Consider the following 71,350-nt stretch of genomic DNA (forward strand, 5'->3'; position numbering starts at 1 on the left):
GAAAGGGAGCTGTATACTTTTCAATAATCAAAACATCTTTAGAATATGATCACAATTGGAATGATTTCTTTATTTTTTACAACACATTAAATAGATAAAGGTGTGCTCTCTATCTCTCGCTCGCTCACAGAGGCTGTGTGCTCCTCCGTGGCGATGACGGCTTGCGTTAAAAAAACAAAACATATTTGTAAAGTGGGGGCTATTGAGGGCTTGCGAGATACTGGTAGCTCGTGATCGATGTGTCCCCCTGAGACCCCTGCTCTAATGGGTCCGACTAGAATGACAAATATCGTTACTTCCGCCTATTCCGTCAGCCAAGAAATTGTTTAATTATAAACTTTTTTTTTTTCTTTTTTTTCTTTTTTAGGGGGGCCACAGGGGGGGGTCCAAAGTCAGTGCTGGGCACTTTCAGTTGCGCGCGCTACTAAAGAGACGCGCTACCATGGAAACCAAACTATGGTGTAGCTGTATTATAGTCCGAGTGGAAACAGTCGTGAGTAAATCTGACTTTGTCAGAAATGCGGGAGAAATATGACCCCGGGAGGAAACCGGGAGAGGGCAATGAAATCGGGAGTCTCCCGCGAAAATCGGGAGGGTTGGCAACGGCGGGTAATAACCAGAAAAGCATGGGACCTTTGTATTTAAACATGTTTAATTCCTTCATTCACAGGAGTGAAGCCTGAGTCCCAGGTGAGTTTGACAAAGTGACACCACACCTACAGTACAGGTGCTCCATGGCCCATTGTCCCCAGCGTCACTCAGTGGAATATCAGATAACAGCCGTGTCTCATTCACAGGGTTAACAATAGTGTCCGTTTACACCGTGACATACTGTGAAAGCCCCTTTTAGCTTTTATACAATAATGTATGTTCGTTGAAGCAGCTGGTTATAACAGAGGATCCGTCAAGTTCTCCCTTTAAACTCTATATTTTTTTAATTCCATTGTGTAATGAATATCTCCATAACTGTGGAACACCTCAGATTAATTTAGATTAGCTTTTTATTAGCAACCCCCCACTTTAATTGTTCGTTTAGTCTTCATTATTTAACTGCTTTTATATTGTTTTATTTATTGTATAGGTCTTTATTAATCTAATATGTTTCACTAGCAATATTTATTTTTACGTTTTTTGTATATTTTAATCGTTTAACCTTTATTAGAATGATGATTTTTATTACTATTATATTTGTATTTCTGTTGTACCTATATGTTCACATTGTTTTATGGGGTTTTATATTGTTGCATCGACTCAGTTGTCTTGTGTCTTATCTGTCGGAGAGAAATCATTATTTATTTATTGTATTTGTTATCATACCTTTTACCTCCTTGTGTCTCTTAACCTGTTAAAATATGTTGCTGCATGTACCTGTAAAGTTCTTAACAAATAATCTGAGGGGAATTTATGAAAAGTGCTGTATAAATAAAGCTTTATTGTTATTATAATTGAAGTCTCCGTTTTGGTGTAGATTCTTCAAGCAACACTTTTACAAGCAATCGATTGTGGGGATACTTTTAATGCAAAAAATATGCAATTACATCTTTGAAAACATCAGATTCAGAGGGTGCATAAAACAATAATTGCTTTTAAACATGACGCATATTACAAAATGAGTGTTTTGTTAATCTAGTGGGCTGTCCACAACATGCAGAGCAGGTCTTTTGGACATGTTCTGATTTAAAAAGAGCTTGATTTATTCCTTTGACATCCATAAGGAGGTTACTTCCTGTAGTTTTGTTAATATCTTCAGTCGTCCTTAACATGATGGATCAGGATGTTTGTCACATTTCTAACCCGCCTTCCTGCTTAAAAATGAAAAAAAGTGTACTTCACCTGACAGAGCACAATATCCCCTGTGAGAAAAGATGACAGGCTTTTGTGATGGTTGCCTTTTATTTACAACTTAAGTGCTGCGTTCAGGATGTTTCTTCCTGAGCGCTGACAGCTGAGAGCAAAGAGTCAAGATGGATGGAATTTTCATTTGAAGTGTGACTCAAGCCGGTGGCGAAAAGTGGACTTTGTTTTACGTGTGCACACAGGATTAACAGTGAGGCGAAGAGCCGGAGATCCAGAAGTGTCAAAGGTATTTTTTTCTGTGTTGGGGAGGGCATGTTCTGACAAACTCTATCACACTCACCTCACGCCTACTGAGCGATGAGAAACAAAGAAAGAGCAGCTTCTTGTTGTTTAGTGTAAATGGATAAAACCATAGATGGATTACTGAATGGGCAAAAGAGAAGGGCCCAAACTGTCAGGGGCCCCTTTAACCTTCACCTACATGATGTAACTCGAAGAGACTCAAAATGAATACAAAAAGGCAATGAAACGGCAAAACGGACACAAAACAATTAGGGAGAGAAGACAAGAAATAACTTAAAAAGATCATCACAAAGAGACACTTAACTATAATCACAACCATCTTATTTCTGTTGCTGAAACATCTTATTTCCCCTACAGGGATTAAAGAAGGCTTGTCTTATCTTATCACAAAGAGACACAAAACAACCACAAACAGGCACTTAAGGAGATCCAAAACGGATACAAAGCTTCTACAAATGGATGTGTGTGTGTGTGTGTGTGTGTGTGTATGTGTGTGTGTGTGTGTGTGTGTGTGTGTGTGTGTGTGTGTGTGTGTGTGTGTGTGTGTGTGTGTGTGTGTGTGTGTGTGTGTGTGTGTGTGTGTGTGTGTGTGTGTGTGTGTGTGTGTGTGTGTGTGTGTGTGTTGGAGGAGGGTCGTTTTGCAGCGTCTGTCATCATGAGAAGCCTTTCTCTCTTTAAGGAATGCTCTTTTTTAGTCCAGGCCGCAGACAGGTGGCACACTGCAGGCCAACATGTCTGAACAGAGAATTCAACTCATGGAACACTTACATCAGCCTCACTCTGTGATGCTGATCGTCATGAAGCATGGAGCAATTCTCATTTCATCTCATTTTATGCTCACAGAATCCCACCACGAGGTGCATTTAGAAGCTGTTTGCCGGGCTTGGTAGTGAGATTTCCCTGAACGTTTATTATACCAAGCTGTCACACCCTGCTTTGAAAATGCTACTTTATTTATGTGAACTCAACACATTGCACTTATATTTTCTAAAGTTGTTTCAAGGTGGAGCCCATTTGAACAACTTCATAAACTGCTGCATGGTTTCATCTGTGATATTGAATCATATTGTATGTCTTTATTGCACAACCTGTCAGAAAAATGTAGTAAAATAACTACAGCGTAATGTGGGAGTAGAAGATAAATAAAGTGTAAATATTCAAGTTAAATAATGTTGTACCTCCTAACTGTAGGCATTGGGTATATTCACTTATTTTCCTACATAAAGATCAACTGATAAATGTTTTTTCTCACAATCTTTTTTTCTCATGTTAAAATCTTTAGAGTGAAGTTTTGAACCACTTTTCTCCCATTATCTAAAACATTGTTGGCATATACTTCTTATTAAAAGGCTTTACTTGTTTAATAATGGCTTATTTCTCATGCCTTGTGCACTTCGCAAAGGTTAAGTCCAGCAGTGGCTCAGTCAGTAGGGGCTTGGACTGGGAGCTGTAGGGTTGCTGGTTCAAGTCCCCGAACAGACCTAAATATGGAGTGTGGGGTGGACTGCTACTTGGAGAGGTCCCAGTCCACTTCCTGCCCTGCCGTGGTGCCCTTGAGCAAGGCACCAGACACCCCCCCTCACTCCCATTGCTCCCCAGGCGCTGTACAATAACTACCCACTGCTCCTAGACTCCTGGTACTAGGGTGGGTTAAAAGCAGAGAACACATTTCACTGTGTGTGCTGTGTGCTCTGCATGTGTGACCATTAAAGAAGGTTATTATATTAACAAGGTCATCAAGCGTCTTTGGGTTCAAGAAAAGCGCTATAGAAATAAAATGTATTATTATTATATCTCACCTGGGTGACATTGTGCTGCATGGGTTCATCTGAGACTCCTCACTGCTCACCTAAATGTAATTGAAGCACCAATTTTCCACTCAAAAGAGAAAACGTCTGCCCTGTTTCTGTCAGCTCTGTTGCTCACTGTGAGTTGAACAGCTTTAGAGCCCGAGGGAACAGTTTTTAAAACCTCATAAAGTCAGTTAATTTGGAGGCCTTTGAAGGTTCACTGCAAACTGATGAACGGCAGATTAAGTTCACAAGTAACGGAGGAGTCTCCTTCTGAATACAAGCAGTGGGAAAATCAAAGTTGATGTAATATTTTCACTCCTATTATATTTTCTTATCATTTTTATTGTATTTTTTAAACATACTGTAAAGTGAAATGTCTGTGATCATTGATGTAATCTGATATTTTTGTGCTTTCTTTATCCAATGTCAACTTTGTGCTGATCATAGTGCTTTTACTTAAAAAAAAGAAAAGAAACACATGCAGGAAGTTCCCTCCAGTTTAACACATTATTGAACATTGTCTATTAAATATTATAGTTTAGATAAAATACGGTAAGATTAGATATCATGTCCTACTTCTTGGTTTCTCTATAGTTTGTAAAGTTAATCACCATCATGTCAAAGAAGTCAAAGTTTCAGAGTCTGATATTACATTTAAAAAGTCAAAGTTATTCAATAAAATGTTGAATTGTATAGCATTCTTTGAGCCAGTTCTATCCATGCTGACTACTGAGGAAGCCAAAAAAATGTCCACCGAATATCAGAGGAGTTTTATTTTGAAAAGCCGATCCAGGAAGTGCCCTCCAGATTGACGCTGAGCTGAGCTCATTTTCACGCTGCTGTGCGTCAAGGTGCACGCGCCCTCCACAGGTAGACAAGAGGCTGAGCAACTTCTCCGAGATTGACCTTCCCCGCTGGAGATGACACTCTGAACGGATTCCATTTACATTTTTGTCAAAAAATAAACAGAAAAACACTTGAAGGATGCGTTCACGGGACAGGTGCTCCATGTGGACTTTGCAGACCTGCATCCTCCTGCTGCTGCTGGTCAGACAGATACAACCTCAGCGAACAGGTGAGTTCATGCTGTTCATTTACTTTTTCCTTATGTATGTCCATTTTTAATAATACAAAATACTGCAAAACAGGAATATTGTTGAAAAAGTGCAGAAAAAACGTCTTAAAATGCTGTAAATGTTATATATATTTTTAATGTAATTGTCTCCAACACAAGAGAAAACCTCCATACTTTTTAATTTGTATTTAATATTCACACATTATCATTCACTTGCGCTGTGAATAATGAGCATTTGTGCTGACACTTGATCTGAAGCTCGTCTCGGGCAGGAATGAGGCTGTGGTTGATGAGACTGTCTGGACTTGTCTCTCTCAGCATCTCCTCTCATGTACCTCCTCACTGTCACTAGTCTTTGTTTGGTTTGTTAAAAGTCTTTGATAACCTCTTATTCATTAAATCATGCACAGACCTGCGCGTATTCATCCTCTAACTATTCTGTATTTGATGACTTGGCATTATTAGTTGATTAGCTTCAGGTTTCTGATACGTCTGTTAACGTTTGCCCATTTTGAGCATGGAGATCAATGGGCCGCTGCACAGACATCTGGAGGCCACCTTTTTTCTTCTTTATAGAAAAACAAATGCACATTCACAGGTTGTTTGCATATGTTTGTGGTTGTTTGAGCTTTTATAGATTTGCTTCTCATTTTTGTCTTTGTTGCGTTTTTTTTGTGTGCATCGTTGTCGTTGTTTTTTGACATTTTGTGTCACTTGTGGTCATTTTTGCCTCTTCCTCATTTGTGATGTATTTTTTGGTTATGTTGTCTTATTTTGTCAATTTGCCCCTTATTCATTCATTTGTGTCTCTTTTCTTGTCTTTTTAACCCCTCTTGGGAGTTGTGTCGTGTCTCTTAGTAGAAATGTCCTTAACTTTTTAAACGAGAAATGTTAATACTCAACAGACTTTTGCCCAGGAACCCTCTGAACCATTTGTTACAGATTTAAGAAATAATGTTCTAAGCAGGGGAGGAATGTTACTTGTGCTTTCCATTGTGTTGCAGAACAGTACAGTAGACTGAGCGTGTGTTACAGTGTGTGTGTGTGATGCTATATGTGTGTGTGTGTGTGTGTGTGTGTGCGAGCTTTGTATATAGAGGGTGGTAATTTGCGGTTTGTTCAGATTTTCCCTCCTTCAGGGCACTTCATGCCCTCGCAGAGAAACAGATACACTTCATCGCACAATTGTACACACACACACACACACACACACACACACACACACACACACACACACACACACACACACACACACAGGCATGCATGCCCACTCATTCATGTAGAGACACAGAGCAGAAACTCTGACACACTTCACACAAGAATTCAGGCTTGTGTGAAGTGTACACATTTGAAACAAATGTTTTTTTTTATTACTCTTATTGTATATTTATTAGGGCCGGGACTCGATTAAAAAAATTAATCTAATTAATTAGAGGCTTTGTAATTAATTAATCGAAATTAATCGCATTTTTAATCAAATATAAATATTTGACCTGAGAACAGTGAGAAGCAATTTTTTTCACATGGATTTTAGTATACCATTAGGCGCATTCACACCGCAGTACTTTTCCCACAAAGGTTCATGAGAACTCTTTGAACCTGGGGGAGGATTAGGCAAATGAAGCCGCTGACGTCACTTCTTCTTCTGCTTTGGGTTTACTGGCAGGCCGCAAACCACTTCACGGCGTATACTGCCGCCCAAAGTCCCCGGCCGGAAGTCCCCGGAGTTGGGGACTGGCTTCAGTAGAAGCTGCTGGGAGTCCCAGCAGCTTCTACTGAAGCCTTCCGAGTAAATCGCCAGAACACCGACACCTCCTCATCTCCACCGCTCCCATGTTTTATTTTGTGTTGCCATAAGTTAGTCTCTCTGCGTTTCTGCGCTGGGCTAATGCTAATAATGCTAATGCGAGGATAATTAAATGGCGGCTTCACAAAACTTTTTGGGAGTTTTACGGGGCGTGGTTTGCAATCCGCCCAGCCAATCAGAAATATAGCTCTTTTCTCACAAGAGAGCCGTACGAAAGTCCCTGCTCTCTAGCAGCTCTCTGCTCTCTAGCAGGGACTTTCGTGGGGGTAAAAAGGTTCTCATGAACTAATTTTAGTACCGGCTCTTTTTGGTGTGAACGCGATAAAAGAGGCTAACGTCCACGCTAGCTTCCACGCTAGCTGCTATATGTTTTGCATTGAGGTGATACTTGAGGCTTGATGTGCTGCGGTGATATGCGAATTCCTTTTTGCATAATTTGCACACAACCGTGCTCTTATCGACGCTTCCATCCGTCCGTTTTTTAAAACAACATTTCCCACTGTTGTTCACTGTGGTTTGTTGTTGTCTGAAGTCATGAACGTTAGTTGGTGCTCCAGTATAATCGGTACGCCTGAAACTCATCCAGTGAGAAACGTTCCGCGGTGCAAAAATAAGTGCGATTAAAATGCGTTAATTTTTTTAACGCGTTAATTTTTGTGTAATTAATTAATCTTAATTAACGCGTTAAAGTCCCGGCCCTAATATTTATTACTATTTTTACAACATGACATTTGCTAGGATATATTTACAGTGCAGATTTAAGTGTAAATGCATCTGGTTTGAAAGGTGTTCTGGGAATTGTAGGAAATGAATGAGTGAAGTAGAGGATTGTGAGAGTGGAAATAGCAAAAGTCCTCGTAGAGCTTCATAAAGGATCATTTACAGTGTTGTATTCTTCCTACAAGCCTCTCATAGGAATGTACAACAACCTCTTTGTTTTCTTTCTCCATGTTGAGCAGATATAACTCAGATTTACTGTGTTTACATCACATGTAAGCACTAACCAAAGCAGACGTTCCCCTGGGTGGTCCCTGATATATGACGCTATATTTGATCAGAACAGACGACAAATGCTAATAAAACCCATGTTCAAAATGAGTAGCTGTTCCCATAACTGCATGGTGATGTAAACGATTCTTACATGTGGGATAATTACATCAGAAGGATGTTTATCTCATACTTTTACCTTTTCTTCCCTGCATGCACATCTGGTTCAGCCTGTCTGAACTTGAGGCAATTTCCACCATCACTAATGCGGACATTTTTCACTTGTCTGTATTTATTTGTTTTAGAAACGACGGTAGAACTACTTTCATGAAGGATTTATTTATAATGGAGTGTGATAACTCACAAAAGAACATGATTTGCACACAATTATGAATGAAACTAGCATTTAAAAGACGTGTAGATCAATTATTTAGTATAAGTCGACCAAATGGATCCTTTAACAGAAGGATTTATCAAGCTGCCTTTTTCTTTAATAGCATTAGAAATGTAATTCCTTTGGGTTTTGTATTGTTTGTTGCACAAAATAAGACATTTTATACACTAAATCAGGGGTGTCAAACTCAAGGCCCGGGGGCCAAATCCGGCCCGCGACTTAATTTGATGTGGCCCCACAAGAGCTTGCAAAGAATATAATATGTTTGTTATACGGTTACATGGCGATTTACAGAAGCAGGTTGCCATGGAGCTCAAATTTGACTTTTTTCTCAGATTTTCCTTTTTTTCTTCTAAATATGCCTTTTTTCTCAGAATTGGCTTTTCTTTTCAAAGTGTATTTTAAAATCATTTTGTGACATTCTCACTGAAGAGACTTGCAATTATTTGCCCTAGACTTCTGCTTTCAGACGTAGTTAATTATGAAGTTATTACCCTATCCGATAATAATCCAATGCAGAAGAATGATGTAATATAATACATTATTTTATATATATTACATATTTATGTATTTTAGTCTTAAAGTTACAACCAGCCCTTTGAGTGCAACCATTATGCGAATGTGGTCCGTGATGAAATTGAGTTTGACACCCCTGCACTAAATGATAACATTAATAACCCTATTTCCCGCACAGCAGATGTTCTTTCCCAAAATTGGCTGTTTTATTATCTTAACTCCTGGTTTGTAAGATCGATTGGCAGCACAACAGATATTTATTTACGTAAAAACAAAGCAGGCTATTACTTGAAATCAGTGTGGGGTTTTCTCTCAGTTGAATGATAATCATGGTGTGCTGTAGTGAAGACTTTCTGTTTGGATCTGACTAGAAATCAAGTCTCTGCTGCATTAAATATGATATTTACAGATGTAATACTTATGTAAAAGTAGAACAAAAGTATGGCAGTAGTAGGCAATTATGCTTTGAGATATTGTCTTAGATTTTGGATAGAGCAATATTGTAAGTGTTGACTTTTCTGGTTTTAAAAGCTGAATTTCAGTATTGATGTACATTCCTAAGAATACCACAATGTGCTCTGTAATTTCCTTGTACCCACTTAGTCTTTATTTCCACCTTACTGATCATCATAAATATTAAGTGAAAGCAACAATAGTCAACACTATACTAGGGTGTTTCAGTGTGTTGTTACTTCAGCAGCGTGTTAACAAACAAAACCCTCTATCAGTAACGACAGCTTTTAAAAAGAGCACTTTTGAACACAATGTGAACAATGATGCCTTCACATGCTCCCTACATGTGGGTGTTTTCTACCTCTCTCTGTAGGGTTGACAGCGGAAGTGTTCCAGTGCACGATCTCATGGAGGATGTTTTGCTTTCCATCTTCCAACTTCCCAAACAACCGGCTCTCAGGAGCTTTTCTCTGTTAATGGGAATGTGATGTTTTCCCAGCTGCAGAATGGTGACTTCCAGCTGGTGAAAAGAGATGATACTGATGATACTGGTGATACTGGTGATACTGTGTTGACTGTGGTTTTGTTTCTCCCACCTGCTCCGCTCTTTGAGATCTAATCAGCCACTGACGTACAAATAAAGGAGGGTCCATTTCAGCTTGATTTCTAAATGTAGGAGCTAGAATCAGATCACAAACTCACTGACCATGATCAAAAGAAAATCGGACAGCCCTGGCGAATAATAATCGATTTTAATCGATTTTACAATTATTAATACTATTACTATTATTAGCATTAGTCTATATTTTGGTTGAAACTAAGCCAGAAAAAAAAAACATAAATAATAATAAAAAAATATATATAAATAAAATCGAATTTTAAAAATAATTTTCGATTATGGAGACTGTAACGAATAATCGAATAATCGCTGGCATCCCTAATTTAAACGGATTTAAAAAAATTAGGACATGGATTCATGCCGCAATCTCCCAATAATGGGTATTGTGGTCCTGCACAGGCCTACAAATGATGCAAACATATACAAAAATCAGTGTTTGGTACAAAAAACAATCCCTGTTTTTGAATAATAATGCAAAAATGATAGCCTTTTTTTGCTTTTGCAGACTTTTTACATGCACAAAAACCTATAGAACACACTACAGGAAATGGAAACCTTTTTGTAGTACAGTTCTTAATAAGCAGCTGTTTTTGACTCTCCTAAATGTCCACAGGTTTGTGCAGGTGAATGCAGATGAACTGTACCCTGCAGCTAGTTTCATATAAAAGCCTAAAGTACCCTCCTTAAACCTGAATACACATGATACCTCTCTGAAACAGGAGCGTTGTGTTCACAGCAGTATTTGTTGGCTCACTAATTTCTCGCTAACAAATACAAAGTGTACTGAAGCAAACGTCTCTGTGTTTCTGTATTTTGAAAATATATTAAATTCTGCTTTACTGATAACAACTACTGCTTGTTGAATTGAAAAAATAAGGGAAAAATAAATACTGATACTCATTTCTAACCTTTCAGGATATGTTTATCACACAGGGTTACATGGTGTGAATAAAATAATAATAAATTGTGCAGCCATATGTGTGATACAATCGTAGATACACAACGGTAAGATTTAGTGATACTTGAGGCGGGGAAGTTTGCAAATTACGTGTCTCATATTCACAGTACCCTTATGAACCAGCAGATGGCAGCAGAGACATATATAGCATGCTACTGGGATGTTCATAGGTTTTAATGGGAAGTTAAAGGGGACAAAAGTGTGCAAATAGAGAAAATGTGTTATTTTCTATCAGTGAGTCAGATTATACATCAGTACTCAGTATTAAGAGGAGGGTTTTTGGATAATTGTCTGCAGAACATTCTCATTTATCATTGTGTGTTTGCTCTTATCATGATTAAAATGCATTATCATACAATCTATTTCACCAGAGGTATTTTTATGAGCTGTGCTGGGCCTACTGTAAACTGTGATTTCCCGCAACCAGAAACACAACAACCCTATATGTGGTTAAAAATCCCCCAGCAGCTCTGACTCATCTTGTTTCCCATGAAGGCAGCAGCATCAGTCTTTAATCATTTGTACTTCGGAGGGGCCAAACAGACTCTGTGTGCCCATATGATCCAGATGGGGGGCTGGCCAGCTGCCAGGGGGGTCACAGTCCTCTATAAGACAGATGCATGCTGCTATTCATTAGCTCAGAAGACACAGAAGAAGCTCACTGTGTGCAGATTCACTGTATAGAGATCTACTTTTCCATAGTGGACAAATTGTGTTTTCAGGGATAAGAGGACATTTGATGGGAGTGTTACGCTTTATAAGGAGAAACGTCATTAGATATGTGAGAATAAATGTCGCATTTTGGTTAATTGAGACACATTTATTATGCTCTTTTTTGTTGTTGGTACAAACTTGTTTTCTCGGTCTCTTTTCGAACAAAACATTATTTATCTCATCGTCATTTCGGGAACATAACAGACTCTATTCACACTCAAGATACATAAGTTAAACGAGCACAGCAAATGTATTTATTCCCCATTTTCTATGCTGTATTATCACTGTCTAATACAGGCAAAATACGAAAATGTTTCTTAAGACATAAATCCAAAAGACCTGTCCCTAACAATATGCTGAGAAAGCTCACTCACACATAGGTATTTAAAGTAGGCTATTCACCAAAGTGGAGCAGGAGTGTTCAGCATTTAAAACTGATTTCTCTCCTTAAAACATAAAGGCTTTTCTTGTATCAAGTTGTATGTGTTTGTTTTAAACCGTTCATAAAAGGAACATTTGAGGGAATAATGGAAGCATAACAAGCCTTTAAGTTATGTGATAGTTAAAATCACATGTACACATATTATCTACACTCTTTATTTGCAAGTCAAAACACATTTGCAACTTACATCCCTTTTTTGCGTCCACACACTCTACTGCACGATATTTAGTCAGTCCAGTGAATTCCTGGAAGGATTGACATGTGAAATGAGGCCCGTCGTTCTTTTCAAATGAGTATAAGTCGTTTCACAATTAAACAGAGGAATGGTCTAAATCCATTTTGAATCGGCTTTAATTTCAGTGTTGACGTCATATTTTGGACAAAAGTCGGGCGGTTAACTTTGTAAAGTAGCTGCTCTGGATGAGTTTTTACAGCAGTACTTGCCCTGGAGTACAGTATCTGAGAGGCAGGAATTTAACTCACCTGAAGCCTGAAGTTACGAGGCCTTGAATGTCACACCGCTTCTGACTCATTGTGCAAAAATGTACGTCTGACAGGTGAGAGTCCTAGAAAAATCTCCCTTTGAATTGACTAAAATGTCCTTTGATCTCCATCATTGCTTTTAATTTCCCACCGTGGGCCACTTAATCTCCTCATTCTGGAACAAAACTTCTCATTTACTCAGAATTATCTACCATATTTACCCCCGTTTATCATCCATCTTTCTACAACAAATGCCCCCTTTCAGTAGATTAGGATTCCCCTCACAAGAAGTCCACTGTCCCCCCCCCCCCCCCTGATATAAATGAATCATGCATTGAGGCTCCATAAGGGAACCGTCTCACACCCTCTCGTCTGAAAATGCCACGCTTTTGTCCGTGCCAATAACCCCACTTCGACATACCGCAGGGTGTAAGGATTAGGGGGGAGGAGGGGGGGAGGAGTGTCATGGCTGTTGATTTCTGCTCCGCTTTCTGCCAAGACGCCCCACGGGACACTTCTTTTGCTGCTTCGGTTTGAAGAATTTGAGTTATTTGCTCACTGGAAAATAAAGATAGACCATCAGTCAGTGATAGGCAGTGATTTACTGCCAGGATGGAAAAGATTTCGAGGTTATTGATACTGTGACATTTAAACACATATTGGGACAGATTTGGTGCAGACACTCCTTAGGTAATCAACAGACTTTATAAAACAGGTGGCAACATTTCTCCTCTTTTTTCAAGTTATACTGCATTGAAAACTGAAGCAAAACATGTATTTGTTGGCAATATAAAAAGTAATAATTAATAGTACTCTAGAGCAGTGGTTCCCAAATGGTGTGCCGTGAGGCAAGTCCGGGTGTGCCGTGGTATTTTGTGACAACCATACGTTATTATTGCAATATACAACTACACAAAAATAATATTTTTTTTTATTTACTATCAGTACTTTGTAGGTTTATATGTACGTAATCTGCGTGACTTGCGCATCCACATCTCCACGTGCAGTGCTGCATAAACATGGCTGAGTCAGCGATAACTCTCGAGGGGTGGAGGTATGCCCATTACTTTGAGTTTGTCCGAAGAATAGACAGGAATGTGACGGTGAGGTGCAAACTGTGTCCAGGCCAGAAGCTGTTATCCACTGCTGGAAACACCACGTGGTCAAACCTCAACAAACACCTGCAAAGAACACATGCTAAGGTGAAGCTACCGCACAGCTATTTGTTTATGTCTGTTCTTCTTCTCTGTCTTCCAGTTGTTGCCTATTTTGAATGACAAATACACACTACCGCCGCCTGCTGGTAAGAAAAGTTATTGCCACTCACGCATGCGCAGTTCTTATGTGCTCGGCGAGTAAAGTAACTAGTTACTTTATGTAGATAGTAACGAAGTAGTGTAATATATTACTTTTTTAAAAGTAATACATTTATAATTTATAATTTGTAGTTCAGGACCATGGACAATGCAGCTTCCTTTGCATTGACAGTTCTCTGTGCTGCATTTCTGCTGAGTTTTCTTTGCCTCATTTTTAATTTTGTGACCTGTCTGGTTTAAATGAGTGTGTTGCTGCTTTGATGAAGCCTAATTTGATAAAGTTTCAAATTCATTTCTGAAATATTTCGTAATATAGTTGTCTTTGTCACATTTTATTTGGCATAATTATGCACGTTTACAGATATTTTACATGATATGAGTGATAACACGTGTTATAAGGGCTATTTTGCACAATAGGTGTGCCTTGAGATTTTTACTTGTCCTTTGGTGTGCCTTGGGCACAAAAAGTTTGGGAACCACTGCTCTAGAGTCTAGACACTATAGAGAAATAGCACACAATGAATGTTTTGTTCCTGCATGAAAATACTTGTGCTATACAAATGAGGTTAGGGCTTATGGTTGCAGTTTGGAGTGCTTTTCCCGTCAAATACCCAGAGAAATGTAGAAAGAGCAGATTAGTTTAAGAGGATTTTTAACCACATATAGGGTTGTTGTGTTTCTGGTTACGGGAAATCACAGTTTACAGTAGGCCCAGCTCAGCTCATAAAAATACTTCTGGTGAAATAGATTGTATGATAATGCATTTTTAATAATGATAGTACTGATGTATAATCTGACTCACTGATAGAAAATAACACATTTTCTCTATTTGCACACTTTTGTCCCCTTTAACTTCCCATTAAAACCTATGAACATCCCAGTAGCATACTATATATGTCTCTGCTGCCATCTGCTGGTTCATAAGGGTACTGTGAATATGAGACACGTAATTTGCAAACTTCCCCGCCTCAAGTATCACTAAATATTACTGTTGTGTATCTACGATTGTATCACACATATGGCTGCACAATTTATTATTATTTTATTCACACCATGTAACCCTGTGTGATAAACATATCCTGAAAGGTTAGAAATGAGTATCAGTATTTATTTTCCCTTATTTTTTTCAATTCAACAAGCAGTAGTTGTTATCAGTAAAGCAGAAGAAATATACTACAATTTAATATCTTTTTTAAATATTTTCCTAACATTGTGCAGCCTTTACCTTTAATGCCTCACATTCATTCTCTCACTTTTTCATGATACTGTAAGTGCCCAAAATGTCTCTTCACTTAACAACTCTGCCACTAACTAAAATAATACTTCCACAAAGTACCAGAACACATGAGCTCACGGTGTAAATATTGAGCCTGTGCTTCCTCAGTGTGTTTCACAGTGAGAGAACATACATGTAAGCGTGTGAACTGTTTAGTATCCCTGTGGGAGAAGAGACCGAAACATGATACACCAATTAACCGGAGAGTTTCTGTCCCTCAGAAACATGTGCTCCCATCATCCTGGAACTTTTCATAAGACCAGTAGATGAGGAGAAAGTCTCAACAAATAAATAGAAATGGCTCTGAAAGTATGCGTACCTTTTTGTATGATTTAGTGTTTGAGTGCAGTTGTAAAGATGGAAATGCAAGTGACTGTGATAAAATCCTGAACTCTTTATCACCATATCCTCACTTTATTCCATATATGGAGATGTTTAATCAACAGCCGTAACAAGGGCCTTAGTTAAGTTGAATGCAGAGTGATGTTTTTGCAGGCTTAGGAAGGAACACACAGCAACTTCAGGGTTTCTGTGGGTCCTTCAAATCTAAAAGGAGCATTTCAATTGTCTTGAAATACGATTACTTGAAATTAGATTGGATTATAAAGTCACTTATACACAATAGCAGTTAAATGATACAACTTTACCAGGAAGCATGCAGTCACTTCCAAATGTGTCTTTGGCAAATATTCGTATTAATCAATGCTGCAAACACCCTTACTCACTCATTAATCCTCTGACAGCTCTTGAGAAATCTGGTTGCCATGGTGATTATTTGTGGTTAGGGGAGATTTAATCCTTTTTTTCTAATATTTCTCAATGCTCTATGACAAAGTAGCTAAAAACGGATGCTATATAACTGTTTTGTGATGAAGACAGACTTCCCTATGGTTAATGTGCAGCTGTGGTGCTGGAATGTACTGTATACAGCTGTTTGCATATGTATGTGTGCATAATTCTGCTCCAGGTGCCTTCATAAACTGACATTGAGTAACTCCACAGCTTAATGCCGTGTTTACTTACCCTGCTCACGGCCCTGTGCAGGTCACCGCCGCTGACAGCCCATAGTGATGAAAAGTGCAGGGAGGGTTAATATGTGGGAGAGCCTGCAGGCCATCTCTGGTGATTTATCGACTAGTGTGACGCACATGAACGCACCATGGGAAGATCTTATCAAGGAAGATGGGTTTGACCTGATATATATTTCTCTCTCAGGTGGTAAGAATTGTGCTTTCTCACGTCAAAAGTATCCACATTTATTGTCATGAATGACCCATTTCTGATGCTTCTGGTGCTTTTGACTAATCTGCTGTGGTGAGGGAAAGCAAAAAACCTCATGGCATAATAATTGTAGGCAAAAACACATAAAGAAAACAGCTAGAAAGGAAGTCTGGTTTTACCCAAACACACAACTCTGTAATTGCTTTTGGTAATTACTGCAAGACTGAGACATATGAGCTTTTCTTCAATCATTTGTCAGTTAGTGTTGCATGCTTTGTGGTGCATAGTTTTAGTTTGTAGCCTCTTATGAAAAGGCCTCTATGTACTGTCAAAGATTATTTTAAGCCACATTTTCAATTTGCATTTGTTTCTGCAAGATCAGACGCTTTTAATTTACTTTTAATTTGCTCGTCTGTCCCAGATAATGAAGATAAAAAACGTAACTCTTCAATAAGTCGCTTTAACCTGTTGATATTATTCACTTGGAGAACTCATTATGTAGTGTCTCTACTTTAAAGAGTCCTCTCCTGCTGATGTTCAGGTGTATATCAGTATGTAGTGTCTCTACTTTAAAGAGTCCTCTCCTGCTGATGTTCAGGTGTATATCAGTATGTAGTGTCTCTACTTTAAAGAGTCCTCTCCTGCTGATGTTCAGGTGTATATCAGTATGTAGTGTCTCTACTTTAAAGAGTCCTCTCCTGCTGATGTTCAGGTGTATATCAGTATGTAGTGTCTCTACTTTAAAGAGTCCTCTCCTGCTGATGTTCAGGTGTATATCAGTATGTAGTGTCTCTACTTTAAAGAGTCCTCTCCTGCTGATGTTCAGGTGTATATCAGTATGTAGTGTCTCTACTTTAAAGAGTCCTCTCCTGCTGATGTTCAGGTGTATATCAGTATGTAGTGTCTCTACTTTAAAGAGTCCTCTCCTGCTGATGTTCAGGTGTATATCAGTATGTAGTGTCTCTTATTTTCTCTTTATTTTTCTCATACTGCCTGTGCTGCAGCACCTCTTTTCACTCTCTGTCTGAAACCAGAGCTGCTCTGATTGGTTAGCTGGCCGGCTCTGTTGTGATTGCTCCAAGGCCGAATTTCCCATATACATTGGGTGGGACACATCCCCCCCAATATTCAGATACGCTCAAAATGTCCCCCCCCCCCATTTTTATATATTTTCCTTAGAATGGCAGGAAATTAGTATTCAAATGTTTTGGTCCCCCCCAATGTTGACTTCATGGTTACGGCCTTGGATTGGTCAACCCCTTATAGATGTCCCGCCCCTTAGCCTATCACGTACAATGTGTTGGAGCGCTAGCCCTCAACAACTGGCTTTCACACACTCCCCAAAGCACCCAATCTTTTCCAGTCCTGCATAGCATTAGTACAGCAGAATGAATGCACAAATGGTCAAAATGTGGAAACCTCCAAATGTCATGCAGCGGGGGTGTGGGAGGTCTGCGGGCTGGAATGTGGAACAGCTGGATGTCCTTGCTTGGCAGATGAGGCGGTCGCTGCAGGATGGGGGCACACAGGGCCGGTGGGAGGGGGAGATCCCTCCATGCCTTATCTGTGAGAACCTGGAAGTGGGATATTTTCCGAGGATTTTCTGCGATGAGGCAATGGAGTCTGTCCCGTGGGAGTTGAGCTTAAGAAGTTTACTCAGATACGCCCTCCCTCTCTCAGCTGCTGCTCTTCATTCATGCCTCTCACTCCCGCTGCTCCTCACCCATCACGATTGTATCATACACACCATCACGTATGACTCATTTTCACCCATGATAATAAATCACACCGACATGCCTGTGTTGTGTTACTCAACACAATCACTCTCTGTGTTTTTGTTGTTTGAAACAACAAATGAGATAATTTCTCTTCATGCTCCAGGTCAGGCTCAACTCTAACCTCAGAGCTACCTTAACCTGTCAGCTGATGAGTACATTTTTTCGGATTTATTTGGGCCCTCATCCTTGGTCAATTTGAGTCGGAGGAAAATGTAAATAATTTTGCGAGAAAGAATGTAAAGTCCAAACATTTTTGTATTTTCTACCCTGGCTACACCATAGATTAATCATACGACCTCTGGTAGGGAAACCACCGTACTTTCCCCACTTACTATTATTACTTTTGTTTGCATTTATTCAAATAAATAGCTTTTTTGCCATCCAATGCAATGACCTCTCTTTTGCCTTTTTAAGACATGGATATTCAGTATGTATATATTTTGTCTATTTCTACTCTGGCGACCCCTTCGATTAATCTTGCAACCCCATTTAGTTGCATTTTTTCAAATATATTCATGCATTTTCTTGCCAATGCAATAACCTCTCTTCTGCTCTTGGAATATACAGGCCAAACATTACTGTAAAAACACACAGTACATGTTGTACTGCTTCTGAAGTACTTGCATCTGAACTCCAGAGTCTTGTCCATCTCTACACACTGTTTATTATATCCTATACATGTATTTAAAACTCCATATTTAGGTTATTTCCATGCAGTGCGGGTGTGTCGCTGTGGTAACATGAAGGCTTGCATGCTTTTCCTCCACGCTGTAGTGAGTCTTCGGGGACCCACTCATCAACTCAAACAGGGGAGGAGTTTTGGTGTGGGCAACTTTGATAACCAATGGCATCCATCATCAGTGAAGCAAGCCTGCCTCTGCACTTGAAATCCCCCCCCCCCCCCCTTCTGTGCTTGTTCGTGAGTGTGGGAGATGTAGAAGGAGGGTCTTGGAGTTTTTATGTGTTGCTTTTCATTCAGTGGATGCTCAGTGGCGCTTGAACAGCAGCTTGGATTTAACTGTTGACCTGCTGGCTAACAGGTGGGGGAACAGAGAGTGGAGGAGATACAATCCGAGGAACCATGTTGAGGATGAAGACGTTGCTCCTTCTCCTGGCTTTTTTTGCCTGGAGCTCGGACGCCTGGTTCTGGTCCAAAGACCCAGAACCCACAACATCAACCTCCATTGAGTCAACACCATCGGGAACGACAGGTGCCGCCAACGCAACTCAGAAGAACCTGGAGGAGGAGGAGGAGGAGGAGGAGGAGGAGGAGGAGGAGGACGACAACTTGTCTGGGGTTGGGGATGAAATCCTCAACGTAACCACGGGAATCCGTAAGTTTGTGGCGGCGTGGGACGTGACCCCGACCCCCGGGACTACTAACGGAGGCCCCACACAGAAGGTGGAGAGCGCTAACCCTAACACCACCGGTAATGCTAACGGGGTCAGAGGGGAGAGGGTGGAGGAGGAGGAGGAGGAGGAGGAGGGGGATGGTGTAGAATCAGTTTTAAATGGTGATGAAATGGTGTCTAAAATCAATGAGACTTTTTCGGGTGTTTTGGATCTTCCACCCCATGATAGTCGCTTCAATGCTTGTCTCCCGGTGCCTTCTGATTGGCCCATTTGCTCCAGCAAACGTCCAGAATCATTCACGCTGCCCAACTTTTTCAACCATACGTCTGTGGAGGAGGTGGGGTCGGTCCTACAGGAGTGGGCATGGCTCACAAAATTGGGGTGTCACCACGGCGCCGAGTGGTTCCTCTGCCTCCTGCTGGCCCCCCGCTGCACGGCCCCCCCCCACCCACACCTGCCCTGCCGCAGCTTCTGCCAGGTGCTGCAGGACAGCTGCTGGGCGTCTCTGGAGGACGGGCGTCTCCCCGTGGAGTGTCACCTCCTGCCGGACGGGGGGCAGGAGCCCAGGGGTCCCGCGTGCGCGTCCGTTAGTAACCTGAAAGGTAACGGCGGGTTAGAATGTATCCCGTGCGGCCATACATTTTCAACCCCGATGTCACGTCAGTTTTTGTCGTTGTTTGAGCATTAGTCTGTGTGTTTGTGCGGTGCTTGTTTGGAGACTCACATGTTTAAGTACATATTCGGTTTTATGGATCCTTTTCATTCACTTTAAACATGATTTTTAGTACTTTACATTACAGATGACCATCTTTAAAACCATATATATTGTTTAAAGCTCACCTATTATGCAAAATCTACCTTTTCATGTCTCTTCTACATCAACATGTGTCCCCTCTGTGTAAAAAGATTCTGAAAGTTTCAGGAAAAAAGATTTTCTCTCTTTTTGTCCTGATCCATTTATATAAAAACCTGTGTGAAAATGAGCTGATCAGATTTTGGCCACTTTATGATGTCATAACGATTTTTTGGCTTGTGTAACCATCAGCCAATCAGCAACCAAGGTAACGCCCCCCCACCTTATCACCTGAATCTCCTCCTAGAGCACCATTCTGTTCTTTTTTAACCAAATAATTCTCAGAGGGGCACTTTTGAAACAGGGCTGAAACAGAGGGGATTATGGGATGCTGAAATGATCTGTTTGGTGTTTCAGCCAATCAGAGACATGTTCTGTATATATCTGAGACTTGTGATATGTTGATGAAAAACAGTATAATAGGGGACCTTTAAAACCATAGTGTTTAAAATATTTGAATTGCACATTAATAATAATTAACTTTGTGCACACCTATAACATTTTAGACTTGAAAAAGACAAAATGCAGCACAACCCGAGACATACTGTAGTCTTTTTCTATTAATTTTTCTGATCAGAGCCTGGTGCCAACATTACCCACAATGCAACTGACCAATCTGTCAGACATTCAGGTGGGTTTGGTGTTTTTGGGGGCAGTTTAGCTCATCCTTCTTGAGTTTCAGTCATTCATCACAGTTAGGATCATGTCTGCTTTCATCGTCGTTTTGTATGTGCATATTGATTTGATTTATTAATAAAAGTAGACATGAGGTTTGACACAGATGAATGCTCTAACTCAGACAAGTCTCTGCAAGTAGAATTTTTCCAACACATGCATTAAACTTAATAATGCCTTTTTAAGGTAGTAAAATGGTTGCCAATAATGTAAAGTACAAGTGTGCAATGAATGGGTCCAAACATGCAGAACCAGCAGTGATGTTTGCAGTCGTTGTTGTCGTGTTGCTTTCTGGCGTCGTTTAGAAAAGCGCATGATGCTCCCGAGTTCACGTTGTGCCCCTGGCTGCATGCCATTCATGTGATTGTGTGTCAAATGTAAGCAGCGTTTTGTATGTCAGCAATGGACAGAGCGCTACAGGTTCTTTCTGTTAATACCACTGTGTAGAAATACTGTGTTACAAGTAGGGCTACTGCATCCAAGTACAAAAGTATTAGCATCAAAATAATACCAAATCAAAAAGCCCTTATTATGCAGAATGGCAATTTTTTTAATAATATATTTATTAGACTACTAGATAATTAGTGATGCATTAATGTGCTCGTCATTTAAATTGTACAGCTGCTAAAGGTGGAGCTAACTTTAGTTGCTGCCAGGTATCTTAATCCGCATCATAATTCATTAGTCGATAATATTTTCTAATAATAATTAGAAGTAAAGCTGTCATATAATTGCAGTGTAGTAAAATGTACAATATTTGCTTCCTAAATGTAGTTTAATAGAAGTTTAAAATAGTGTAGAATTGGAATACTGCAGTTAATTATGTGACCGTCTATGTTTCCTGTAGATATTTAATTGCTCTTTTTACTGCACTTTTAGTGTACAGTTTTGCTATTATGCTGCTGTGTTTATTGTATTTTTGTAACTCTGGCACAACAATTTCCTTCGGGATAAATAAAGTCTTATCTTATCTTAAAGTACAAGTACGTCACATTGTACTTAAGGACAGTACTTCAGTAAATGTACTTAACGGTTGATTAAAGTGTTAAAAGCAACCAGAATGGACTTGAAATCCACATAATCATTTAACAAGTGGAATATTTTGTTAGGCCTCATTTAGTTTTACAATAATCAGTATTGGAAATGATACCCTGCATTAAGTCAAGTGTTTCCTAGTCCATTTACACTAAGACTTCATTGGGAAATACATATGATACGCACAGTACAGAAGCCCTAGTATAAACCCTGAAACAGGAAATGCTCAAGAGGCCCATGTCCAGTGGCGTCATAAATCCTGCAGTATGGAGACTTCATTACCGCCATAGTGTTTCTCCATTGGTTCCTCGTGAACTTTTCTACATTAAACCGTCTTTATCATGTGTTTTCCCACAGGAATATGTCATGTAAATGTTCTGGGTTATTTTCCATGTACAGAAGGGCTCATGTTTGGATAACCTTTGAACCTGAGACATAAACCATATGCTAAGATTTGGGGAGCTGTTAAACACAGACAAGTGTGTTGAATGAGTGTGTGTTTAACTCCTGTATATACTGAATGTTCCCTGAATTATTATAATTATCGAGATGTAGGGAAAGTAGCTTCTTACCTTATACAGTACAGGGTATGAGACGTCAATTCGTTTTTTATGGGGTGGGAATTTCCAAACACCTGCGTTAGCTACCTCATTCAGTAACCCACACAGAAAACAGTCATTATTTTAGCAGACATTGACAAAAACAATCTAAATGAGCTTTTCAGAGATGTATTGGCGCACCGTAGACGGACCACTTTTGGACATAATGTACTTTCCATTAAAGGCAGCTCATTGTGGAATAGCCTCCCAACTGAGATACGGGATTGTCCCACTCTCAATAGTTTTAAAGGTCAACTCAAAGAATGGTTGAGAAACAACCAGACGTGTAATCACCGCTAAATGCACTTTAACACAGGGGTATCTCCTCTTGCACTTTATGCATCTCTTGTATCATCTCTTGAACTTACTATGTCGTTGCTGCTATAGTGTACTGCCATGTGGTAAATACTTGTGTATGCTGCTCTTGCTCTCTTGCATATCATGTATTTATTTGTTGCTATGTTTACAAATGACATGTTCTTATATGTTGTATGAGAGGGACTACGGATGCAAATGAGCTCAAAGCTGAAATCCGGGATATTTACACTTGAAGCATTATTTGTCTAAAGTGTTCATTAATGTGCATTGTCCCTATTCAAATAAATGAAAATGTCCACTGCAGGGCCTCACACGGCTTAGTACACGGTATAGTTAGGCCTTGGTAGGCTCACTTTATGCTGCGTTTCCCTTACAGTTTAGTAGCTGGGGCAGTAACTATAGTAACGTAGTGTGGAGCCGTGACGTCATCTTCAATGCGAACCACAAAACCAACATCAGCCGTTAGCTCTTAGCCCTCAGAGCTCACAGCTCCTCATATCTGTTCACTAGACCAAAGTTAAACAAGTACAAACCACAGACTTTCTGTGTCATGGCGAATACAGTCGCTGGTTTATTTATGTCTGTAGGCCGTTGTTATGAGTGTGGACGGTCGGAGCATATACTGCGTTAGCTTAGCCGATCTCCATTCAGAAAACACGCATTTTAAAAAGGTGTTTCGCCTGCCGTCTGTCTACAGACTTGTCAAAGCATTAATTCATGGTTTTTACTAACCGGTATCAGTATGTTGTTACTTCGGCATCATTTTGAAACGTGTATTACAATTAAATCACGGTCAAATATGTTCATTTTGTTTTAGTTGCCAGCGATTCTCTCACTAGTTTAGCATACTCAGCTCGGTTGTTGGTCCAGAAAGAACCTCGATTTTGGAGAGCCAGAAAACTGTGAAAAAGTACCCGCTAGCCGGAACTACGCCTAGTGGAAACGCAACCAAAAACGGGCCGGGCACGGCACTGCACGCTTTAACCACGCTCCGCACTGTAGTGGAAATGCGCCATATAAGTTACTATATATTGTAAATAATGGTCACTTCTTCATGTTGTCAATTGCTATAAATGTCTTTATGCTCTATTCTTCATAAGAATTTGAGAAATGGGTTAGAACACTAACCCGTCACATCCTTCCCTTGCATTTTTCTACCCTGGCTTATCTGCTTATCATATTTGAACATTTTCTGATCAGCTGGCGTGGATTTCTGCATGGATTTAAGAGGCGAATGCTTCTCTGGAGTCACACAGAGAGGGGGAGAAACAATTGGACCATCTGTGGCCCCCCCACAGATGGTCCAATGAGAGGATGGGCAGCGGATGGCATTTATGATGGCGGCTGTGGGTGGGAAAATGGTCGCTCCCGATGAAAGAGTGTGGCGATTGTGTGCTTCGGATTGGAAGAAAGGCCAACGGTGTCGCTGTAAATAACAAGAGGGCCTTGTGACTGGGATGAGACTGGGCGGCACAAAGTCTCCGCCAGAGGTCACAGGTCACGGGGCATTCGCATACCCTCTCAAACCAGAAACACTTGACGGGTGATAATTAAGAGTTCCGCCGAGCATTTGAAGCAGAGCAGAGACAAAGAGTGAAAGAAGATTTTTTAACAGCGGGAATTACCCGTTCTTTTGGGAAAGTGATTCAAAAACACTTTAATCGCTTTAACCTCCATATTGGAGCCATTTGCATTTATGTGTCGCTAATTTGGGCACTTCCCGTTTGCTAGTTAGTGGTGAGCTGGTGCCAGAAAAGTAAAGCAGTACTTAAAGTAAAAAGCACATATTTCTACAAACATAAGTCAGTTTTTTTGGTCATGGTGGTAATATTCAGCTTGTTAAAATGTTGTATGATGTCTTTTGTGGCTGTGAAGAAGTTTGTGTTTAGCGACTACACTTGTCAACAAGCTTTGAAGAAGGTCGTTGATCGAAAATTAAAAATATCTTTGCACAGGTTTGAGTGTGCAAATTCTCTTTTTCATTAAGTTGGATCACAGAGTCGGATTAGGGTTGATTTCCTTTCTCCATTTCATGACTTTCAGAGGCTAGCTGTTTCGCCTTGTTTTCAGTCTTAATGCTAAGCTACCTATCTGCTGGTTTTACCTTCATATTTAACATAGATGCATGAAATTGTATCAATCTTCTTATGCAGCTCTGCAAAAAAGCGAGGATATTTTCTTAAGATGTCTGATTTCTTTATAACAAACACTTCAGTGTACAAAGAGTACGATCAAACGTTTTTGGAGCTTGAGACTTACTAAAAACAGGATTTTTGTTTGTCTCTGGAGCTTGTTTGTGTCTGCAACTATAGTTTCAGAAGCATTCAAATTGTATGGTCCGATGTTTGAGTATGCACACATTCCAGTACTGCTGATAGTTGATGGTACAACATTTCTCCCCTCTGCCCAAATACATGCTTCACACAGAAACAACATTTCATTTGGACTGCAGCCAAGACACCACACTATTTCAAATCTTCAGAAATGCTGGACTTAAAAGAAGCTGATGTCATCCGAGCCCCTCGCTGATCCCCCATCAGTCAGCTTTAATTTGCTCTCAGCTCACAGTTGACTCTAACATGGATTAAAGTCTGACGGAGGCCGTACATGTCACAGCTGTGCCGCCTCCGGCTGAAGCGCTAACTGAAGCCAATCTTTCTTCAGACGTGTGAAGTCCAGTTGCTTCTGTCCCCAGAGAGTATACTACAACTGGGACTGATAACGTTGTAACTGAGAGGGTACAGATTTAGGTTTCTTAAGCAACTATTAGTCGACTAATATTCATAGACTACTAATTTTTCATGCAGAAATGTCAGAAAATGCTGTTTTCTGTGATTTAATTCATATTATAGTGAGTGTATTTGGGCAAAACAGGACATATAGGACCTAATATATAGACATTTTTGTACTCTTTTCTGACATTTTCTATCAATATTATGAAATGTTAGTTGCAGGCCTAGTTCTGAGGTGGAGATAGGCTGCCTGAAGTGTTTAAATGACTCCTTGCATATTAGTCGATTAAATTACCTTGTTGTTTCTCCGCTTACTTTTCCTTTTATGGGCTGCAGTGTGCCGCTCCTCTGGATGAGGCATGATTTAATAATGGTCTAATGTTCTTCAACCTTTGGCATGCAACAAAACAAACCTATAGCTCATACTGTAGAATAATAAGAATACTTTTGTGTAATTATTGAGCAGGAATGAGAGGGTTTTGAGTTTGAACATACAGACATTTTTGATTGCAATGGAGCTAGAAGACCTTTTTATGACGAGTTCTGTTGCCACCAATCCAATATTTATGTTGTTACTAAGCACTTTCTATTCCGTGTGCATGTTTCTGGCATATTTGTTTTTAGATGACATCTTCAGATTATAGTCAATATATCAGCAATACACTCACAGCAGCACTAGTTGCTAATGTATTTAAACGTTCACAAGTAATTGATTCGTCATTGCAGGTCTATTTGAACTTATTTACTACTTATTACTACAATTTTGCTTTGTTTAGCCTGAACCTAAACCAAACACAGGACTGAAAATGTAGTCGATCATGCCTGAAAAAAATGGCTAAATGAAACTTTCCACCCTTAAATCTGGGGGCAATTTCTTGGGACCATTAAACGTGGGATACAAACTCTTGTCTATGACAGGTCTTTTTTGTACCTCTTTTTTTGTGTTTATGTTTCCCCCCCTGAGGATGCACTCCTACGCTTCTGGAGGAGTGCATCAGCCTCACAATGACATTTCTGCCTGTTTCCACTCGCCTGTATTGTCCGTGCAGACTTCTGGGACAGAGTCAGCTTGTGTGCTTCATCCTGGAGTCCCTCATGGTCCTCGTTCCCATGGACATCTGACACGCATTTCCTCCCTCTGCCTCCATCTGTCTGTGGCTCTCTCCACTGGCAACGTCTTCACACGGTTAAACAGGCATTGGATTTCTCCGGGGGGTTAAAGTTGGAAAACAGAGACATGGCACTTAAGTCCTGTGAAACAGAATACATGAGGTCATTTGTATGTGCCCATGCCTGCTGCATGTTGTTCCTCTGGGTGCAAAAGGGCGGAGACGGGAGCCATCAGCAGGGTTAACATGGTTGTTTCGGAGGCAAGGTTCACACGTATGGGGGTCAGGCGTCCTCTGGAGGGCAGCCAAGTGAGAGAAACAGCTGATCACTTACATGAAGTAAGAGTTAATGGGCTGTTGCTGCAGGAACAGTCAGTAAACATAAGGATGGAGGCACCCTTGTGTCTAAAAAAGTACATGTTGTAGCATTAACAGCTGGACTAATACATCATAATGGTGGTATTTTTTATTATAATTGGCCCAAATGGGTGAAATTATCCGGAATCTTTGGAGACATGGCTTCAGATTAGTTGGTCTTCTTTGCTTGCTTTTGCATGTTTTGGTTCACAGGACAAACATAGAGCCTGAGACCAAGATTGTAACCCTGATATTAGAAAAGCGTGCATAGATGTTGGATAGAATACTTTGCTTCAGTGGCTGTGGGATAGCTTCCAGATGTGAAGTGAAACAGGATGTTGAATAAAACCACAACACCACATTTCACATGCTGCTGCAGAAGATGATATTTCCCTTTTTTGTCAGATATCAAACTTTTTATTTCATAATGTTACCCAGCAGCTGCAGCAGCTGTGTCTCTGAGATGAACCAATAGCAGGTGCCCACAGTGGGAAGCTGACCACCCGGTGAGACCTGCTCCAATTGGACCAAATCTCACAGGCTTAGGACTCTGCACGAAAGGGTGTGTGTGAGAGAACATGTGTTTTACTCCCTGCCAGCGCTAGGTTAGCGGGTTCAGATGTGTGTTATGAGCTGATTGTCCCCTGAATAACTTTCCATGATGGAGTGTTTCCTCTCAGCAGGTGAGAAGGTGTCAGAACATTTCTGAGGTTAGGTAACTGCCAGAAGGATGACGCAATATCCTGTCCAAACACTCATTTCAAAATTTAGAGGAAATATAAAGTAAAAGGAACAGAAATCTCAGTCAGTTATCATTTTGAACAATGTTCCATTTCTTTTTCTGATAGTTTTCTCTCTTTAGGGCTAAAATAATGAAGAAGTCGACAGAGAAAATTGTTCAAAATCAATGAGTAGTTTCACATTTTATTTTTATGGAAACGGGCTCTACATTTTTAGAATTTCTTCCTTTTTCTTTACCGAATGTAATCATCATTTTAATATGCATTTCCTACTGTTAGTCAGACAAAACAAGCAGTTTGAAGCCAAGACATGGTGGGAAATTCACACTTTTAGTCTAAAACAAGATTTTAAATGAGAAAATACTGTGCAGATGAATCAGTATTGAAACATAGTGATAGGTTGTAATTCAAAGTCTGGCTTCTAATTCTCCTTTTCAGCCAAATTTAGCAACAATATGCTTTTATTTTCTGTACTCAAACTGCTGTGAACAGCCATTATGATGTTTTCATTTCTCCCAGCTGGTCTTTGTCAGAGTTACAGCTTCCTCTAGTTTTTTTTTACTTAAACAGTTAACTCTATCTATATTTACATCATTAATAAACTTCGGGAACCCCCCCTGACCCCTGACCTGTGACCCTTTTAAAGCACACGTTGTCTCTCGTGAATCTGCGCTGACAGGCCCCCCCCAGGAGTGGAAGTGTCCACCGGGATGAAAGGCTTCCTCCCTGGTGATGGAGATTTATGAGAATATTATCTGTCTGTCTCTGGGGCCGTTTGACTGTATGGGAACTGAAACATCAGCAGTTTTTCCATTAATCCCCCCCCCCCCCAAGTCTCACAGACACTGGCATGGAACTTGAATCTCAATAGCACTTAGTTTCGGGCACTTTTACCTCTTCACAGCGCACTGACCACTGCTGTGTGGTTAGGGTCTGACCTGCAGGGTCACTGTGGTTTAGTGTTTGTTGATGCAGGGGCATCAACAAACTAACTTATCCTGCTTCCTGCTGTTAAAATCTGTCGCATTTAACAAGTTTTAACATCTCATAACCTGAATTTTGTCCTAAAACCTGTAAAAACATGAGAAGAAATTACTTTTTTTTCAATTATAGCTCCTGGATATCTACAATATATTCTTATAGACTGTTAATACCTTCTATATTTTTACTTTTTAACTATAATCATTCAAGTTTTTCTCTCCAAAGAACGTGTGATTGCTGATCATTTCTGTGCTTTAAACTGACCCTGTCTTTGGTACTCATGTTGCGTTCAAGTGCACATAGTAAACTCTAGAAAATATACTTTTTTGGACACATATTTTACATTTTTGGGTGAAATATAGCACAATACGTGCCATATTGAAAGGATTTGTTACATTTTACTTAAGAGGGTTGTCACTTTTTTTTAAATCTCAGATTTGACATTTTATTGCTCTTTACTACTTCCTTCATGTATTAACAACTTCCTTTAAAGAAACCTCTTTTATTTTTTATATCTTTCCACCTAATGTCTCAAAATCTTTTCCCATTCCTCCTTCCTGCAGAGGAGAGCGGCGTCTCTTTGCTGCAGCTGATCGGAGACCCCCCTCCGGATGAGATCCCCAGGGTGACTGGACCCAGGGGGGAGCCGGGCTTCATCTTCAACCGGGCGTCGGTGTCGGGCCAGCTGGCTCTAGCCCACATCCCGAACCCCTTCCACCGCCACTTCTCCCTCGTCTTCCACATCAAGCCCACCTCCCCCGACGCCTCGGTGCTGTTCTCCATCACCGACGGGCCTCAGAAGATCATGTACGTGGGCGTGAAGCTGAGCGCGGTGCAGAATAGCCGCCAGAGGGTGCAGTTCTTCTACACCGAGCCCGGCTCGGAGGCTTCGTACGAGGCCGCCAGCTTCGAGGTGCCCAGCATGGTGGAGACCTGGAGCCGCTTCTCGCTGTCCGTCTTCGACGAGCAGGTCACTTTCTACCAGGGCTGCGACTCGGAGCCCCAGGTGGTCAAGTTCGAGCGCTCCCCCGACCCCATGGAGCTGGACGCGGGGGCTGGGATCTTTGTGGGGCAGGCGGGGGGGGCCGACGCTGACAAGTTCAAGGTAATCTTCTGAAAAAAAAGTATGGAGAAGAAGTTAACATGGGATAGAACTCCAAAATATAATGAAATATTCTATTCCGAGCTGCATCTATGGGCTTTATTTGCCAAAATAAAACTTCTTTAAGGACATAAAGTGGTTTCTCATCAAGAATATTCTCACCAATTAGCCTCATGATGCCCACCTTGACTTCAAATTATGTGTTGTATGTTTAACAGCCATTATAAGGCCCCTGGTGAAAGATTGTAAGAATATCATTCACAGATGATATCTAGTGTCATATTACGTTATCCATATAATAATGATTTACCCCCCAGCCCAAGGTAGGCAACTCATTTATGAGACTGTTATCCAAAATATCAGCTTCTCAAGAAAGGTTTTACATTTTCCTGAACTCTTCAACACATCTTTATTTCCTGAAAGTGATAAGCCGGAGAAGCTCCAACATATTTGAGTTCCATGTGTCCTTCAGTGTTGTTTGATTTTTGATTCACTCAGTGTTTACAGACTGTCAGATCTTAATGTGGGAAATGTTGTTCCCAGACTTTGGGAGCTTATCATGTTTATCTTCCACATTTGGACAAAACAAAGCTGCAATTCTCAGCTGCGTTTGGTGGAGCCACTTTCAATTTGTATCCTGTCTTAAAAGTGACTGTGGATGATTCCCATTCAGAATTGGAGCATATTCAACTAAGAATAAACAACATGTGCTGTGTAACTGGATTGCAGAACTAACTTTTACCAACTATAAAATCTGTATTTTGGAGATGCACCTAATTTGCACACTAGAATTTGGAAGAGAAGTCAATTTTTTTTACCCTAAACTTCAGGGTGCCAGCAGAGGAAATGCTCAAGTGCTGATGAGATGTTTGCTCATCACATGTCTGACAGTAATGAATGAAAAACAGCGAGGAATCCTCATCCAAATGTCACCCATGAGACTGGGAAAAGTCAGAATAGTTCACTATGTGCTGAAAGAGCAGGTGTGTGTGTTTGTGTGTGTGTGACCTCTTCTCCTCTTTAATATCTCCCAGTGGCACCTCGCTGCAGGTGTGCTGGGTCATAGGGAAGGGCAGGATGAACACTCCTCTTGTAAATCTACCACCTTTTTGACCTTTGACCTTTCTGCTGGCACCCCGTCAGTGACCACATGTGACACTCACATGGCCTTTAAAGTGGAGAAGAAATTACTATGATTTGTGAAGAACTTAAACTGGCCAAAATGAAGCACAAAAAACTCTTTAAAGGACATACACTGGTCTCCAAGGCTGAGTATTCTCACTTTGTATGCATCCTAAAGTCTTCACAGTGTGCATCGTGTTAAATATCCAGAGAATGGCCGCTGGTTGAGGATTTAAGAAGGTCATTCACATAGCTCTGCATGAGTCATTTCACATATTTTCCATCTCTTTGCAGCTTATAGAGAAAGCATGAGTGCAAACAATGAGTCACTGTAAATAAAAATGCATTTAGCACGTGTGTGTGTGTGTTTTCTAGGGTGTGATTCTAGATCTGAAAGTGGTGGGGGACCATCGTGCAGCGGAGCGTTTGTGTGACGACGAGGACGACTCTGACGCTGTGAGTATTTCGGTTTTTAATGATTTCTTTCAAATTGTTTGAAAAAGGCATTTGTGTCACTTTTTTCCCTTTTCTTTGTCTCGCAGGCGTCTGGTGACTTCGGCAGCGGTGACGGCGAGCGGAGACAGACAGGACACACTGTGAAGGTCAGTAAAGTCATTTAAATTAAATGTCTACTTGATACAATACTTACAAGTTATTTTATATGAATGTGTGTAAATACATTTGTGTTTATTTTGTAATGTGACAGACAGTGGACAGCTGGTTTTATACCCCAATTATTTTGTAATATATTGCATCGGAATGTTGTTAAACTGTTTGTTCTTGCAATATATATCCCTTATTATGAAGACACACGCATAACATGAGAATTATGTCAATTAATCTCGCCATAGTGCATGCTGGGAGGATTCCCAACACACCTTTCATGTAACTGCAAGCACATAACCAGCCAGTTCCAACATTTTCAAACTTGTTTCATAAACTTTGGATACATTCAGCCTGGTTGCACGATCAAGTTGAGTGTAAAGACAGTGTATGTGTTTTTAAATACTCTCCTATGAGAATAATGAAGGATAATGTTTAGCAAATATGTTGAATATTAAGTTACAAGTTGATAAAATATTGGTATTTCAAAGTTTTAGTGGCAGCTTGAGTTCACCTGAAATAAGAGCAATGACACACATAGTATATCATCTGAATACTTCTGATAATGGGGAGGGTATACTGCAGATATTTGAAACTATTATATTATCTTCTGTTTCCAGACCACTCCTCGTCCCTTGCGGCCAGTACCTGCCCCCCCTCTGATTCCCTCACAGGGGAACATACTCAGAGAATCAGGTAAAAGCTCTTCATTTCCATCAGTTACACATGTGACATGTAATGTGCAGTGTGTGACTGCCAACATGACACTCACACTGTGGAGAAGTGTAATGGAAGGTTTTAATCATACAGCAGACACTGCCAAAAAAAGATGGAGCACTACCTTTCGGGACCTGACGGGGGGAGCAGTTTAGCTGCAGGGCTACAACATGCTTCTGACATGTTACGCTCTTTAGCTCCCACTGGTGGATAGTTAAGGAAGTGTTTTTAGTGATTTAAAGGTCCCCTATTATACTCTTTTTCAAAGGTATATTATAGGTCTCAGATATATACAGAACATGTCTCTGAAGTGTTTGGCTCCAAATACCAAACAGATCATTCCAGCATCCCATAATCCCCTCTGTTTCAGCCCTGTTCCAAAAGTTCTTATTCCGTGTCTGTAGCTTTAAATGCTAATGAGCTGCTGCTGGCCACGCCCCTCTAAGAAGTGATTGGTTAAAAAAACACAATGGTGCTCTAGGAGGAGATTCAGGTGATAAGGTGGAGGGGGGGTTACCTTGGTTGGTGATTGGCTGATGGTTACACATCCCAAAAAAACAAAATCTGATCAGCCAATTTTCGGACAGGTTTTTAAAGAGTGGGGGTCTTTGTTCTTGAAACTTTCAGAATCTGTTTACACAGAATAGACACATATTTATGTTTAAAAGACAGTACATTTAGGTGTACAGGAAATCTCAAATCCAGTCATCTCTCTAGGAGTTTTGCATATTGAGCGCCGGTAAAGCTTTAATGAACGACTTTTCAGGAATGCTAATGAAACTACCTGTCTCTGTCTAACCTCAAGGGTAAAGGTCTGAAATAGATACTTAACTCTCCCGTCACTTTTTGAATAAATGAAGGCAGACATTACCTATACATCACATTCAAGTTGTGTCTTTATGACTTTAGATGTCAGGTATCAGCAGCCGGATGTTGGTAACAGCCGGCCCAGAACACCTGGTCCAAGAGGTGGGTCTCTGGGGGCAAAAGGACTGTGTTGGGGCTGGCAGTAATGCAGATTGAAATCAGCATTATGTCCTAATCATCATGCGGCCATCCTATCACAGTATAGAATGAGCGATCTGTACTTTATGTCATGTTGGAGCTGAGAGCATGATGGTGGAGGAGGATTTATTTTATTTTGGTTGTTCCACATTCCTCAGGCTTCAGTGGAAGCAGTCAAATGCTACACTTCTCTTTGTGGTCATTTGATGAACTGCAATTCAAATCCCATTTTAAAGACTGATTATTATTTCAGATGATGTTATGGTTACATTTTGCATGATAGGGGTTTTTAAGTAAGTCATTGAAAAAAACCTATATTTGACCCTATAACCTAATGTAAAAAATGCATATTATTACTATTACTATCATTATATCCCTCCATATATAGGGTTATTTATTGATTTACTTCAACATTTATTTGTATTTTAAAATAATTTCAAATTCTTGGATGCCCTCAAAATGTTAATAAGTATGCTGTATATGAAAATCAAAAAATTTAAATAAATACACTAGTTGTAAACAAATTATGAAATATATCATTATTACGTTAATCACTTAATGCATCCACAATTTTGGCATATTGATCATTCTCAGGTTTTACTAAGCAAAGGAGTCCAACAAATCCATCAATACATCTATGAAATATTAACCAAATCATAACAACAAGGATAACGTTTGAACCACAGAGTGATATCTTTGTTTGGTTCTCAGTAATGATTTGGAAAAGGGACGTGCATGCATACAGAAACAAAACGGATAAGAATGTGTTAATGTACAAAATAACTCTAAAGGAAAAACTAACTGCAGCACTGCTCTACCTACATGTGTCCACTAGATGGAGAAAAAGCACTGAGTAAAAACTTGAAACTGTCACAAACTCATCCTCTGTTCTTTATTATCACCTTATTTCACATCATTTCAAAACACCAGATTTGTATAAGTGTGCTTGTGGTGTTTCCGTGCACTCTTTAAAGTAATAATTGGGGTTTTTCTTAAGGAATAAAGGGTACATTATGCAGTTTGGTGGTGGTAGTAATGAATGTGCTGACCGTCAGTATGACCTGATGTAGGCACAGTCAGAGGAAAATACATGCCTGATGACTAGAGAAATATCCCAATACAAATAATACATTTCATTTTAAGGATTTAATTTATTCATTCTCCTTTGGCTTTAACTGATGGAATGATTAACATTTCACAAGCAGGCAATAAAGTCAATGTTGCACATATCTTACTTGCACAAACTATGTGTGGTTCTATATAAAGTCTGATATTCCTGTCAAAAATATAATAATATGTTTTGAGTGCATAAAAAGCGAGGTCAGTATGTGAGTTTTGCTTTGGTTCCCAGCATGCATTTACAAGTGGAGTGGAGTGGAGTGCATGATGTATATTGAAGCATGGCTTTAAAACCCAGTTGTTCATCAGCAGTTTCTCTCACGCCTCCTTCAGGTACCGCCGTTTCTAAAGGGGAGAAAGGAGACAGAGGGAACCAGGGCTTAAAGGGGGACCTTGGCCCCGCAGGGCCGAAGGGGGAGTCCTCCTCCTCCGGGTCGTCCTCCGGGTCCTCCTCTCAGGGTGGAGGACAGAAGGTAGAAACTCTAAACACTCTGTGCACCAGTATAATCAGATGCACACAATACCTCTACTTAATATCTGTCTTTTCTTTATTTCAGGGAGAAAAAGGAGTAAAGGTATGTAAACAGTGACGTAAAGTAGGTTGTGAAGACTGGATTTGAGGACATAATAAACAAACTGGCTTTCTTTCCAACACACAGCTCCAGATTTCCCTTTTAAAGAAATGGAATAAGCCCACTTCAAAGTATTCATATAAATAATAACACATGCTCTCTCATTAGCAGCTTTGTAACCTCTACTTAATATTTTTTAATATGATAATAATTTTGTAATATTTATTTACGCTTTTTACTATATAATGTCAGTATTTACGACGGAGTATTAGGGCCACACTTAGAAAAAAAATAACGAAATACTTAATCTTTTGGCACATCGGCATCAGATTATCATAAGTATTAGAACTTTGAAAAGGTTGTGCAAGAAACGATGTCTATTATTTGGAAGAAAGAACCAAACGGACTTGGAGGAGATTGTCTCCTTTCTGAAGGAGGAAATGGCTGGTTCTGGCCGACTACAAGGCTATCGTTGGTTACATCTACGAGCTGTTCAAAGGGGATTTGTTGTTTCACAAGAAACTATGAGACTTGTAATCAAGGCTTTGGATCCAGAAGGAGTCGAACGATAGCCTTGTAGTGGAATCGGAATGAGCTCCCCATTGAAATCAGGACAGCAGAAAGCTTACACATCTTCCGGCGCAGACTGAAAACTGAAACCTGATGTACTTATATGATTCTGTTTTCTTCAAGTTTGTATCTTATTGGTCGAATGCACTTATTGTAAGTCGCTTTGGATAAAAGCGTCAGCTAAATGCAATGTAATGTAATGTAGTCGGCCAGAACCAGCCATTTCCTCCTGCAGAAAGGAGACAATCTCCTCCAAGCCCGCTTCTCAAGTCACTTATGAAACTACGGCTTTAATCTCGTAATTATGACTTTATTCTCAAAATCTCTCTCTCTTTTTTCTTCTAAGTGTGGCCCTAATACTTCGTCGTAAGTATTAACTTATCACTATCAGTCATAGTTTTATTTTATTATATTAATGGTGATAATAACTTTTCATAGTACTCAAATACACAATAAATGAATTAGTAGACTGGGGGGTAAATTAGTATTTGTCTTGTTGAGTTGAAAAAAAATGGCGAGAAATATATTTATCAAAAATAAATTCAGAACTTTTAAAATGACTGTTTGAGAAAAATACAAAAACAGCTCTACTGACCGGTTTAATTACCCCCCCCCCCTCACCAGGGCAGTTCCGGGTTCGGTTACTCCGGTAATAAAGGAGAGCGCGGGGCTCAGGGGTCCTCTGGGCCCCCTGGCCCCCCCGGCCCTGCAGCTGAGGTGGTGCGACTTGGTAATGGAGACGTGGTGCAGCAGGTGTCCGGACCCTCCGGACCCCCAGGGTTCCCGGGGATCAATGGGGCCCAAGGACCTGCAGGGACGGACGGAGAGCCAGTGAGTTCAGGAAGATGGGATATTCCAGAATTTGTGCACATTATTTAAAATATTTACGTCACTCACTGATTGTTTTTATCTTTCAGGGTGATCCAGGAGAGGATGGAAAAGCTGTAAGCCTCTTTGTTTTTAATGAACAGATTTTTCTATTAAATAGAATTCGGTAATAATAAAAAAATAACAGTGTAATTGAGTTCTTCTTCTCCTGTTCCCAGGGTGCCACGGGGCCACAAGGTTCTCCAGGAAATCCAGGAACGGCTGGCTTTAAAGGCGAAAAGGTTGGAGTGGATGGACGAAAAAATAGTCCCTCAACTACTACTTTTACGTTTCAAATATTGAATTAGCGTGATCATGTGTGATGTTTCCAGGGTGATGTTGGAGAGGGTCAGCCAGGGCCCAGAGGTGCCCCGGGACCACCAGGACTTCCTGGAACCGGCACTGGGGACCACCCAGTACGTCGACCGCCAAACACACTTTTCTGTCATTATTTATTTATTATAAGACTTCTTAACTGTTTTTTGCATGTGTTGATAGACCTTTTTTGACATGGAGGGCTCAGGATTCCCAGACTCGGACAAAATCAGGGTGAGTTGATGATCATCCAAGTTTTTCAAAAGTTACATTTTCCACCATAAAAATACTATATTTGTTATCCAGGGGGCCTCGCGGTCCCTTGGGAATTTCTGATCTTATTCACATTTCATATTTGCATGGATCTGACTTGGTTTTCATTCAAATTGTTCAAATTATAATGAACATAATTCCAAAATCGGTAATTAAAGTTGAGTTTTTCCATGACATAATGCATTTATGATTTGTTATCCAGGGTGGACGTGGCCTTCCAGGTCTGCCAGGGCCCCCCGGCCCCCCTGGGACTTCAGTGGCACTGGGACCCAACGGCCCGGTAGCTTTCGGACCCCCAGGACCGCCGGGACAGGACGGAGTCCCCGGAATACCGGTGAGGAGCAGGAGGCTCTTTCTACTCTAAAGAGATTCATATTTCATTAATGAGATGGTTGTCAGAAAAATAATTGTGTGCTAATAATTGCTCTGAAAACTAATTGTTTCTGGAGGTGTAACAATCCTTCATTATATAAATGAGATGATAACAAATCCAATATCAAACATTTAAAGTGAAAACATTGATACGTATACATACATACTTATTTTATTTGAATATCTGGAAGAGCCCATTAGTAAAATAAAAAATGTGTGAGTTCATATAATGTATTTATTGTGGTAAATGGGCATATGATATCATCTCATATAGTCCTTGAATTGACTTAAATAGTTTCCAGGCAGACTTGGTGCTTGTGTATCATTCTCTGAATTATTAATATGATATCACTTGATGAAACTTGGCATTTACAAAAGTTTTTATTTGCCAAAAACAAAGCATTTCCAGGTTCCTTACTGTGAACATCAGCTGCTTTTCATTGTTTTAATCAAAGAAAACTGAATATATGTTCGTCACACAATAACAATATGGAAATATGTGTTTCCTGAACCACTAGAAACCTATTTTCACTATTTCTTATAATAATTAATTATGTATATATTAAATACATTTTTAACCCTGACTGTTTATCGTGCTATTCAGGGACCGCCTGGCCAGCCAGGAAGACCGGGTCTACCGGGTCCCGGAGGAGAGAGGGTGAGAGTGTAAACATGTCAACTACTGAATCCAAGAGGAGAAAACATTGGAACATTTTTATTTATCACAATCCATTTTATACTTTTCTCCTAAATCCATTTCCTCTCCAGGGTGAAGGTGGGGATCTTGGTCTTCCAGGAGTAGCTGGAGAAAAGGTGGGTTGAATCTGAATTGTATCATCGAATGAAGTTTTGCACTTGAACTTAAATGAAAACGGTGTGGTGGGGGACTCCAGATATATCCTGTCCTTCATATGTGTTGCCTTCCTCCAGAAAAACTCAGAAGACTCAGGCTTTTTCACGGGCCTGTATTCTTACTTTGCTCCATCCTCTACGGTAATAGGGTCTTTGGTGCTTTCATTTATTTTTCACAAACTTTCATCTGATTCCATTTCATCAACTAACATATTTAACCAAATGTCACCTTGCATTCCACTTTGTGAAACCTCATCCTTCCTGCTTTTTGTCTTTCCCTTACATCAGTACTTTTGAAACGCCATATATTTCTTTGTTTGTTGTTAATGTAGCTTTGAGTTTCAAATGTAATTACATTTTTTGGGTAGTTTTCAGTGTGTTCTATTGTTAAGCAACATTTGTTCAGATTATTAAATATATTTTGTAGTTGTTTAATTTTGTCCAGTATAATGTCTAAGATGTTAAAATATCCTTTTTTTACGTACACAAAATCATGTCTGGACAGCTGTGAAGAAATGTATACGATTAAATGTTTAATCTTTGCACTACTTCAGTGTCCGTACTTCTTTATATTAAATCTGCACACAGCTCTTGCATGTCGCCTTTTTCCCTTTTTCTTCACTTCTGTTGAATTAAATGTCATGTTATAGCGAGCTAATAACAGGAGTCTCCATGTCCTCAGGGGTCTCAGGGTGACCTGGGTCTGCCGGGTACTTCTGGGCAATCGGGGCTGGCGGGGCTTCCAGGTCCCATGGGGCCCGTCGGACCCGTCGGACCTCCAGGGCCACCGGGGCCTGGGTACCGAGGAAGTCATGTGAGTAGAGCTTAAAATATTGAGCTATGATAAAAGGTTCAAACCAAACCTAAGTGGTCGAAACTTTAAAAATTGGAAAAAAGAGGGATCACAGCAATGTGTACAGAAACAAAGAATGGAAATATTATGAGTTTTGAGGATTTGAAAGAGAAATATGGGTTGGAAAATGAGGACTTTTTTTAGATATAATATACAGTTGAGGGACTATTTTTTATGAAGGAAAAACAAACCCAAGCCTGAAACGGAGTGATTGATATATTCATACGGACATACATTCGGACCAGACTCAATGCTACTTCAGTGCTATATCAAACTATAAGAGAATGTAGAGATACTTCTACCCATTACATCAAGAGAAAATGGGAGAAGGAACTAAACATTGAAATGGAGGAACACAACACACCACCACAAACTAAAGGACATGGAAGGAGTTTGGATGGAAACACCTCAAAAGATACTCCCAAAATAAAGAGTAAACAAACCTGTTAACAACAAACATGTTGGCCGGCATGTGGGAACCCCTGCTTCTGGGCACGAGAGAAAAAGCAGAATTGCTAACGTGCATAATGACATAGGGAAAGGAGTCTATCCAGTGTATAGGATTTACATATATAATATATTTTATATATCAACCACTGGCATGTGAAAAGGATTTATTCCTCTAATGTTAAAGAGCTTTGTGGGACAGTTGTAATGTGTGCATGTGGTAGTATTATTGTTCCTTATTTTAGAATGAAATAAAAAATGTTAACCTGCTAATAATCCCCATTTTCAACTAAATATATCAGTATTTGATTGTCATTTTTCCCGCCACTTTTTGTTGTATTCTAACTGCTTGTTCCATGTTTACCTTTACTCCTGAAGCTTGTGTACTGATGTATCAAAAAGGATTGAGTTATTGAGAGAAAGCGTCATGTTCTCTCCCCACAGAGTAACCAGGATCAGGACGATGTGAACAACGGCTATGCTGGTCTCCCCGGCCCACCTGGACCTCAGGTACACAACACACACACACACACACACACACACACACACACACACACACACACACACACACCACACACACACACACACACACACACACACACACACACACACACACACACACACACACACACACACACACACACACACACACACACACACACACACACACACACACACACACACACACACACACACACACACACACACACACGCACACACCACACACACACACACACACACACACACACACACACACACACAGCATTTACAGACAATGCACTGCCTCACGTTTCCATGTTTTCTTTCTTCTAGGGTCCATATGGTATTGCAGGACTTCCTGTGAGTAGATGACATTTTCTAAGTCAGTAGAATAAATACTGTTATAATAATTAAATATGTGGAAAACATAAGATGTACAGAAGAGCTGTGTATTTCAAACATAATCTGCATATCTAACTATCCTATGGGATAAAGTACAGAGTCTTGGGTGTTTTTATATTTTTACATTATAGCAATTAGTAGCTTTCTATGAAATGTCAACACTAAATATAGCTTTGTATTAATGGAACGTTATCCCTGTGTGAATCAAAGCAAGTTGCACTTAAAAATATTAACTTTTCTGAAGGTTAAATATCAGTTTATCACACCAGTCCTGACTATGAGTATCAGTGATGTTTATTATGATTCTCAGGGTAAATCCGGTTTGCCCGGTAACCATGGAGACAAAGGAACCGAGGGGTCACGAGGACCTCCAGGGATGCCAGGAATGGACGGGTTCCCTGGACAGTCGGTATGAGACCACAAATTCTGGGATTTGTAGTTTTTGAAACCACTGGACTCTGAGACAGATATTCCAGTTTTCCACTTGCCTGTTTTAATGATTGTGTTCTTTTCTTCAGGGCGATAAGGGAGACCGAGGACAGAGAGGAGAGCAGGTCAGTTGAATGACAGTTACATTTTTATAAGACAAGAAATAAGAGAATTCCGTTCCAATGCACCCAAGTTTTTTAACCGTTCAAATCTGCTCTAACCAAGGTGTGCTGAAAAATAAATCCCACTTCATCATACATTCAGTTTTAATTAGTTATTAGCATAGTTAACACCCCCTAAAAACGTAAAGGTCCCCTATTCTACTATTTTTTAACAGTATAGTATAGGTCTCAGATATATACAGAACATGACTCTGAACTGCTGAAACTCCAAACAGATCATTTCAGCCCTGTTTCAAAAGTGCTGATTCTGTGTCTGTAGCTTTAAATGCTAATGAGCTGCTGCTGGCCACGCCCCTCTGAGGTCATTTATGTAAGCCATTCAGAAGGTAACGCACAATTATCATCCAGCAAAGTCATAATAGTCTGAAGTGGGATCACAAGTGTTTCTAAAGCAAAGAAAGGTTATAATGCAATCCTTATAATGAATCTAATATATAATGATATTCATGTGTTATTCTATATACTCAAGTTCCTTATGTTGGACAAACAATGTGGGGATTGTAAAATCAAGATGTTTTTTTCTTCCTCTTCACCTTATCTTTATATAAGCAGGAATCATCTGTATACATTTAGCAACATGTGCTTATTCAGAATCAGTTTTATTACACATACAAGGAATTTGCGTTGGTATATACTGTATGGTGCATTCAAAGACTCAGAAAAAAACGATTATTGTAACATACAAAAATAAAGACAAAATTGACACACAATGTTATTATGTGAGAAACTGAGTACAGTAAAATATGACAAATACTATATTGAAAGTGGAGAGCAATATTAGCATCATACACAATGTAAATATTAATCATAAACATATTTCATTTTCTCGACATATGCATGCGTGTTTTGCTCTTCTTATCAATGTTTTATGTCCTTTTGTGTGGCAGGGTCTGCCAGGGCGTGACGGGGGGGGAGCGGGGCCTCCAGGGCCCCCCGGACCACCAGGAGAAATCACCTACCAGAGAAGTGATGTGAGTCCGTTAAAACAAAGATATTTGAAATGATTGTAACCCTCACATAACTGCCTGCACTTTAATCATGTGGACTAACGTCACTGCCTGCTGCTGTTTGTTCACCCCCCCACTAACGGACCTCCCTCTGTAGTCTAATGAAGTGATTTGGAATGGAGGGTCACAGGTGAGTTCCCCCTAACTGAGCACGCCATAAACCTCACTAAACTAAAGTTATTTAAACACATTTGCACTACTTGTTGTTGGTTTTCTTCATGTGTAATCGCTCTCTTCTCCAGGGAGGATCTGGTCTTCCAGGTCAAGCAGGATTTCCAGTATGTATCTCTTTTACTATCGTAGCATTTCAACAGTTCAATTCAAATGAGAAAATGAATGGAAGTGCATCACTGTGTAATAATGTCATTAATGTGCTTTGATTTAGGGACCCTCGGGGCCTAAAGGAGACAAGGGAGACACAGGGCTTCCAGGATATGCAGCTAAGGTATATTATTACTAATTATTTTGCATTACACGTTAAAAGATACATATTGCATGTTTTTTGTTGCAGAATTATACCTTGCAAAGATAGATTTGTCCTACCAATGAGTCGTACTTCAAGAGAACTCTTACAATTTATTTTAGTAACATTCTTTATTCCAACTTTAATTCATATTTTATAACATCAACAGTTTAATTTACCTATCCAGGGGCCTGTACTACGAAGCTGGTTCAACCTAACCTGGATATGTTTGAGTTAGCCGGTTGGCCTAATCCAAAACATACGCGCTCTCGCTAAACTGTCCTACGACGCGGGTTATCAAGTGGATCGCTCAAGCCAGCCGTGTCCTATCTAGTTAGGTGCGCGTTCACATGAAAGGGGTGGTATTTGGAGCATTCGACCAATCACAAACATGGAGAAGCGTACTGACAGCGCAGCGTCATACTTCCTGAATTAAAAGTCAACTATAATATTAGACATATGAAGAAGTTAAACTTTAAACATCCATGACTTAAACACTTTATCCAGGATAAAAGCCACATAGATGCACCTGCAAGGTGAATACAGCTGGTAAAAGAAAAAAGTGTTTGAATGCGTACATTAACAGGTTTATGATATCACTGCCCCGTCTAAAACACGATCTGACTTTAATTACATTTGACTCGAGTGTTTCGTCAACTTAATGTGTTGCTTAAAATAATACTTCTGCATACAGTATGTGACGCTGTGAGTGTTGCACGGCCAGATACGGCTCAGCTGACTTAGATAAGGAAATATATGATACATTATGATGTGATATGCCGCGGACTGTACTTAATGTTACTCTGATCCGGTTACTTATGTTGTGGCAGATATTTAAGTAAGCTTTCTTAACGCTAATGTTATAATAGTCAGATTGCTCTGAAGATGGGAGGTGATATTCTATTCATGTTCACGTTCACACAGTCGGTGATTTTTGCCGGCCGTCTTTCCTGCAACGGCAGCTTTTCTGTATTTCCTTTCTCCTGTAATATTCAATTCAATTCATCCATCCATCCATCCATCCATCCATCCATCTTCTCCCGCTTATCCGTGGTCGGGTCGCGGGGGTAGCAGTTCCAGCAGAGAGCCCCACACTTTCTTTTCCCTGGCGACATCAACCAGCTCTGACTGGGGGATCCCAAGGCGCTCCCAGGCCAGCGAAGAGATATAATCCCTCCACCTGGTCCTAGGTCTACCCCTTGGTCTCTTCCCAGCTGGACGTGCCTGGAACACCTCCCTAGGGAGGCGCCCAGGTGGCATCCTAACTAGGTGCCCGAACCACCTCAACTGGCTCCTTTCGACGCGAAGGAGGAGCGGCTCAACTCCGAGTCCCTCCCTGATGACCGAACTTCTCACCTTATCCCTAAGGGAGACCCCAGCCACCCTGCGGAGAAAACCCATCTCGGCCGCTTGTATCCGAATCTCAATTCAATTCAAAACCTTTATTTATCCAGGTAAAATCCCATTGAGATCAATGATCTCTTTTTCAAGGGAGACCTGCAGATATATGACTATGACTAATATGACTTGATGAAACTCCGCACACTGAGCTCTGATTGGTCAGCAGGCAGTGCTTTCACTGAGTTGAGCTCTTAGCCTGCAACCTAACATGGGGGGTATACATACTACGAAGCAGGATTTTCGTTTAGCAAGATAACTTCTGGGATTTCCGGTACTACGAAGCTGATTCACTTTTTAGCGGGCTAGATCTCCATGGTGACTTATCCTGGAACCTGCAACCTAACCTGCTTCGGGGCAGGTTAGCCGCTCAGCATAAGTTACCATGGAGATCTAGCCTGCTAAAAAGAGAACCAGCTTCGTAGGACCGGAAACCCCGAGTTTTCCCTGAAGTTAGCCGGCTAAGGGAAAATCCTGCTTCGTAGTACAGGCCTCTGGTGATTAGAATACAGTATATAACAATAATATTTTTGTTCTTTTTTTATTCCCGTTTTTAACTATCTTGTTAAACTTGAAAAGACTACAACTCTTTGGCGGAGCTTATTTATGTATCTTCTAAGCTCATTTAAAGATAAAACCATAATTATTTTTATTATTTTGCGTAATTAATATGTTTTTAAATACCTTACTTTCTCAACTGAATCTCTATTTCTGTTCTATTATCTACTCCAGGTTTTTCTGCAAATTTACGGGGTGATTGCTAGAAAAAGCATGATGATACATTTTCTCGATATTATAGGATAGGATGTTTAGTATATCTGCTTGTAGGAAAACAATAATGTCTGATTCAATGCAGCACATATATGTCATTTCTTATCCAAGTATTCCTCACTATCAGTTTGTTTTTCTCGTCTCATTCTGTACTGGTTGTTTGCATTAAATGTTGTTTTTATTTAGGGGGCGAAAGGAGAGCCTGGTATCGTCCTGGGGCCGGACGGGAGACCTCAGTACCTCGGGGGTCTTGCAGGACGTCCGGTAAGAAATGACCAGATAATAGGATGACCTCACTATTACTGCACCACAGCTCAAACTAGCCTAATTACTGCCCTTTACTTTTGACAGTGCAGGGATATAAGCAGGTATTAATCCATAAAAGTGTTCACAGTGTTTATTTGTATTTATTCACAGGGTGACGCTGGACCCCCGGGCCCTGAGGGACCTTCAGTGAGTACCATATTTGTATTCACCACATTTGAAATGCTTTGCTGATAGAGCAGATGATAAGTGAATCATTTAAATTGACCTGTATGAAATGCTTTCCTCTCCAGGGTCCTTATGGTGCTTCAGGACATAAAGGAGAGATTGGGATTCCAGGCAGACCTGTGAGTATATCAAATAATATCATTTACTTTATCATCAAATTGTGGACATTATACTTTACATTTAATATATAGGGTAAAACATTTGATTTTCAAAAAAAACCTTTATCCAGGGGTTGCTCCAAATTAGAGTATTAACTAAGTTTAAAAAACAAGAACGGTGAATTGAATTAATTGTGTGATACACTAAATCGTTATAAGTCATACGTTTTGTCCCAGTCCGCCCCTGATAAAGGGTCATGACAAAAGGCTTCAGTCTAGCCCCTTCTCTGTCAGAATAAGTTGGCTTTGGTTTGGTTTCAAAAGAAATAAGTTATTATTGATTATTTAATTATTAATATATTTTATATGTGTATTTGAGCTTCTACAAGTTGAAAATGACTACTAAACCCATGTATCAAGTCGGTTTAAAAATGGTACGATCCACTCCACAGTACAAGCAGGAGTCCCCGAAGTCAGACATTTTTAGGGTTTTGAAGTTTGTTGATATATTTGATGTGACAAAAGTGTTTTATTTCAGGGTCGCCCGGGGCTGAACGGCGTCGGAGGAGAGAAGGGAGACTCAGGATCAGGATCTGGGTCTGGAGTTGGTTACCCTGTGAGTTTCTCAGATCTTTATTCAAAAGCCTCAATTTCAGTCCCATTAACTTGAAGCTTTTATCATTCGTTCATAATAATGAATATTTGTTGTTTTGTTCCAGGGTGTTCCAGGTGCCCCCGGCCCCCCCGGACCTCCTGGATCTTATCCCACAGACAGACAGGGAGTGAGTAAAAAGAAAATATATCATGTTACCTTGATTTAACTTAATTTAGGACTTATCTGTTTAAGTAATGTCCTTAATTTGAATCTGAATTGAAGTATATGGGGGACAATTAGAGATCGCTTAACTTAAATGTTGCAATTTATTGATCTAATAATGGATGTTATCATTTTTGAATTGCAGGGATATGACGATTATTCCAGATATAACCCCGGTAAGTTTAATTTGTATTAGCTTTGCTTTTTTTAATCAATATTTCTAGAGAAGATGAATGCCACTTTTATGTCTGTAACTAAAAATGGAGTAGCTGGTTTGACCTAGCTAAGGATAAAGAATGAAGCGAATGAGTGTATCAATCTATTCCTTTGGGATAAATACAATATTATCTAAACTGCAGGTGTTTTACTTGATATAATGTTGCTGTGCTTTTTGTTTAAAGCTGCTAAAGGAGATAAAGGTGACCCCGGACCCCCAGGCAGAGTTGAGATTACAGGTAGCATAACATTTCCTGTGGACAAAAACAAATAGCTTTTAAAAAAAGATGAAATTCATAGCAAGACGTTTTGTTTCTGTGCAGGAGGCGGGTCGACCTTTGACATCTACTCCCTGAGGGTAAGTGTGTCTTTCTGTTTAAAACTATGACCATTAGTACTGTTGGGGAATCATTTGCTTAGGTATTCAACCTTTGACAGTTCATCCTTTCCTCCTCTCACTGTCTCCTTTCCCGTGGCATAGGTCTACGGCCTTGGGTATTGCTGCTATCTCTCTTAAGGAGGAGCAGCTTGGGCGCTTTGTTGTTGCCAGTCTATGACAGAGCACAAGCCGCCATGAGGTAGTTTACTGTTCAGGGACGTAGGTTCCCTGACGCATATTCTTTTCTATGGACGAGAGCTCTAGTTAGATTCAGGGTCCATATTGTTTAGTCTCGCTGATGAAGAATGTTGATTATTACACTCTGAACTAGTTAAAACCTCGAGCTGCAGAAAGAGATCTTCAGAATTGGTTTGGCAGCCGCTGTGTCAACTCGTGACACACCACCTGTCTTGTCAATTCTCCGGCCGTAACTCCAAATAAAGCGTCAGTGTTTGCCATCAAAGCTCCAGCTCTCCTCGTGTCTCTCTGAGTCCTGTTTCCAATTGCTTCAGAAGTTTCCCCCACAAGTACTATTGTCTTTTAATGTCGTGGGTGTTTGTTCATATGTGCAGAATGAGATGAAAGGGGAAAGTGGCACCCCGGGCTACAAAGGGGATAAAGGAGAACCGGCCGGGGGATATTATGACCCCCGATATGAAGTGAGCGGGGCCGGAGCACCTGGACCCCCGGTAAGATCAGAAATATAAAGCTTTAAAGGGTCATTGTGTGCTCTGAAAATCCAAATCTAAATACTTTCCTGTCTTTGTTGCTTCAGGGTCCAAGAGGAGACTCCATCGTTGGGCCAGCAGGCCCTCAGGGGCCCCCCGGTGAGCCAGGGAGAGGCTATGATGGTCAGCAAGGACCCCCAGGGCCCCCTGGACCTGCAGGAGGATCCACACCTGAAGTTTACAGAGGCACACAGAGTGAGTTAGGGTCCTAAACACAACCGTATAAGCAGTGGTGTGTAGGGCTGGGAAACGTGTCAATGTTATATCGTTATTGTGATGTTAAATCACAAAAAAAGTTGTCAATAATTTAGTTACTTTTAGATATTTTTATATGACTAGCATTTTCTTAGTTTAAAATGCTGATTTATAGTAAATTGGAGTAGGTTTTTCTAGCTCTTCGTAGCCTATTTGCCTTCAACCGCTTGGTCAAAAAAGACTTATTACTGATTATTTATCAAAATCCTCATTGAGTAAATACAGCATGGTCAACCTTACAAGATTGTTGCATTATTGATATCAAGATATTCGGTCGAAAGGATTGTGATATTATTTTCCTAATATCCCTAATGGTGGGTAATAACGCGTTACATTTACTTGAGTAATTTGTTCCTAAATTGTTACTCGTGTAGTTTTGCTGAATTCTTTGTGCATTTGTGATAGAAAGTGTGTGCTTTCACTTCATTTTAATTGGTCTACACTCTTCTCCCTACGTTTATTGAGACACTTAGCAACAAATATTTATAATATTCAGCGACAAATAAGATCTCTACACACACGATCCGGACTGCGCTGAAACCTCTCACACTAGGATTCAGTAATTGACATAAGAAATATGTTTTGTTATATTACATTCCTGAGCATGTTAATTAATGACAGCACTCACATTTATTATCACCTGTTGATGACATGTTTATGCAGTTATGATTGCATCTAATGAAGAGTTACTTTTTTACTAGTTTTACTTCTACTTGAATTAAAATGAAGTACTTATACTTTTGTTTTAGTACCATTTTAGTTTACTGTATCCAACATTGCAATTAAGTCTGCATACAGTCATGTGATCCCCTCCCTTTTGTTATGACAGCTATCAATATTCCTGGACCCCCGGGACCACCTGGAACACCTGGACTACCTGGATACTCCTCAGGGGTGAATAAGCAGTTTATTATCTAACAGAAAACACAAACACCAGCGGTAATGTAGCTGTAGCTGAGCTGTAAGAGTGTTTCTGTGGTTGTAGGTGACGGTGTTGAGGACGTATGACACCATGACAGCCACCGCCAGAAGACAGCCTGAGGGCTCTCTGGTCTACATCATAGATCAAACTGATCTCTACCTGAGGGTCCGGGGGGGCATTCGTCAAGTCCAGGTGAAGTATTGACTTACTGTCTTACATCGGCAGGACACATTTAATTTTAACAATTTTGTTCCTATATTTATTTATTTATGTATTTATTCATTTATTTATGTTTTTATGTATTTACACTTACGTCATATTGCAAACTCCATGCATACATACTGTAACCCCCTGTATATTTCTGTTGTCTCTTTATTTTGCAGCTTGGGGATTACATTGCTTTGCCCGTTGTAGATGTGAGTGTTTTGGCTTTTTCTTCACTTACAATGACCATTATCTTAATGTACATAATGCACGTTATTTTCATTCACATAATGCCCATTATTTCCAGGGTAACGAGGTTGCAGCTGTGGAGCCCCCACCTGTTGTTCCCTACTCCCCCCACCACACCGAAAACACCGACCCCTCCGTACACGACTCCCAAAGGCAACCTGAGAGCCCCGTCTACCCGGACCCTCACCACCCTACACATCAGGACCCTCACCACCCTACACGTCAGGATCCTCACCACCCTACACACCAGGACCCTCACCACCCTACACACCAGGACCCTCACCACCCTACACACCAGGACCCTCGCCACCCTCACGAGCCTACACACCAGGACCCTCACGAGCCTACACACCAGGACCCTCACCACCCTACACACCAGGACCCTCACCACCCTACACACCAGGACCCTCGCCACCCTCACGAGCCTACACACCAGGACCCTCACCACCCTACACACCAGGACCCTCACCACCCTACACACCAGGACCCTCACCAACCTACACACCAGGACCCTCACCAACCTACACACCAGGACCCTCACCACCCTCACCAACCTACACACCAGGACCCTCACCACCCTCACCAACCTACACACCAGGACCCTCACCACCCTACACACCAGGACCCTCACCATCAGGAACCACAGTACCCGTCCAACCCTGATCCCAGATACCCCTCCCACCCTGACCCCAGATATCCCTCCAACCCTGACCCCCGGTATCAGCCGGACCCTCGGTTCCCACCACCCACAGATCCACGTTTCCCGAGTTACACAGACCGCCTGAACCAACCGGACGGGAGGGTTTCTGTCAACACGGCTCAGGAGCGCCCTGCGTACCCGGACTCCCGCTACGCGGACCCTCGCTTCGCCGTCACTCCTCAGCGAAGACCCCCTCCTCGGGTGCCCCACACTCCAGTGCACCATCATACCTCAGGAGCAGGGGTAAGAGAGACCACTTCCACACCATCCCATTTAATCTGAATACTTTATAGATCCTGGGGGGTAAATGGGTTTTGTGATGGTTGCTCTATTGTTAAATGTGCAAAGAAAGATTGAATTAAATGAAACAGAGAAAATATATTTATACAAACAAAAGAAGTTGAGTAAAAATATAAAAATGTGCAGTAAATTATTTTATTCAAAAACAATATTTATATAAAAAGAAATGGTTAAGTAAAAAAAGAAAATGTGCATTAAAAACAACAATATTCATATAAACACAAGAGGTTAAATCAAATACAAATACAAATATTTCTTAAAACCATAAGAAGTTAAAGAAAAATTGTGCAATAAAAGATCAAATAAAAATAAAATAGAATATAAATGTAAACAAAATAATACAAAAAATTAAATAACAATATTTATATAGTAACACAAAGTAAACATGTGCACATTGAACAGTATATAAAATAATATGTAAAAATGTGTATTTACCGTGACAACATTTGCTCACATCTCCGCTAAAGTTTTTTAATGAAATCAAATATGAATACTGTACATGTTGGTGTTCCCCAGCTCCACCTCATCGCCCTGAACAGCCCCCACTCCGGCTCCATGCGGGGGATCCGCGGAGCAGACTACCAGTGCTTCACCCAGGCTCAGGCCATCGGGATGAAGGGAACTTTCCGGGCCTTCCTCTCCGCCAAACTGCAGGACCTGCACAGCATCGTGCGCCGGAGCGACAGGGACCACCTGCCCATAGTCAACCTGAAGGTAGCCAGCAGAGGGTTTCTGGACATTTAAGGGAAAATACATTCTTCCCAAGGGTCCAATAAGAATGTCTCATGTCTGCATGTTGATATGAAGCTAGAAACAGAAGAGGGTTATTTTAATGGCTTTATCGTCTCATAATCAAAGATGAAATGACTGGAAACGTGTGATTTTTTTTGTCCTATTTTGATGCAAAGCGTTGTACATTTGCAGGAGTGTAGCAGCACATGGAAGTAAAAGCAGAACTTTTATGTGAAAGTGCAATACAAATAATTGATCCCTAAAAACTATTTCCAATCGTTATCTACATATTGATCATAACAATTGTAATAATCTGTAACTATCTGCCCACCAGTTCTATATCCTTCACCAGATCTTTGCACTGATTTTTTTGTGTCACCTTCATCAGGACGAGGTTCTGTATGACAGCTGGGACGCCATGTTTAATGAGGGCAGGATGAAGGACAACGTGCCGATGTACTCCTTCGATGGCAAAGACGTCCTCAACGACAGCACATGGTGAGACAAAAATCATCCCCAAACCACCGTAACGGAATTTTGTTGGTATGCAGTAATCAAAATAGACACAAATTCACTTGGACGCTGAAGTGTGTGGATGACTGCACCAATACTCGTATTTCAATTACTCCATTTCCTACTCTATCACCAACAAATAATATATATCAAGAGTAAATGTGGAATTAAAGCCACTGGAAACCTAGTTTAAAATAATTATTTACACTGCTCTTCAGGTTCTAAAATGTCCTCTTTCCCCATGTTTCCCAGGCCGGAGAAGATGCTGTGGCACGGGTCGAACGCCGCGGGGAGGGGTCAGGTGGACAGCATCTGTGAGGGCTGGCGGGTGGGCGAGCAGGCGCTGACCGGCACGGCGGCGGAGCTGCGGAGCGGCAACCTGCTGCAGCAGACCCCCAGCAGCTGCTCCGGCTCCTACGTGGTGCTGTGCATCGAGAACAGCTACATCGGCCAGGCCAAGAGATAAACACACACACACACACACACACACACACACACACACACACACACACACACACACACACACACACACACACACACACACACACACACACACACACACACACACACTGGACACCTCCCGAAGCCATGCTTTTGTCCATACTTTTCAGTATGTTGTAAATATGTTTTCCTCTTATGAATAATTAGTTTGTTTGTAAGCCATTCCCATATGGTGCTATACAGGACCCTCCCACATGTTGAACCTTTGTTTAAACTCAGGATATATACAGTAACACACCCTGCGGCAGCCATATTGGAAGTACACAAGGCAACAGTGTGTTTCCAGCAGGGACGCTCGCTTGTCTGTGAATGGTTCTTTTCCACTTTTAAGCTAGCAATCGCTTAAATGCTGATATAAATGTTGACGCTTGGTGCTTTATACTTAAGAACACACAGGCTGATTTTATAGAGACAATTTACTTCTGAGAAAGTAGTCCCAATACTGTTTATAGATAGGTTTATCCAAAGTGCCAGGGTAACAGGTTTGTGCCTCTTTTGTAATACCATTACATACAAAAAGATGTGTTTATTACCAAAAAATGTACGATTCAACATCAATTTATGGTCTTTTAAAGAACTTTCCAAAATCCTCAAAGACTCTTCTAACCATTTAGATTATATGCACAATAAACAACATTCCTTTCATAAGATGAAAACCCAGGTTCTTGTCCAATATATACAACAAAAAATAATGTATTATATACATGTTAGATTCCTTTATGAATAACAGGGTCTTAAACGTAAACAATTTTTTATCCAGAAGCAATCTTTAAGGATATTATTTTTAAAAGCTTTGATGCTAAACAACTTTTGTGATTTTTCAAAGCTTGTAGGTTAGCTGTTTTTCAGGAAATGGTACGAATAATTACATTTTTATAATATTTCCTCAACAAGGGGAAATGTTATAATTAATATCTTTAGCAAGATATGTCACATAACAGCACCCCCCTCTTTTTTATCGATAAAAGGGAAATAAATGTATCTCAGAAAAGGGATAAACCACTGTGATCATGCATAGAAAGTACATCTGTGTGAGTTACATTTCGAAAAAACAGGTAGATTTCATGTGTCCCTTTCTTCTTCATATTTACAACCCTAATACCTGAAGAGCAGTGTTAATAAGGATTTAAAACAACATCTCCTGTGGCTTTAATTCCACGTCTACTCTTTATATACAGTATATGTCAGTGCTAGAGTGGAAAATTGAAATACTCAGGTGGGTATCGGTGCAGTCATCCACACATTTCAGCGTCCAACATAAACCTGAGTTATTGTTTATTAAAAATGGTTTAACTTCCTTTCTTTTACACTGATATAACCTGTAACCCATAGCACTTCAGTAATAGTCTTTTTTATGTTGTGACTGTCTTACATGGGAACATGTTTCCGTATTTTTAGCAGTAACAAAGGGATATTTATTTTTTATAAACCGTGCATTTTCTAGTATAGTGTGTGAATAATAACATTTCCAAATATACCCAGAAGATGTGCAGCCTTACACACACATTTCCTCTGATTCAAAGTTTGTGCAGGAAGTATGCAAACAAATGTACCGACAGATATCTGGACAGGATTCAGCCATAACTGTTTGTCTATGCACTGTTGCTTTTTATTCCTCCATTTGTTTTTATTTCTTCACAAACGGTAAATGCACTGCAGCTAGCTGACAGCACTCTGCGGTTAAACTTCCAACACAGCCTTTCATTAGTTTCCGCATAAAGTAGACAATAAAGTGACGTTTCCACGTGCCTTAACAACTGCAGTAAGATCATTATTATCTGTTTTTGACTTTGTGTTGATGAGCATCCTTTTAAAATGCAACATCTGCTTGAATAAACCTGTGTGGAAAGTGTGAGTGTGGTCTCCTTCTCTGTGAGGAAACAGAATTTGATGCCTCCCGTCTCTCTAACTCAGATTCATATCCTGTCTGTTCGTGGTCTTCCTGTCATTGGCCAGCTGCCTGCACAGCTGCGTCTCCTTTGTTTGTTAATGAAGAGCTACCTGTGTCCTCATGTGACCGGCAGCCTGCCTGACTTCAGAAACCATTCCATGGATTGATGTCGGCTCAATAGTGGGGGGTTTTAGTGATTTGCTGAAGCAGTTTTATACAGCAATATAACTACAACTTCAGGAAAACTGCAATTGTTTCAATTATTTTGAATGTAGATCGTCAGTAATGGAGGAAATTGTATGAACACTAGGGATGGGAACGATTAATCGAATATTCAAAATTATTCTGGTATTCGAATATGAGTTATGAATATTTTATTTTATTTATGCCATCTTATTTTGATTGGAGGGGTGCCTCAGTTGATTACATATTATCAAATGGATTAATTACATTTGTACGACAGTGCTATTTTAAATATCTTGAGAAAGATATCAAAGAAAACTTGGTTTGGTTTCTATATTTATTTGCAAATGTATTTATTATTAAAACTTTTTTTACGGGATATGTAAAATCGGTTAACCGTTTTTTTGGAGGTCGAATATTCGAATATACATTTGCTTTCCAATTCCCATCCCCAATGAACACGTCATAAAATACTGAAATTGTAACGGGATTTAAATATGATACCACGTGATATCTAAGATCATTAAATAGGAGAGCTGCAGCAATAGTACAAAAATATATAAAAGCTTTTATTTATATAATGTACATAGGTTAAAGGTGGGGTAGGTAAGTTTCAGAAACCGGCTCGAGTGCACTAAAATTTGAAAGTACACAGCCGAAAAGATTCTGCCCCTTCCTTCAGACTTCCTTACAGAGCACCTCCTCCAACACACATGAACGCGCACATGACGTCAGCAGACTGGTGAAAGTGGCCGCCTGTTGCTGGCGAGTCATTGAAGTACTGCTGCAATGCACGCCCAATGACGGCACGATTGTGCGTGCACGAGATGGAAGGCTGACAGACAGGGCGGCAATCCAATCCGTTTAGCCGGCCCTGCTAAACGGATTGGTTGTACTTTTTACAGTATTACGGCTTCCACAGATGACATTTTTTTATGGATTTTTTGTCAAAGCACTTAAGATATTCATTGCTACCGGGATGTTAAGAGCATTCCATGGAATATAACAAAAAGTGTATCTCGAGCCGATTTCTGAAACTTACCTACCCCACCTTTAATACTCCCAAATAACATGCAAACCGAAAAAGTATGTACAAAATTCAAATATATGTACAATCTGTAAAACAATACATGAACCTGTGTACAAGAGGTAAGAGTGACACGTTTGCAAGTGACAGTATTCACAGTAATTGGCACTTTCACTGAGAAAAAAGCCACAAAATAATAAATGCTGACTTCCAAGAGTTCCTATGTTGGATGTCCAGTCTGGTTGCTATGGCAACAGCCAATGCTTTCTACTGTTGCTCTCGGCACAGTACTGACGGCCCGAGGAGCAGCGAGCACTTTCTTGTAGTTCAGGCGGATCACCAGCGAGCAGAAGTGACTGACGTCCACGAAGTCGCAGCAGAGGACGTTGAGCCCCCCCGCCCCGCCCCCCGGCTGCTGCTCGCTCGCCCAGCGGAGCAGCAGAGAGAGAGCCCTCATGGTCAGGGTCCTCATGTCCTGCAGGGGGTGCAGCAGGATGTACGCAGCGTCTTCTGTCAGGTTCAGCCCGCTGACGTAGAAACCATCTGTGAGAAAAGCAGACAGATAAATATCAAAAAGTTAAGTACATGAGTTTTTCCATTTTATGCCACTTGTTATTATTTTGAATATATTGCTTTTTACTCGTATGTGACATGAATGTGAGAGACATCTATTCTTTTACTTTGCTTTGTTGACATTGTGGACTGATGAGAATATGATGTTTAAAATGTCTTGTCTTTGTGTGGACCCCAGGAAAAAATAAATGTATTATTAATAGGGATCATAAATACAGTCAAGTAATAAAACTATAGTTGACTAATTGATAAGAAGACCAGCAGGAAAAATAAATGCCTTTGGGTTTGAACTGATGAAAACAAGACATTTAAAGACATCACTTTGGACTTTGAAACCCTGGGATGGACATTTTCTATACTGTGATGTTTTATAGAGTAGACGATTCATTGAGAAAATAATCTGCACATTTATTGAATATTTAAATAATGGTTATAGATTGAATTACTCAACAGTATGTGAGGTATTAAGGTGGTCTCATCACATAAAAGGAATATTCAAATATGAATACATCAGTATTTAACACAGGTGCCACTTTTTACTTCAAACAAAGTTTATTTTTAGAGTAATATATATCTTCCTCTTCAGCCTACCTGGTCTTCCTCTGTGTTTCTGCTCCTCCAGATAGGCGATCACTTTCTTAGGGTCCGAACTGTCGGCATACCTGAACAAGAGCCAGAGTCAGTTTAATGTTTTTTCTAATTTACAGCTCAAATTCATAGTGGAGAGAAGTCTACAGCCAAGATGATTTGTAGGTCATTTGGCAACCTAAATCAGCAAAACTACATAAATGCATGTATCTAATAAAGAACAATTAGAGATTTGTATTGAGAGGCGAAGTCCCTCCCCTTCCGGGGGAGCTCCATGGGATCTTATTTCGGAAAAAGTATGTATTGAAGTCAATGGCGAGAGAAAGATGATCTTTCGATCCCGTTTGAATTGTGCCACAAATTACACATATGTTTGTCAATTTAAAAGATAATTTTGCAAGTCAAAAAAACTAAAATGTGTGGTAAAACTGTGAAGTAACACTTTTTTGTGTGAAACCGCTCAATGAACTACATCTCCCATCTCGCACCACACACCAAGACGGCCGTCACGTTGGAACATTTCACTTCTTTCTTTCAGAATGAGGCGAAAAGTATTAAACGAGGAGAAAATCACTACAAGTCTGGGCATGTTGAGAGCTGTACATGCACACAAGGGGAGTTAGTCGGTTCCGTAAGAGCCAGCATGCGGGACGGGGATTCTGGGATTTGTAGTCTTTCTAGTTGTGTATTTTTCATAGTCTTATATTTCAACTGTTTTAAGACAAACTGTGACTTTGGACATGGAAATGATTTTTTAAGATTGACAAACATCATATGTGTAATTCGTGGCACAATTCAAACGGGATCGAAAGATACGTTTTCTCTCCCCATTGACTTCAATACATAATTTTTCCGAAATAAGGTCCCATGGGTCGGAAGTAGAAGGGCGGGACTTCGCCTCTTCGGATTTATTTACCAGTAAGGTATCCCAGTCCACAGCTCAGGGTGCTGCAGCACCATCTGCTGGTCATCATAGGAAACTACAACCTGCTGACCTCTACACCAACAGGAACGCAAGGTGGGAATGTCCTGCAAATAAACATATATTATTCAAAAACCATATATTTAAAAAATGTTGTATGTATTATTAAGTCTGTGACATTTTTGAGCGGTTATAAATCTAAGTATACCCAATGTACACTTGTATTAACACATTTGTAAGGCTAAAAGAAGAATATATTTGATATTTATAAAAGTATTTGATAATCTTATTTAGAAAAATGACAACTGTGTTACCTCTGAAGAGCATAGTTTCTTTCCAAACAGGGAAATGATGTAATCTGCAAGCTGGCAGTGATCTTCATCGGTCAGTGACTCGAAATGAGAGCAGGCAATGATGATGATCTCTTTCGGATGAGTGTCTAACCAGGTAGCCAGTTCCCCCAGGGCCTCCTGCACACACATATTTTGTATTCACTCATTTTCATCGATGATGTTTTTAATGTAAACCCCATTCAAACCTGAGACTGAGTGTGTGTACCTTCACAGTGATCAGTGTGTAAATGCCATGGGCGAAAAACAGTTTCCCGCCTCCTGCTGGCTTCCTGGCGATCCGCAGGTCAAAGAAACGAATTCCCAGATCACACTGATCACTCAGGACCGACTGCTACACACACGGGGAAGAAGACAAAAGGGAATCAATGTCAAATGTATGATAATCCAATGCATTTCACAGCTTTTCTTTGTAGAAAATACAATTTATGAGGCGCTTTTGAAACATAAAAAGTAATATCTGAACACACCTTTTATCATCAGAAATATTTCAGAATTCAAAAGAAAGTTGTTTTACTGGGGGAAATGTGCATGTGTTTCTCAATTAGAGAGATAGCCTAAATCCAATTACTTTAAGACACGAGTATTTCCTGATTCAAAATAATTACTCAAATTTAATTAAAGAGGCTCCAATTAAATCAAACTCTCGAGTAAATAAAATCTTCCCGTTTTACTATTAGGTATCTGGTACATCTGAATAAACAGAGCATATATATGTTTCCTAGTAAACATTAACTACCAGCATTAAGCCATAATAATCTAATCAATTCGAATTACATAGAGCAGATGACATTTTCCGTGAAAATAGTTCTCAGACTTCTGCAAAAACAATTAAATTAAATAGAGCAGAGTTGTTTTTTTCTTTTTACATAATGTGTTATTCAGAAAAATAGTTCCAGGTAAACATGTAGAAATCATATCTTATATAATATAGCAATACAATCTTCACTAGGGTGTTTGTGCTGCAGTACTTTATTATGGCACTAATTGTGTACCTCTACTTCAGTAATCTTTGTAAAGAGGCCTTTCAGTTTGCTGCCAGTGACTTTGAGCACATACAGGGGGAAAAAAAACTGGAAATGTTTGACTTTACAAGTTGTGGAAAGCCACCTGAACGCACCATCAGATTGTCTCCCTTCAAATCCACTGAAGGGCAGGCCTCAATGATTGTACCTGTAAAATACAGTACATCTCTACCTGTGTGGTGGCCCAGCGGTAGATGCAGGGTCGAGTCCAGCAGGGAAACAGCCTGTCAATCACTCTGAGGAGGCGGGGCTCTGATTTCAGGACAGGAGAGGAGACGTCCAGGCAGAAAGACATGCTGTCATGGCTCCCTGTGGTCAGAGACGGAGGGCAGACACACTCAACAATATGCCCCAAAGCAGAGGGGAAAGTACTCTTTAAAGTGACAGTAGTAATAACAGTGTAGACGTACTCCGTTAAAGTACCTGAGTAAAAGTATTAGAAGATCCTTTCAGTTAGTCAGAATCAGAATCTAGTTTATTGACCGGTACGTTTGCAGAAATGTGCAAAATATATTCAGAGAGATCATGTGTCCCCAGTGACTCCAGCTAAAAAACAGATGTTATTAATACACTCATGAGAAATACTTATTTTTTAGTGGATTTAAGTGCTTCTTCTACTTTATATATCAATATTTAAATGAAGATTCTGCTGTGTTTTGGGCTCAGTATGCAGAATACCAGGCCTATATTATTGCATTATAATAAGTGATGGATTAATATGTAAAACACCTTATGTTGCAGCTGGTAAAGGTGGAACATAACTGATAGTATACTGCTAGGTAACCTACTATATATAATAAGATATCATAACAAGTTACTGGATTTGTATTTTGTATTAATGCTCTGAATCTGCAAAGTAATTATCTAAATCAAAACCTATACAAATAGCATTGTTATAGGTGGTTTTTCATGCAGATAATAAATAAAATAGAAATAGAATAAAACAGAAGTACTCGAATCTAAAAAAGAGGTGTGTCCTATCGTCTGAGTAATTGAGTCATGGTCATATGACATGAAAATAAATTGGACTTCTCATATAAAAAGAACTGGTAAATTTTCATAAAAACATTAAATAGAAATAGAAAAAGGAAGTGTTTCTGTTTTACCGGGTATGGCCAGGTTCCACAGCGGGACATCCAGCAGCTCTGCGGGCAGAAGGGACATCCAGTCCGGGTTCCCTCCGAGCTGTAGCCGCTCTTCGTCTTCCATGTTTTTTTACCTGAAATATCGTTGACTTCCTCCCTGTTCAACTAAATACTTACTGTTGGCAACATGTTCCTCTTCCTCGTTTTGGAATACAATACAACAATCACAGTTTGTTTATAAAATCTTCCGGATATATAACGTTTTCAAGCTAACGCCTATAAAATAGGAAAACACTTCCTGTTACGTCATCTTTCAAAATAAAACGCGAGTTTACATTTCGAAACAAAAGCCTTCCTACTCTTGAACTATGTGTCGTGTAATAAGTAGTTAAATTCACAACAAATTGATAATAGCATCATAGTATTTAGTCCTAAATCTCTCTCTAAAAGAAAATGCATTATCTATCTACATTTAATTTGTAATAGCTGTTAAAACATGAGGCTGCCATTTAGCCCCGATAATGAAGAGAAATGCAAAGAATTAAAGCCCTTTTCGTCCCTTAATCATTACACATTTTACTGACTCAGTTAGACCCCTTTCTAATATAGCCAAAGTCAGTGCCAAATAAAGACAATTCTATTAAATAATATGGAATCAAAGCTAGAATTTTTATAAAATTACAGCTTTAAATTGCCACTGTGCTATTTGCGTATAAAACATGTGATTTAACATGATTTAGGTTAGTTACCTCATTACTTAATCCCTTACACAATGCTGTATTTCAACTCAGCAAAGTGTTTTTATTGAGGAGAATTTGTCCTTTAAATGAAGTCAGGAAAATTAAAATAGATTAATGGAGAGTTGTTTACACTATCATTAGGCTTGTACAAAACACGCCATTGTGAGGATTTACCTGACCTGAACTGAAAGTGTGCTTTCACAGGCCTGAGTTAAAGCCACTGCTATAAGCTACTTTTTTCTATTATTACAACGTTTTTTTAAGTTCTCATACAAACTGTTTGGGGTTTAACCTCCACATAATCTCTGTTCTCATTACAGTCGCTCTACTATTACATTTACTGATGTTCAAGGCCTATAATACATTAAATCAAATGTTGTGTTCGCTCAAATAAAACCAGCAGAGAATCTAATTCTACAAAAATTATAAATGTCAAAAGCAGCACGTCATGGGAGCCACACATGAACAGATTACAGTCGGTACTTTGAGTTGCAAAAATTAGGCTAAGGACTGACAAGTGGCCGCTGTTTAGCTCCGTCATGTTAGGTCTTTTAGAAGAAACAGTTCTTGTAACACCAGGTTCAAATCCGGCATGTTCTAAGAGAAAATACCTTTACGATTTATAAAACCAATTTAGGCTTTATCTGATTATCTTGTTGGATTTTATAGAGGCATGCAAAGAGACTTCTAGCCTCTTCCATATATATATATATATATATATATATATATATATATATATATATATATATATTATAGTGAGTCAAAGTGGGTCCGCGGTGAAATATAATAAAATGAAATGCTATCAAATCAAGACGGATCAAATTTTTATAAAATATTGATCTGATCTCAGGTCATCAATCTGAATAGCTGTGATCTGCCACGTTCAATAACAGAGATGCAGCTCTAGGTCAACATGTACACTCTCTCTCTTGTTCACCAGCCTAATTTAGTAATAAACTGAGCAACCATAACTCCAATAATATTTTCTCGCCATATATATTAAAAGATAAATCAGTCTTTATCGAGTTTCTTTAGTTGGCATGAAGCTGTAGATGTTTGTTTTCCTCAGACCCTCGATGTGTCTTGTGATCACAAACACAGGACATTTAAAGTTTCATGACCTTTTAATTGGTTTTTTTGATAATTGTCCTCACATGAATATATATCTTCAGAGTATCTAAAGAATACACAATATAAAATAAACAGATTAAGATATTTGTGATACTTTTAGAGATGTTTACTTGTAATAGAGTATCTTTAGACAAGGATCTGATGCATTCATCTTGATTGCATGTTCAAAAGGCTCCACGTTTTTTTGTGGGGGTTTTCAGGATTTTCTCCTTAATTTATAGCTTTCTAAAAATACAGTGACCGTCCCACTCTGGTCACGCCATGCCTCCACCTTCCTGCCCCACTGTGTCACATTGTGCTATAATTTTAAAAGGCAGATGGAGGACAGCGCTCAGCAGACACTTCAGGACTCAGACTGAGAGACGGCTCATCCTCTGACACTCTGCAGCGCTGACAGATAACACTTCCTCTTCTCCACCGTCCTATTTTAGACCCTGTTCTTTGCTCTTTCCTTTCTGTGTTTCTTCTGCTTCTTATTTTCTAAGTTTGTCTGATTTTATTCCCACTTCAAGACTTGTGTGTCTAAAATGATAGCGCTAGTGCTATATGACACTTTTGCATCCTAACAAATCACAGTATTGCAACATTTCTCATTATTTTCTGGATGTAATCCAAGTTATTTGACTAATTTGAGCAAAGTGGATGAGGAGCTTGTGCTTTTTATTGAGTTGTAGGTTGTTGGGGGAAGAAAAGTAGCTTAAACAACTATTATCTATTGAGCATCTGCTCAATAGATTCTTAAATTGACAGCCAGTTGCTCAGTTGAAGTGGTATACGTTAAAAATGCAGTTATAAGGCGTTTCAAGGGATGACAGAGAAAGGTTGTAAATGCTTAAGTGGTGTAAACATGGCAAAAAGAAGGGTACATGTTGATAATAGCAAAGTATGCCAATGGAAATTTAGAGGATTTATAGAAGATGGAGGTTTAGATAAGGATATGAAAGGGTGCAAGAGTTTAGAATGTTTTATAGAGGTCTAATGTGGGATATGAAAGGTCCCATGTCATGCTTTTCTGGTGATTACCCGTCCCCTTGTGTGTTATGTAGCTTTTTATGCATGTGAACGGTCACAAACCCTCAAAGTACACCCTGTAGCGAGTAAAACTCTAACACAGAAAAGACCTGTCTATGCTGCCCCAGAACGCCTCGTTGGACATTTATCTTTTTCCATTGTTTACTTCTTGGGTATAGTGACGTATTTCGGGTATAGTGACGTTACGTTACATCCGCGGAGCCGTTACGTTTGGACCAATCCGCGGACTTCCTCACACACACACTCGGCGGGACGTTGCGAGGCTCGCTGCTGTGAGGAGCGGGACACTGTGAGCTGGCTCACTGGTGTGGGGTCGGCGAGACAGTGATACACCGTGGAACTCAGCCTGAGCACACACAAACTCCCAGCCAGGTTGCGGGTGTGTGTGTTCGGGCTGGGTTTCGCTGTGTCTCGCTGTCTCGCAGACGGCCACTGGGCTCACAGAGAGGGGGGAGGCAGGAGCTCCAACAAGCCGTTTAGGACAGAGAGTGAATACACATACTATACAGAGATGCTGTGTGAGAAACCAATGTGAGTTTGGAACATTGAACAATATAAATCTATTCTAGTAGACCTCAACAATGGAATTATGATCAGTGGAAATGGCCATGACATGGGATCTTTAATACAATTCAATCCACGTACAGCTGAGCGTAGTCCAGGATTTGTGGAGGTTTTAGGGGCTGAACTTGTTTTGAAAGAGGGGACGTGGATAAGAAATAGTCAACCCCATTCCTTATTGAAATATAAAAATAAAAATTATAACAACTCAAACGTGTAAGCGAGGTAAATGGGTCTAAAGCTGAAGCAGAACGCATTGTGCATGGATGCAAAATGAGGTCTGCTATACCAAGCTAGAATAATACTTATATGTTAAAATGTAAATTACATATAAAAGTAAAAAGGTATTTGAAGAAAATACACATTTTACAAATTCATGTAGTTTATATATTTGGTGGCTCTGGAAGTGAGAGAGTTATTTTAGAAATATTTAGGTTTAAAAATGAAGACGAAAGTCCTTTGCTAATCAGAAATCATGTGTTGTTAAAAAAAGTAGCAAGCACTCGTGTATGATCAAAATAAGCATTCTAGAAGTAAGTGAACTAGCAGCCACTATTAGTTATAATAAACACTAAACAGTATTGCACATGAATGAAAGTCCTGCCTCTCTACACGGCGCCTTTAAAACAGTTTAATGACAATGATGTCAAAACTGTTCGCTCTGCATCTGATCAAATGTCCCGTCAATAGCTGCCTTTGTGTTTCTGCGGGCAAACCTTATTTAATTACTGCCCAAATGATTGTGTTAACTAATTGTGGGGGAAACACAGCACATTGTTGCTCTCCTCCTATCACGCCTAAAATCACATTCTCTTCATTGTCTTATCAACTTCATCAGAGGCCAAGGGAAAAATTATAATATCAACCCCAGACATATACTGTCTCTATTGATGTGAACTGACCCCGAAGAGCGTGATGTTCCTCTTTGAAGACCTTCCAGTGGAAATTCCTCCAAAAATTGAGTTTCAAATCTTGCTTAAGATTTAATGAAGCCATCTCTTTATTAGATCTGGAACAGCATACTGTACATATTTAAACCCTGTTACAATACAGTCCAGCAGAATGAAAGTCTGCAATAGTTATTCTTTGCATTACTTTTACTGCTTTATTTTGTACTTTTCTCTTTATTGCTGTCCCCCTCCTCCATTAAAGCTTTTGGTCTTAATCTCATTTAATTGTCTTGAGGGGGAATTGAGAGGACGCCAAGCAAATTAAGACTTAGTTTGAGTCAAATGGATTTAAAGGTCACGTTACGTCCATTAATAAAGAGTACTATATTGACTCTGCAGTGAGGCACATTCAGGGACATTCCTTGGGCTAATTTGTTGTATGTCAATTAAGTTTCCAAGAATTTCTCAAGGCCTTCACCTGGTCACGTGGCCATGAAGGCATGATGATGACCACATGTCCAATTAGATGGCTGCGATTGCATCACCGTTATGTCTTTATCTTGCAGGAGAGGAGACTCACAGAGCAGATTTCAGTCAACATGGCCGAGCGCTACGACTGCACAGAGTGTAAGAAGACGCTGTACGGGCAGAAGTACATCCTGAAGGTGGAGAACCCATACTGCGTAGAGTGCTATGAGGATCTTTTCTCCAGCAGCTGTGAAGTGTGCCAGAAGCTCATTGGCTGCACCAGCAAGGTAATACTCATTATTCAACATATCACTCTTTGATTTTCCCCACCCAAATCCACAAAGACTTTATGACGTATGAACTTGTACCTGTTTTGGTCTTGTTTCTTGTGGATGGGGAAGTTTTACTGTATTTTTTAATGATTTACTTTTACAGTTGTTTTCATGGACCAGAACATACGAGTCATGAGCATGCACTCCTCATCAATATCTTCCAATTTGTACGTGCAGATCATCTTAAAAAAAAAAATCACATGTCAACATTGATAGCTTGTTAAACCACCTTATTTCATTGTCGGTTTATTCGTGTATGACGGGAAAGTTTGCCAATATTTCTTTACATTTAAAATAGTTTTTGTGGGAACTTCATGCACAAATAAAGTGTTTTGCTTTCATCACATAACCTCAAATAAAAATGAATCACATATTAACCAGCATGCTGTTCAGGTTGTATAATGAATAATATTTTAGTTTCACGTCTTTTTGACTCAACTTGTACACGTTTTCAGACTACAGTTGTTGAACTTTTCCATGCAAGAACATACAAAAGCTTAAAAGACTTCCTGTCCTCTCATTGGCTGTGCAGGATCTGTCGTACAAGGACCAACACTGGCACAGCGACTGTTTCCTCTGCATCAAGTGCAGCCGCTCTCTGGTGGATCAGCCCTTTGCCAGCAAGGACGAGAACCCCATGTGCATCGAGTGCTACAGCAACGAGTACTCCTCCAAGTGCCACGAGTGCCTCAAGACCATCATGCCTGGTGAGAGAAGCTTATTACTTCTATGTCGCTATTTTTATAATGAAACCAGTTTAGAAATTGAGATTTAAATACTCTGAACATGTGTATATTTGTTCCCCCATAAATCCAACCACTTCCAAGATGTGTTGTCAACCATGTTACCGTACAAAGCCTTTTTTCTTTATTAGGTCAGCAGTTTAGGAGCTCACATGACATCAGCACGTTGAAATTAGCTGTAATTGGTTAAAGCTGACCAGAATGCCAGTAGGATAGTGTGATTCCTTTCTTCTTCATCTGCCCACCCCAATGCTATACAGGCTCCAAAAAGATGGAGCATAAGGGCAAAAGTTGGCACGAGAATTGCTTTACCTGCAACCGTTGCCAGCAGCCAATGGGAACCCGGAAATTCATCCAGAAGGAGGCCAACCACTACTGCCTGCCCTGCTACGAGAAGCAGTTTGCCATGCAGTGTGTGCATTGCAAAAAGGTACAAATACACACTGTGATCCACATCATTGTGTCAAGAGAGGCTGAGTTTGTTTCTGCCTGATGCTCCTGAGGTTAGGGCGAGGTCTAATGAGAACGTCTTCCATCCCCGAGATGATAACAAGATCAATACTGGGCCTCAGAGGAATTTAAGGCCAAAGTTAACCAGGATTTTACCTTACAAGTCCCCTGGGTAGCTTAAGTAAATGCAAGCTCAACGATAGCACTATGATGCCTCTGTCGAGTGGTGTATTAAAACTTGATGTACTTTATGGCTGCACAATTACATCAAACTGACACATTCCTCTGCTTGCTATCATTGAATGCAAATAAGACTCGAATGTGAAGGAAACAGATGGCAGAGCAGGAATGACATTTTGTGCTGAAAGCTGGAACTGGTAGCTAGTCATCTGGCATCAGCAACAGTCATGCATGACACTGCAGTATGGATATAGTCATGCATTGGAGCTCTAAAATGTCCAATTTAAAATATTTGTTCTGATGTGAAAGTGCAACACACTCCTTTGAAATGTCATTAGGTAAACATGGTACATGTCATGTACTCATTTCTTTCAGCCAATCACCACCGGAGGAGTGAATTACCGTGACCAGCCCTGGCATAAGGAGTGCTTCGTCTGCATCGGCTGCAAGCAGCAGCTGGCCGGACAGAGGTTCACCTCCCGGGACGATTTCGCCTACTGCCTCGACTGCTTCTGCAACCTGTTCGCGAAGAAATGTGCCTGCTGCTCCACCCCGATCAGCGGTAAAATAAGAAACCTTTGAACTGCTCTAATGTATCATCAGTTACATCAACAGAGAGACTTTCACTTGTTACTAAATGTATCATGGTGCCATTGTTACCGGCCTGTCAGGTTTGTTAACTTTTATCTAGACTTTTGGACCATTATCGTCCAGATTTCTTATCCACGCAGGCATTCAGCCACATCTTTGATTCATTCAGCAATTCAATTACAATTTTGTCAGATTCACACGATAGTTTATCCTCCCTAAACTGCTATCTAATTTCAGTAAGCTGACGTGGTTGCTGCTCTTCAGAAATAGATACAGGTTTACATAAAAAGGGTCAATCTTTAGAAATCATCAAAAATGAATCCCTCCAGTGACTTAGCAATTTCTTAGAGTTAAGGAACTGGCAAAAGACACATTCTATAAATATTATATATATATAGTCAAAGAGTTATGGCTAAATGAACCTCACATTTAGTCCTCTAAGATGTGATTATGTACTACTTAGATTTGATGCACTAAGAAGTTGTTTAAACCTTTAAAGATGAATATAAATATGTGACGTGGTGAAAATACAACAAGGTTATCTCATTAGATTCATTAGATGAAGCATTATCATATGAACTTTAACAGCGACGTAACCTTTCCCAGAAGATATTCTTCCCACTGTGTTTCCAATCACCATCAATTCAAGGATGATCACGTTAGCAGAGATCATGAGACTGTAAGGTTCAAGCTCATTGTGTTGGTTTCTCATGGCTCCTCTGTGTTGCTTTTATCTCAGGCCTCGGAGGCAGCAAGTACATCTCGTTCGAGCAGCGTCAGTGGCACAACGACTGCTTCAACTGCAAAAGATGCTGCGTGTCTCTGGTGGGTCGAGGCTTCCAGACAAGCAAAGACGACATCCTCTGCCCCGACTGCGTCAAAGACTTCTGAGCCATTTCCAAGCCGGGAAAATAGTTTGTCAAATTTGGCACTGCCTCTCCTTGCCTATCATTAATTCTCACACATTAACTCACAGTACTGCTAAGGTGTTTTCTGCATGCGCTGGTGATTCATGTGAATTAGTTGAAGTCTTCATTACAAAGAATGCTGCTTTAATTTTAAAGCAATGTTCTACAAAGAAACACATGTGTGTATGTTATTTTGGAATGAAGCATCATTATAAACATTTTTCAAATATATATTACAGCATTTAATAGTTAAGTTGTTTCATTGCACATCTGATGACAAGGATATAATATATATTTATATGAGTTATTATATGTAATAATACTAATACTGTTTCTAACACTGTTTATTCTAGTTAAATACATTCTGTTTACAACTGTAAATTATAATAAAGACCTTTAGAATGTAATTAATGCTTTTTGTGTGTTAGCAATGCAGCTTCTCATGGAAACAATATTTTTCATAACCCAATAGAAAATGTGCATCTAACCCATTATGTATTTAGCTCAGATCAGTTTTGTTTTGTCATGTTTGGACAATAATACAATTATAAATGTTGGTAATCGATTAATTAATATACATGGGTTTGTCACTTACTAATACACCATACTGTCTTTAGTATTAAATGCTAATAAGTCATAAATAAAGGTTTAAATTGACTATGTTTGCTGTTTTAACCGTTAATATTATGTCTGTTTATGTATATTGCGTCTCAACACCCAAATATCGTCTCTTCGTGTAAAAACACCTCTGAAAATGAGAAAGAGCTCTCACTCTTCCCCCTTTTGGAATATGCACTCCACCCTTTGCAAAACTCCATCGTCTGCAAAATGACGTCAGATTTTGTTGGACATACACGATCTTTGTTTAGCGTGCAGGAAGTCAGCAGCAGGTGCCACCGGAAGTGTGTGAGGTCTTTGCAAGGGAGCTAACGGCATTTGATTGCAAGAAGCCGCTGAATAATAACAACGGAAGAAAACCAACGTATAATGTAAGATATGTGTCTGATTATCTGCAAGTAGTATCGTTATGTGCATACGTAGAAGCTAGCATCGTTGCAGTTCAAAGTGAGGTTGGTGCTGTAAAGCCACTGCGGCAACTAGCTAGGCGGCTAACTAAATTAGCATGGCTTTGTTAGCTACATTGCTAAGTAAAACTATGCAGCAGAAAAACATGCTTTTAGAAACTCGCTATATATTGTGTGCTTTTATATATAGACAACACATTGTGTGTAGCGTTAACATACATTTGTATGCTAGCTGGCATGTAACGCTATGCACTTCTTTTTATCAAATCTTTAAAAAAATATTTAATGTACTATTTTTGTATGCCTTGCATGTCGATGGTGTCTGTAATAGTTTTACCTTCACGAATAAGATTAACAATATTATGTACATCATCCTAACTGCTACTATCTGGATGAAAAGGCGCAGATGGGCCGCTCAGATGCATATGGGGAGCAGAAGGCCAGAGTCCATTAGATAAATCGATCATTTTACACGGCTATGCTAGCAGCTAACGCTACAATCCCTATTGAACACGATGTGCTATTCTGTATTAAAGTTTTGACTTTTGGTTTCTTCGGCACACATACTATCTATTATGTAATAAAACAATCTCAGACGTCTCAGCTCCTTTTAATGGCTTTAGGCCCCTCTCTGTCCATTGTGGAGAAAGATGGGTGGGGAAAGAAATGTAAGACATCTTTTTAAAAGAGGACATTTTAGGTGCTACAAGTGGTGCTTTGAGTTTTGTATTTTTTCTGATTTTTAAAAGCTTTTCTTTTAGGATTGCATTTATATCATATGTTCATTAGTGGGGTGTGGCCTTACATCTGTCATGTGTTAGGTCATCAGATCTTCAGATGTCTACTGATAAAATGAGTGCTGCTGTACCCAACCACCGGAGGACTAAGCCTGGAGGTAATTGCATAACGTTTTCTGGTTCAATCTCCAATTTAATTAAAATGTTTAAACCTATTTTTCAACACTTTTTAAAATCTGAAATCCATTATCCCTTGAATTCAAAATGACTTTAGCCGAGTGAGATTGCAGCTGTTGCTCCCTGATTATGCAGTGCATTTGAGATGTGGATGTTTGCTTTGATGAATTTGTTGATAATAGGAGCCACAGATGTAATTCTCATGTCATTGCAGGAATTAAGACTGCGGTTGTGGTCGAGGGTGCCACTGGGCCAACATCCCAGATCCCAGGTCTGTCCCAGACTGCCGATGAAACCTCCCCTCAGGAGAGGAACAGCGGGCGGAGGGTCGGGATCTTTGCTTCAGACTCGGACTATACCAAACTCGCAAAGGGGGGTGGACACAAAGGTAAATATTTCTTTCAAATTAAAATGTGTTCGTTAAAGGTCTTTCGGCCTTGTTTTCAAAACCCACAAATATTCGCTTTGATGGGATGTTAAACAGAAAAAAAGACAACAACATTTTCTGCCTTTTTTGCATTAAAAACCCACCAAAACGAGTTATTGTTAAACCCCTCTGATGATATTTAACGGCAATTGAAATATCAAATTGTGCTTTTAAAGGTGAGATACCACATCGTATTTCCTAATCGCTGGCAGCATTTAATTTAAACGTGGTTTCTCCCTCTGCAGGACTGCTGAGTCATGAGAATGACAATAATGATCTACCCAAGAAGGCCTACAATCCATCCAACTTCTTCGGGAGCAATGGGTCAAAGAAGTGAGTCACTGTTTAGGCAGGAATAAGCTAACTATAACAAAGTGGAGAGGCATCTGTGCATGTTGAAACAATGGATTTGTGTCATAACAATTAACAATGTGTGTTTAATAATTATTCAACAAATATCAAACTTAGTAAAGGAAAAATCCTTCAGTAAATTAGAGTATTGATTAACCACTCCAAGTCTGTTATCATCAAACTGGTGAAGGTAACAAACATTCCTAAATGCTCCTTGATCCTCCTAAAAGCCACATAAAGCCAAGCGTACGGGCCACAGCCAACATATCCCATAATGTGCTAAGTGGCCAGCAGTAACATCGTATGTCACCGTGGTTTTGTGCTTACAGCGGGAGCAAAGCAACGTCTCCCGACAGCCAGATGAAGGCGGGCATGCAGCCTCTTGCTGCACCGTTTGGCACTGATAACGGTTCCGATTGGGAAAAAGACAATAGATTTTCCCCTGATAAAGAGCAGGTGAATAAACCAAACTAGTCATCCCCAACATTTATACCGTGTCTTCATCCTTTTTATTTAAAATTTCACATTTTTACCACCACCTTTCCCTTACTTCATTTTGCTCCATCGTCACAATCGCTCTTTGGTTTGAATTCATTTGGGTTTCATTTTCTGCCGGTGCGGTAGCTTTGTGGAGAAATGTGTAAAGGCTTCAGGTAAGTAGAGAGTGATGCATTGATTGGACCAGTAATCATTTATACATTTTGTTCTTATTTTTGTATAACTGAAAACTACTAACCTCCATATTTCTTGGAAGTCGTAAAAACTGTTGATACTGAATGAGGTTTCCTCATCAGAATGTAACACATGAAATGTAGTTTCACAGAGTAGCTGTCAGATTTACTTCTTGGATAGTTTCTCTTTAATTTCAGTGTTTTGAGAGAAATGAGAGAATAAACAATGATTTTGTTGGCTGCTGCTGTTGGGTCTGTTTTTTTCATTCCACTTTCTTTAATCCTTTTCCATTGCATGACAAATTGCATCTAACATTATATTCCCACTCATCATTTGCTTCATCCGAAAGTGGCTGCTGCGTTCAGGTTTTTTAAGTAAGTGTGATAAAAAAACAAGCATTAATCTAGGAAACTATTGAATCCACAGATGTCTCCCGATGGAGTTGCCGATGAGTTGGGTGGTCTGATCGTGACCAGCCAATACAAGAAAACGTGAGTATAAAAAAATCTTAGTGCATATATTTAGACTTCACAATTACCTAGATTCAATTGATTTATCATTAGGGAAGTCACTCATTTTG

The 71,350-nt window shown here is 40.0% G+C and overlaps 4 protein-coding genes across 8 annotated transcripts in view; 3 read left to right on the top strand and 1 right to left on the bottom strand.

Annotated features, from left to right (window-relative positions):
* Positions 1 to 4,737: 4,737 nt before the first annotated feature.
* LOC117539332 (collagen alpha-1(XVIII) chain-like) lies at positions 4,738 to 53,566 on the top strand. Of its 4 annotated transcripts, none has more exons than XM_034205480.1 (42): positions 4,738 to 4,968; positions 29,248 to 29,789; positions 31,284 to 31,364; positions 31,451 to 31,510; positions 32,132 to 32,207; positions 34,686 to 34,825; positions 34,910 to 34,927; positions 36,119 to 36,325; positions 36,412 to 36,438; positions 36,541 to 36,603; positions 36,694 to 36,777; positions 36,860 to 36,910; positions 37,152 to 37,283; positions 37,926 to 37,979; positions 38,090 to 38,134; positions 38,252 to 38,314; positions 38,856 to 38,987; positions 39,918 to 39,983; positions 40,287 to 40,313; positions 40,666 to 40,764; positions 40,874 to 40,909; positions 41,854 to 41,937; positions 42,071 to 42,103; positions 42,216 to 42,251; positions 42,359 to 42,418; positions 44,792 to 44,869; positions 45,023 to 45,058; positions 45,163 to 45,216; positions 45,734 to 45,811; positions 45,915 to 45,977; positions 46,158 to 46,188; positions 46,414 to 46,467; positions 46,552 to 46,586; positions 47,180 to 47,296; positions 47,383 to 47,530; positions 48,420 to 48,484; positions 48,576 to 48,704; positions 48,896 to 48,928; positions 49,024 to 49,908; positions 50,482 to 50,679; positions 51,086 to 51,195; positions 51,463 to 51,682. In XM_034205480.1, exons 1-42 carry the CDS (start codon positions 4,878 to 4,880, stop codon positions 51,674 to 51,676), a joined length of 4,635 nt encoding a protein of 1,544 aa, XP_034061371.1. In that variant the 5' UTR covers positions 4,738 to 4,877; the 3' UTR covers positions 51,677 to 51,682. The 4 variants fall into 4 exon arrangements, with proteins under 4 accessions (XP_034061371.1, XP_034061368.1, XP_034061369.1 ...); XM_034205477.1 differs by lacking the exon at positions 4,738 to 4,968 and adding an exon at positions 18,922 to 19,362 and having other exon boundaries at positions 51,463 to 53,566; XM_034205478.1 differs by lacking the exons at positions 4,738 to 4,968; positions 42,071 to 42,103 and adding an exon at positions 18,922 to 19,362.
* Positions 53,567 to 54,813: 1,247 nt separating this feature from the next.
* On the bottom strand, positions 54,814 to 59,630 carry LOC117539339 (PI-PLC X domain-containing protein 1-like). The gene is made up of 7 exons (XM_034205493.1): positions 59,377 to 59,630; positions 58,443 to 58,579; positions 57,454 to 57,579; positions 57,210 to 57,365; positions 56,890 to 57,002; positions 55,977 to 56,047; positions 54,814 to 55,355 (listed from the first exon to the last, which is right to left on the bottom strand). The coding sequence occupies exons 1-7, from the start codon at positions 59,477 to 59,479 to the stop codon at positions 55,033 to 55,035; spliced, it is 1,029 nt and encodes a 342-aa protein (XP_034061384.1). The 5' UTR covers positions 59,480 to 59,630; the 3' UTR covers positions 54,814 to 55,032.
* Positions 59,631 to 64,305: 4,675 nt separating this feature from the next.
* Positions 64,306 to 67,470, top strand: LOC117539334 (four and a half LIM domains protein 2-like). Its single transcript, XM_034205482.1, has 5 exons — positions 64,306 to 64,464; positions 65,042 to 65,216; positions 65,513 to 65,682; positions 66,258 to 66,444; positions 67,213 to 67,470. The coding sequence occupies exons 1-5, from the start codon at positions 64,309 to 64,311 to the stop codon at positions 67,362 to 67,364; spliced, it is 840 nt and encodes a 279-aa protein (XP_034061373.1). The 5' UTR covers positions 64,306 to 64,308; the 3' UTR covers positions 67,365 to 67,470.
* A 729-nt stretch (positions 67,471 to 68,199) lies between these two features.
* The window catches only part of cunh7orf57 (chromosome unknown C7orf57 homolog), a 5,938-nt gene continuing 2,787 nt past the window's right edge, over positions 68,200 to 71,350 (top strand). Inside the window, exons 1-6 of one of the 2 annotated variants that reach the window (XM_034205485.1) lie at positions 68,200 to 68,370; positions 69,236 to 69,301; positions 69,535 to 69,708; positions 69,993 to 70,080; positions 70,428 to 70,554; positions 71,197 to 71,261. In XM_034205485.1, coding sequence (XP_034061376.1) covers positions 69,244 to 69,301; positions 69,535 to 69,708; positions 69,993 to 70,080; positions 70,428 to 70,554; positions 71,197 to 71,261 — 512 coding nt within the window. In that variant the 5' untranslated portion in view covers positions 68,200 to 68,370; positions 69,236 to 69,243. Of the gene's footprint in view, positions 68,371 to 69,227; positions 69,302 to 69,534; positions 69,709 to 69,992; positions 70,081 to 70,427; positions 70,555 to 71,196; positions 71,262 to 71,350 lie in introns of both variants that reach the window. The other variant, XM_034205484.1, reaches the window with a different exon arrangement.

The sequence above is a fragment of the Gymnodraco acuticeps genome, unplaced genomic scaffold (assembly GCF_902827175.1).
Source record: "Gymnodraco acuticeps unplaced genomic scaffold, fGymAcu1.1, whole genome shotgun sequence".
Classification (NCBI taxonomy): domain Eukaryota; kingdom Metazoa; phylum Chordata; class Actinopteri; order Perciformes; family Bathydraconidae; genus Gymnodraco; species Gymnodraco acuticeps.

Coding starts and splice junctions, on each gene's coding strand:
- LOC117539332 (XM_034205477.1), top strand. CDS start 19,014: ATGTTGAGGATGAAGACGTTGCTCCTTCTCCTGGCTTTTTTTGCCTGG. Junction 37,284..37,925: donor ACGGAGTCCCCGGAATACCG/GTGAGGAGCAGG, acceptor CGTGCTATTCAG/GGACCGCCTGGCCAGCCAGG. Junction 40,910..41,853: donor GAGGACAGAGAGGAGAGCAG/GTCAGTTGAATG, acceptor TTTGTGTGGCAG/GGTCTGCCAGGGCGTGACGG.
- LOC117539334 (XM_034205482.1), top strand. CDS start 64,309: ATGGCCGAGCGCTACGACTGCACAGAGTGTAAGAAGACGCTGTACGGG. Junction 65,683..66,257: donor AGTGTGTGCATTGCAAAAAG/GTACAAATACAC, acceptor CATTTCTTTCAG/CCAATCACCACCGGAGGAGT. Junction 66,445..67,212: donor CTGCTCCACCCCGATCAGCG/GTAAAATAAGAA, acceptor CTTTTATCTCAG/GCCTCGGAGGCAGCAAGTAC.
- LOC117539339 (XM_034205493.1), bottom strand. CDS start 59,479: ATGGAAGACGAAGAGCGGCTACAGCTCGGAGGGAACCCGGACTGGATG. Junction 56,048..56,889: donor TGGACTGGGATACCTTACTG/GTAAATAAATCC, acceptor GCTCTTGTTCAG/GTATGCCGACAGTTCGGACC. Junction 55,356..55,976: donor GAAACACAGAGGAAGACCAG/GTAGGCTGAAGA, acceptor CTTTTCTCACAG/ATGGTTTCTACGTCAGCGGG.